The 70,231-nt window shown below is 45.0% G+C and overlaps 1 protein-coding gene across 4 annotated transcripts; it reads right to left on the bottom strand.

Moving 5' to 3' along the window:
- Nucleotides 1–11,560: 11,560 nt before the first annotated feature.
- LOC148542060 (intelectin-1-like) lies at nucleotides 11,561–39,140 on the bottom strand. 4 transcript variants are annotated; one of them, XM_088474032.1, is made up of 9 exons: nucleotides 39,089–39,140; nucleotides 38,214–38,218; nucleotides 36,289–36,297; nucleotides 31,956–32,118; nucleotides 21,739–21,995; nucleotides 20,407–20,565; nucleotides 19,983–20,103; nucleotides 19,791–19,894; nucleotides 11,561–11,713 (listed from the first exon to the last, which is right to left on the bottom strand). In XM_088474032.1, the coding sequence occupies exons 1-9, from the start codon at nucleotides 39,138–39,140 to the stop codon at nucleotides 11,561–11,563; spliced, it is 1,023 nt and encodes a 340-aa protein (XP_088330158.1). The 4 variants fall into 4 exon arrangements, with proteins under 4 accessions (XP_088330158.1, XP_088330157.1, XP_088330156.1 ...); XM_088474031.1 differs by lacking the exons at nucleotides 36,289–36,297; nucleotides 38,214–38,218 and adding an exon at nucleotides 38,314–38,317 and having other exon boundaries at nucleotides 39,073–39,140; XM_088474030.1 differs by lacking the exons at nucleotides 36,289–36,297; nucleotides 38,214–38,218 and adding an exon at nucleotides 33,723–33,728 and having other exon boundaries at nucleotides 31,956–32,120; nucleotides 39,077–39,140.
- Between the last annotated feature and the right edge of the window lie 31,091 nt (nucleotides 39,141–70,231).

The following is a 70,231-nucleotide window of genomic DNA, read 5'->3' as shown; positions in this document are numbered from 1 at the left end:
AGCTTTAACTGCAGACTTTCAGATTTAACGTGAGGTTAATTACATCCAAATCAGGTGAATGGTGTAGAAATTACAACGGTTTCTATATGTACATCCCACTTTTTAAGGGGCCAAAAGTAATGGGACAAACTAAACAATCCTAAATCTAACTTTCACTTTTTAATACTTTGCTGCAAATCCTTTGCAGGCAATTACAGCCTGAAGTCTGGAACGCATAGACATCACCAGATGCTGGGTTTCATCCCTGGTGATGCTCTACCAGGCCTCTACTGCAAATGTCTTCAGTTCCTTCTTGTTCTTGGGGCATTTTCCCTTCAGTTTTGTCTTCATCAAGTGAAATGCATGCTCAATCGGATTCAGGTCTGGGGATTGACTTGGCCATTGCATAACATTCCACTTTTTAGCCTTAAAAAACTCTTTGGTTGCTTTTACAGTATGCTTCGGGTCATTGTCCATCTGCACTGTGAAGCGCCGTCCAATGAGTTCTGAAGCATTTGACTGAATATGAGCATATAATATTGCCAGAAACACTTCAGAATTCATTATGCTGCTTTTGTCAGCAGTCACATCATCAATAAATACAATAAATACATGCCCATGCCATGACACTACCACCACCATGCTTCACTGATGAGGTGGTGTGTTTCGGATCATGAGCAGTTCCTTTCCTTCTCCATACTCTTCTCTTCCCATCACTCTGGTACAAGTTGATCTTTGTCTCATCTGTCCATAGGATGTTGTTCCAAAGCATAATGGCTTTTTTAGATGTTGTTTGGAAAACTCTAATCTGGTCTTCCTGTTTTTGAGGCTCACCAATGGTTTACATCTTGTGGTGAACCCTCTATATTCACTCTTGTGAACTCTTCTCTTGATTGTTGACTTTGACACATATACACCTACCTCCTGGAGAGTGTTCTTGATTTGGCCAACTGTTGTGAAGGGGTTTTTGTTCACCAGGGAAATAATTCTTCTGTCATCCACCACAGCTGTTTTCCGTGGTCTTCCGGGTCTTTTGGTGTTTCTGAGCTCTCCGGTGTGTTCTTTCTTTTTAAGAATGTTCCAAACAGTTGATTTGGCCACACCTAATGTTTTTGCTATCTCTCTGATGGGTTTGTTTTGATTTTTCAGCCTAATGATGGCTTGCTTCACTGATAGTGACAGCTCTTTGGATCTCATATTGAGAGTCAACAGCAACTGATTCCAAATGCAAATGTCACACCTAGAATCAACTGCAGACCTTTTACCTGCTTAATTGATAATGAAATAATGAGTTAATAGCCCACACCTGTCCATGAAATAGCTTTTGAGTTGATAGTCCCATTACTTTTGGCCCCTTAAAAAGTGGGAGGCACATATAGAAACCATTGTAATTCCTACACGTTCACCTGATTTGGATGTAATTACCCGCAAATTAAATCTAAAAGTCTGCAGTTAAAGCTCATCTTGTTTGTTTCATTTCAAAGCCATTGTGGTGGTGAATAGAGGCCAAAATATGAAAATTCTGTCAATGTCCCAATATTTATACACATGACTGTATAATATCAGCAATTCCTTAATATTTTGCTGTAACTTTATCTCTTTATTATGGACAATAACAAGGTCGCATTTGTGTCTATTGAGCTAATTGTAACTGGCAACATTGTTGTATAATATTGCAACAGTCACACAAATTTGCCTTGGTAACATTTATACTGTAGACAATTTTCCACATAACATAACAATTAGTAATATCTTTATATTAAGAGATCTGTGATTGATATAATCACAGCAAGATATACTGTTTTCTATGATCTATGTGTTTATGAGGTAGTGGGGATGATCTAATTTATCCGATATTGCCCCATCGTAAATATCTCCTTCTCTTGATTAATAAACGCAGAGCTCTGTGGGCTCAGTGGGCTGTTACAGTCATATAATCTTTAGTTTGCCCTGTCTCAATTGTCCACATATCTGTGGTTAAGTGGACAGTGGGCACAATGGCAACTCGGAGGACATGTTATGCCCAATTGGGAATTGCTATTCTAGAGAAGTGGAATCCAGCAGTCACAATGTATCGGGGACACAGGACCTCCATTAACTGGATAAAACCCACTGCATTAATGGCGTACACTGGACACACATCTAATACCAGCATAGCTGTTATGGTGTAAGTAATCCGCTCTGCAGCTGGGTGTTTGCTGTCATACTTGTTTACCAATGCAAAGGACTGTGTGACAGTCAATTCTTTGGTTGAACTTCCTGAAGTACTAAAAGTAGTCTTCTTCCTGGCCCCCTTCTGGGATGAAGATCCGCTTATAGCAAGAGCAGCTGCAGCAGCACCAGGTGTAACACTCAGGGATCCTTCTGAGGAACAACGGATTGGAGAGGAGTCAGTCCTTATGATATTGGATGCAGGACTACTTCCAATCACGAATGAGGATGTTGATGATGATGCAGGTGTTGGTGGTGGATATTGCAGGTGCTTGGATCCAGATAGAAGGGAGCAGCTAGGTGACACTGGACTGATTGTTGTTTGTTTTTTTTTGTCAACAAAGTTTCAATACCCTTCTGATTTGATGAATGTGCTGCAAGTGACATTACAGGGAAGAGGTTCCAAGATGGTTAAGGTCCATACCTCTACTCACTGTTACTTGGCAACGGTCACAAATGGCTTGGCAAAAGTTGTCCGGATTTGGGTGGAAATAATTCCAAACATGAGAAGTGGATTTTGTGGTCCTTTGCCCAAGCATGGGCAACAACTGTTGCCTGATATACAGTTTTTACACAAACATCCTCGCAATCAACATCGTCATCATCATCAACATCGTCATCATCCTTGTTGTTATCGCCAAGTAGATAAATATCCTCCTCATCCCCCTCGTTCAATTCCACAGAAGCATCCTTGATTTCTATGTCAGAAGGCACACAAATGGTGGAAGGAGGATCCTCTTCAAGTACAGTATTACTAGAATGGTCAGGCTTACATATGGCAACAGTGGACACACTTGGACTCTCCTCTGGGATTTGTGATCTTTCAGAGCCCACAGTTGGTTCCGGGGACTTACTCAACTTAAATTTTTTCAATTTTTTTGTACCTCTCCTACAAGCAGAGGGACTTAAATTATCATTAGAACCATTAGTCATCATAAATACAGGCCAATGCCTTATCCTTTCCTTGACACTTCGTGTAGTGAATGGCATATTGCCAATTTTTTGTTTATCTAGAGCTGACTTAGCTTTACATTTTTTTGCTTTAACAGGGGAAAAGTTGATTTTTTTTTAGCCTAACTTTTTGGCCTGACTTAAGCCGTGGTACATCGGCCTTCATAGATGACGTTGACGGCCTTGCATCGCCATCATGACTTTTTTTTAACACTGGGGTGAACCCCTGAAAGAGGCAACATCCCCTTGACAGATAGCAGCATAGCACCCCTGCACACCTACACCGATGAGAGGTGTGGCTAACATGCACATAAAAAAAATTGTTAGTTTTTTTTGGCCAGCAGCTCCTTGACAGACAGCAGCACAGCACCCCTGCGCTGATGATAAGTGTAGCTAACACACACAAAAGAAAAAAATTAAATTCACACTGGGGGTGAGTGAAGAGCACCCCTGAAGGACAGAGCACCCCTTGGACAACACAGAACTACAGCCAGCCAGCCCCTATGGTCAGAACAATAGTCAGCCCCTATGGAAAGGACAACAGCCAGCCCCTATGGACAGGACAACAGCCAGCCAACCCCTATGGACAGGACAACAGCCAGCCAGCCCCTCTATAGACAACAGTCAGCCCTTATGGACAGGACAACAGTCAGCCCTTATGGACAGGACAACAGCCAGCCCCTATATGGAAAACAGTAGCCAGCCCCTATGCACCATGTCAGCGTGCAACAGACAGATCACAGAACCCAGCTCCCACCCTCCTCCCTCTTCACTCTCCACAGCCAGAATGAAAAAAATGGCGGTGACCACGGGACCTTTATAGAATCTAAAACCTGCGAGAATCCAACAGCGGGATGATGACGTTTTGCCTCGTTTTCAGATCTGAGTCAGACGGGAAAACCTGAGCCGACTTGGAACTGCCTCAGATCCCCGTAGTTCAGGCAGGTTCGGATCTCTGAGATCTGAACCCACTCATCCCTAACCAGAATTTGTGAGGTGCACTCATATTAGGGACACGGACGAGCCCAGGCGTCCTGGTAGGTTGTTATCTAGATGTAATTGCAACTTGATTTTTTAAATGTTGTGTCAGTTATACTTTTTTATTGTCAATTAACTGTAAAGAAAGTTGTAGTGTGATGTCGGGGTTTTCTTGTAAATTTTTATGTTTTTTAAACTCTGAAGATGCTGGCCAATCAGTGTAGGCTGCTCCTCCGGATGTAATGAATCAAGATGACATACTCACCATTAACTTAATTTCACTCAGACCACCATTGCCACCGACACCTCCAACACAAACCACATCACCCATATTAGCCCCTACAACACCCCAAGGAACAGCAGAAGCTGTTTTCTGCCAGAATATGCTAGATTTCCAAAATCAACAGGTGTCCTTGCTGAGCGCACAAGTGCATCAAATTAGCAATTTTAGTAAAAATGCACACAGGATTACCAGGAACATGACGGCCCAAAACAATCATCAAGGGGAAATTAGCACAATCTTGGCCCAAATACGTGACTCCAACAATAGATACCAAAACACCTTGCTGCTAATGCAGGAAGCAAATAATCCATTCCACGATAACCTTCTTCGCCTCTTGGATACCATCGTGTATTGTTTTCTAAAAGTAAAATGTCTGTTTTTTTATGCCAAAACACATTTTATTTTGTTTGCACTGTGGCAAAAGAAAGGTGTATCTTCAAATAAATATCTGTTTAGAATTGTTGTTTGTGGTTCATGTGTCCAAAAAACTATAAGATATTTGTTTGAATATATATACGTTTATTTTATTTTTTTTTAAAAGTTAATTTTAGATTGTGTAAATTTAAACAATAACTATATATGCTTTGCTGAATGGTTTATTTAGGTGTTAATGTTTGATGTAAATAAGCAAATCAAAAAATGTCATGGGCATTTTTGCTAGCACTCTGCTATTGAGGTGGTTTATTTTTAGTTAAAATTTTGGTCTGAGTTTAACACAAATTTGTTTAAAGCACAGGTGTGTAAGCAAACACGAATGTTGGGGATTTCCCCCCTAAGACTCTGACCACTGGCTTTGTCCCCGCCCAGGGGCGTTTCTAGAGAGGAGGGGGCCCATGTGCAATCTCCGACATGGGCCCCCTCCTCTCTGTCCGGCGGTCGGCAGCGCAGCCAGAGTGCACCCTAGAGTCTATAAAGTATGCGCAGGTCACTGGGAAAATGGCCGCAGCGGCCATTTTACCTATACTGCGCATGCACAAATGATAATGATGGGAAAATGGCCACAGCGACCATTTTCCAATCGTCTTTACAGCGCCGGACCCCGCGCCAACATGGGACTCTGGAGAGGTAAGTAATATTATGGGTGCAGGGTGTGCCGTGCGGGGCACCCATTATAGATACGCCCCTGTCCGGGATGAAGTTTGGAAGCCAACGGTATAAATGCCAACTGCCGGCTTCCAGACTTTCTAATCCCGTCATGGTACTAATGACAGGCATCGAAAACTTGACGCCTGTCATTAACCAGACATTGGAAGACCGACGCCCGGCGTATAGAACGAAGGTTAGCCGTGTGCCAGGTGCGGGCAGCCACGGGGGGAGGGTTAGGTTTAGGCTAGGGGAAGGGGGGGTTAGGGTTAGGCACCCCCAGGGGGAGGTTAGGGTTAGGCACCCCCCCGGGAGACTTAGGTTTAGGCTGCGGGGAAGGGGAGGTTAGGTTTAGGCACCCCCAGGGGGAGGTTAGGATTAGGCACCCCCCTGGGAGATTTAGGTTTAGGCTGCGGGGAAGGGGCGGTTAGGTTTAGGCACTTAGAGGGGGGATTAGGCACTTGGGGGAGGTTAGGGTTAGGCACCCCTAAGGGATGGTTATGGTTAGGGGGGGAATTAGGTTAGCAATACTTACCTTAGGGACGATCGGGATTTTCACCCTTGCTGGGCTGCCGCTATTGGGATTTGAACCGCCGTCCCTGCGTCCGGCGGTAATACCTACTACACCCCCCCTGTCCCCGCCATCACCTCCGTGCAGCGCCTGAGGTTAGAAAACTTCTTCACATCTAGTTGCTACCATGTTCTATTGGTGCCCATCCACCCAGTGCCAGCAGCAGACCATAATTTTCCAGGTTGGTTTTCTAGGCCAACACAGGGTCTATAAAACGATGGTGGGGGGTCAGCCAGCTGTGCACTGGCGGATTTGCAAACTGGGCTAATGGGTGGTACTATGCACCCCTGGACAACATCTCATTTTTGCCTATGAGTTCTGGCTACTGAGACACTGTGGGGTTGAATTTTGAAAAAAATATTTTAGCTGAAAGTGTGATTTCCAATGGTGTATCTGATTGAGTATTTCTACTAGAGTTACCATTTTATATAGAGATTTATCAACCAAGTTTGCAGTGTCTTCTCTCTGGCAAATTCTCCAGAACAAGCAGCCTGCACATGTCATTGACATATGTGAAGGCTGCTTGTGTTGTACTTGTAAAACAAGGGTTCCATTTTTTTTTTAAATGACGTGGGGTCCCCCCCTTAAAAGCCATAACCAGCCCCAGACTGGTCAGCCAGTCCTGGTTCCAAAAATTTCAGGGAACAAAATGAGTAGGGTTCCCCCATAATTTTCGAACCAGCGCCTGGCTGCATGGCCAGTGCTGGTTTTAAATATAGGGGGGAAAAATTGCATAGGGGTAACCATATATTGAAAACCAGCACTGGACCCAAACCGACCAGGGTGTAATGCCACAGCCAGGAGACCCTATTTCCCGGTCTCCATGGCCCAAACATTCTCACCCCAAGCTGATCAGGCCAAGCTAGGGATCTCAGGGGAGGTGGGGACCCCCAAAAAAGTTGTCCCCCCTCTCCCAAAACCCCAGGCTTTTCTGAAGCCCGGGGCTCTTCCCGCACCCCTGGGCTGTGGGTACAGGGGTAATAAAGTATAAAATAGTAGAAAACTATTGTATTTTACTGTGGAACTACAGGTGCCAGCATGCCCACCCTTTGTCACTTGTGGAACTACAAGTGCAAACAGATGACCGGCACCCGTACCCCGCTGTAAAATAAATAGTTAAAAAAAGACAGAACACACACTGTATATAGTAGAGCTTTATTACATACCTACCTCACTTACACATACTTACCTACTGCCAGATGTTCACGTTCACTTGTCCCTGTAGATCCCGTTTGGAGTACCTGAAAAAAAGATCTTATTCTCGCCTCCATCCTCGCATTGGTCTACGTAGCATCCAGATGTCTTGGCAAAAAAACAAACCTGTACCTGAACCATATACTTACATTTGCAGTGTATCTGTGTGCCACATACACCGCTAACCGTCTCCTGACTGATCAGTGTGAACTCTCAGGAGCTGACAGCCAATCAGCGACCACTAGCTGTAGACTAGCCGCTGATTGTCTCCGGCTCCTGACAGTTCCCACGTGGGCTGGTAAGTCTGTGTAAGTAGGGCTCTGATGCAGTGGCTATGGTTTTTCTTCACGTCAAATGCCTTTGTGCTTCATCTGTGACTTTGTACGTGTGTAAAACCAATTATTGTGCCATTAAAGTCACAGCCCGGCACCTTTGGTACACTATGAGTGATTTTTCCCTGCGTCTGCGATGCGACTAAGATGCAAAAAAATAGTACATTAATCCTCTTGGGACACCTCAGTCACATTGGGCATCTCGCACCATATGGCATTTGGGCAACCAGTGAGTGAGGATGCAATTATATCACAGACTTGCTACTCAATGTCACTGATTGGCAGAGTGTTGGCTGAGCGGGTGAAGCAGGTGCCCTGTAGAATGGCAAAGTGCTGGGGGGAGGACTCAGAGTGCTCACCGGGACCCCTTGTGTTCTTTTTTTTTCTTTTACAGTTAGTAAGGGCACCGTCCCATTCCTGTGCACAACTGACTGCATGCTGCCTATTCCCATATAATGGCAGCAGGGGACCGTTCTGATTACATAAATCTCATAATCCTACCTCTGCTTCTTCTCCCTTAGGAGCTCCATTCCTGAGACTTCTGCTCCCTAATTGCTTAGTTGTCTGCACTAACTCCCCCTTAGTGTGTACATCTCTCTCAAGGACATATTGATCATCACTAAAAGATTAATTTTTACTGACTTTTCCCTTACATTTGTAAAACGTTCACATCCATACATCACTTAGGTAAGGCAGTTAATATCACAGAAATCTGCTGATTACTTTTCACTCCCGATCTGGACCACAGTCCCCATACTGTAATATGGGCAGGGCCTTAACTAGAGGTGTTTGAGCAGTGCTGTACTTCCCGATGCAAGCGGCCAGGCCCCTTCAGCACAATGTCATGCGCTCAGGGCACGGGGATGGTAGAGGGATAGGGTGCAGTACTGCTCTGTTACTGCACTAAATATGGGGATGTGGCAAATATCTCATTCAACAAGCTCCGAAAATAATTTTTTTCCGGAGCACGTTAGTGTAAATGTACGCCATCTCAGCATGGCGTACTGACTCTGAATGTCCATACAAGCTGCTGTTTACAAGGCAGTTTGTGCAAGAGAGGGATCTTCTATTCAGATCCATCCCCACTGATGCTGCAGCTCCTCCCCCTCCACTCATGTCCTCTGTGTTGAAGGCTACAGTATATCAAGCACAGTTGCTCTGATATAAAATTCCCCCTATATAAAGTGAAAGCAGAGTATTATATTGTAATGGTTTTATTTGAAATGTATAAAACAATGCAGACTTAGAACTTTACGCTAAAAAACATTTGTGATATATAGAATTATTTTTAGGTGACAGATACACTATAAATAATTCTGGCAACCAACCTTTATTCCTCAATAAACATAATCACCCCTATTTCCTTACCGAGGGGCCTATTTAGAGTTGGGTGTATGTCAAGTTCAAATAGATAATATGGGTGCTGATTATGAGCTAATACTATAATAAAAGTGTACCAGACTGTATTGGCTGCCCCACAAGGTGAAACTGGAACCCAGCTTAAGAACAATACACAATAAAAAATAAATGGGAGCGCTCAAAGAATTATAGCTGTATACAGTAGCTGCTGGTTTGAAAACTTGACAATATTTAATAAACATATTAAAAATGCAATTAAATAAATAACAAATAATTTGTAATAACAGCCACATAGAACAATGTAATTAATAGATCATGACCGAAGGTGGTATTGCACATATCCGGATAATGATTACATAAGAGTATTTAATAAGACATTTTCAAAGCCACAAGTCCACTAAGGCGGATATTAATGCCACCAATATACAAGTGCCAGTCCCTTAGTAACCAGTGTAAATGGTAAGAAAGAAGGGGTAATCAGGTTAGTAAGCTGCAAGTTCATAGGCACATTTTTATGTAGTGCTTAGCCTGTATGGCACAGTCGCATATCATCAGCCTCTGAAGAAGCCAGTACTGATAATATCTGCAATGGCCCCCATGGTCATAATCTATGAATTAGATTGTATAGTTCTATTTGGTTGTTATTACAAAAGTATTTGTTATTTATTTCATTGCATATTTAATATGTTTATTAAATGTTGTCAAATTTTCAAATCAGCAGCTATACAGCTATAATTATTTGGGCGCTCCCATTTTTTGTTTTTTATTGTGTTGGTGAAGTTGTGTGACATGACTATATGCATTTGCTATCTGTAAATCTGCACCAAAATGTGTCCATAACTTAGACTTGCTGCCCCTTCTGTATGTGGCAGCAAATCAGTGACTAGCGTTAGCTGAGTACAGTGTTGGCATTTTCATGTAGGTGTAGAACACCTGGTGGAAATGTGACAACTATATGTGTAAACATCCTCACATACGTCTCTTAGTGGGCTTGTCCTTGGCAGACATTAGAGGGCTGACGTGAAGATGCCAAATGAAGACCATCAGCAGCACTACCTAGCCGCATCTAGATAGAGTACAGTAGCCGCATCTAGATAGAATACAGTAGCCGCATCTAGATAGAGTACAGCAGCTACATCTAGATAGAGTACAGTAGCCGCATCTAGATAGAGTACAGTAGCCACATCTAGATAGAGTAGCTGCTCGCCCAATGACCGCTCCAGCTGATAGGACTCTATTTATTAGAGAGTGACAAAATGATAGCAAGTCACTACCATCTGTTCAGATTATTAGTTTCCATTTGGACTATACAGCAAAGAAGATTTTAAAGTGATAAACAATGGGGCTTTATATATAATAAAAAATTTTATTTAATAGTGTGATCCACCAAGCCTGCAGCAGCCTCTTTGTGGTTTTGTGAAGGAGCACCATGCTGTTTCTCCCCTTGCAATAGTGGGTAAAAGCCCATTCTGGTGCTTAGATCACATTGGGGTGGCACGTCATTTGTTTTTGTTTATTTATTTTATTTTTACGTTAAAATGACTGATATCAAGTTGATGATGATGACATCCTATTTATATGCTTAAAGCGTATCATAAAGAGTTTCAAACGTATGTTAGGGTACCTGCTACTAAGTATTATTTTTTCTGCACACGTTTCATGTCCACGTTTTGGATGTAAGTAATGCACCCAATCCTACATTAGGCCGTTAAGATGGATTTGCTCCTATCTCTTAATGAGGTCCCTAATGTCACAGACCAGCGTAAGAGGGCACTACTTCTAGCAGTTTATTCCAAAAGTGTGGTGAATGGCTCTTCTACCCAAATGTCAACAGAGGAGAACACTATTAATGGCCAATGGGAATTGCAACCATTAGTGAATATGGAGATACTGTAAAACTTACAAAGATTGAACAGAGTGGCAGATTTTGTAATTTATATATAGATAGTGAGGACAATGTGTGGTTAGGTTCCCTAGCACAAATAACTGGTCTATTGCACATAAGCAAATCTCTGGGAAAATGTAGAATGTATGTACAGATTTCTGGAGACAAAGAGGTAAGTATTGTGAATAGGTGCAGGGTGTGCGGAGTTGGGAACACCCTGCACCCATTTTAGATGTGCCCATGTCTATAGTATCACAACATCCCTTCACATGATTACATTAATGACTATAAAGGAAAGCACATGCATCAGCTCACCATGAGAAGTTAGTATTATTCTCCTGCAAAATAATTGATTTCAGGTGGGAATGGCAGTTCGGTGTTATACTGATTAGTACGTTCTGTCATAGTCAGTCTGTTCTTATTATCGCCAACAAATGGCAGGTACAATAACTGTTGTCTGTTAAGGCTGCGGAGACTGGTTTGTGAAAAATAGACCAGATGGAATCCCGAATTATAACTCAAAAACCATCCCTACAAACAAGACATATATGGACATTTTCTTTATTTCAGAGAAATAATGAGAATTTGGTTTTCTAACTTGAATTTGTTCTTTTCTCAAAATATTATTTGAAGTATCAATGTTTTTGCCCTTATTCGTGCATCACACACATATATAAAAGCTGAGTAACACATAATTTCATGCATACAAAATGTTATAGTCAGATAGCAGCAAATTAACGATAGAAGAGGAGTACGGCTGCCTCGGTTATCTCCTTGGTGGAACTCCATCCTACATGTTTTCCGAGCCCATCCCAGTCAAATGATGCAAAGTCTCCACACTGCCTGGGGTCTCCCTCTGCGATGTAGCCACCTCCACCAATGCAATGCTACAAATAAATGGAAAGTAAATATACAGACAAGTTGTGTAAATCAGCCCTTAAATATAACTAGATATATTCACATATTCATAATCATATATTCACACCTGTATTCTCTCCCGGAGAGTCCAGCAGACTCCCAATTTTCAGGGAGTTCTTCCAGACATTGGGAGAGCAGACTAGGCTCCTGCAGATGTGTCCTCATACACCAATGTCTATACGAAATATGGCGCGAGACACCCGGTGCCACTGAGCCACTCTGGGAAGTGAAGCTTAATGTCTTTATCTTTCAATTGTGCATCTTATTCGCATTACAGATGCAGAGAAACACCACTTACAGGGGACTTGAGATGCTGGACTGCAACGGCAGAGGATTTAGCTTTAATCATGTACAAAGTAATGGTTAGCGTTACTGCCTCACAGCACTGAGGTCGTGGGTTTGATTCCCACTACGGCCCTAACTGTGTGGAGTTTGTATATTCTCCCTGTGCTTGCATGGGTTTCCTCCAAGTGCTCCAGGTTTCCTCCCACACTCCAAAAATATACTGGTAGGTTAATTGGCTCCCCACAAAAATTTACCCTAGTGTGTATGTGTGTAAGCATGTGGTAGGGAATATAGATTACTATATTGGAAGGGAAAGGGGAATGGGAAATAAGACCCTGCACAGGTTAATAATTAGGTATAAAGTAATATATTAACTAATTGTAACACGTTATTATTCTGAATTTAATCATATAAACAACAATGTGTTGGTGGTGCTCCCTGGAATGTGTAAATATATGTATCTATTATAGTATTTTGCAAGGGCAAAGAAGAAAAAATAATTTTTTGGGCACTCTTAAATGTACTAGTGTAAAGGTTATGATAATTAAGACTTAACTTTTATTACCTACTTAATAAAATAAATGGTTATAAATTAGGGATGAGCGGGTTCGGATTTCTGAAATCCGAGCCCCTCCGATACGAGTCGTATCGGAGTCAGGCTCGACTTTTCCCGCCTGACTCGGAACTCAAATCAAGGCAAAACGTCATCATCCCGCCTTCCGGATCTCGCTGGTTTTGGATTCTATGAAAGGTCCCCGCGTCGGCGTAATTTCTCACTCCAGCTGTGGACAGTGAAGAGGGAGGGTGGGAGCTAGGGCTGTCTGGGCTGTGTTGTGCTGCTGTTGTCCATAGGGGCTGTGACCACTCAGTCCATAGGGGCTGACTGGGCTGTGTTGTTCTGCTGTTGTCTATAGGGGCTGGCTGGGCTATGTTGTGCTGATGTCATAGGGGCTGGCTGGGCTGTGTTATGCTGCTGTCATAGGGGCTGGCTGGGCTGTGTTGTGCAGTCAGTTGTCCATAGGGGCTGTGACCACTCAGTCCACAGTGGCTGACTGGGCTGTGTTGTTCTGCTGTTGTCTATAGGGGCTGGCTGGGCTGTGTTGTGCAGTCAGTTGCAGTCATAGGGGCTGTGTCCACTCCAAAATCTATAGGGGCTGGCTGGACTGTGTTGTGCAGTGTCCCATAAAGGCTGTAGTCCTAGAGGGGTGCTGTAGTGTTGTCCAGGGGGTGATCTGTGCATCAGGGGTGCTCCCCCAAAGTGCACTCCAAAAAAAATTTCTTTTTTCTGTATTTGTAACACCAACCGTGCGCCTGTGTCATAAATAAAGGGCCGGCTGGCTTGACCGTTAAAGGGTGCTGTAACTCCCAAAGTGCACTCCAAAAATAAATAAATAATTATTTTCTGTGTTTGTGAATTGTGTGCACTGTGGCCGCACGTGCATCAACAAAGTAGCGCCAACCGTGTGCCTGTGTAAAGGGCCGGCTGGCTCGTCTGTTAAAGGGTGCTGTGACCCCCAAAGTGCACTCCAAAAAAAATAAAAAAATATGTTTTTGTGTTTGTGAATTGTGTGCACAGTAGCCGCACGTGCATCAACAAAGTAGCGTCAAGCGTGCGCCTGTGTCATAAGTAAAGGGCCGGCTGGCTTGACCCTTAAAGGGTGCTGTAACCCCCAAAGTGCACTCCAAACCAAATAAAAAATTATTTTCTGTTTGTGAATTGTGTGCACTGTGGCTGCACGTGCATCAACAAAGGAGCAGTGCCAAGCGTGCGCCTGTGTCCCATAAGTCTGTTAAAGGGTGGTATAACCCCCAAAGTACACTCCACAAAAAAAGAAAACAATTATTTTTTTCTGTGTTTGTGTGTGAAATGTATGCGCAGTAGCCGCACGTGCATCAACACAGCAGCAGCGCCTGTGTCATAAGTCAAGGGCCAGTTTGGACATCTGGTCCGGATTGAAGGATGTGCCAACAATGTCAGTTTCTGACATGTCTACTGCATATGATACTGTCACCACTGACAGAATGGTGGAGGAATTATTTTCTGTGTTTGTGAATTGTGGGCCTGATTCAGAGCCGGATGCTCTGACCAGAGCGCTCGCTCTGAATCAGGGCCCTCCTACCTAACAATGGAGCGGCCTCCTGGCCGCTCGCATAGCTGTGGGTGACCACCCACAGCTTATGCGAGTGGCCAAAAAGATGGTCACGATGGTCAAGACCATCGCGACCATTGGGCTTGCGACAAGACCCTGCGAGCCAAAAGCACTTCCACTGACATCACTTGTGATGTCAGGGGGCCGGCCCTACCAAAGGGGGAGAGCTGTCACTCACCATCGACAGCACGCCCCCTTTGGTGTGAGACCCATAGCGACAGCTTGGCTGTCGCTATGCGGTCTCGCGCATGCGCACAACGGAGCTCCCTCCATTGTGCGCATGCGCATTAGGGCACCATCGACCCGCTTGCGAGCGCTCAGCGCTCGTGAGCGGGTCTGAATCAGCCCTGTGTGCATGTGCATCAACAAAGGAGCAGCGCCAAGCATGTGTGCCTGTGTCATAAGTAAAGGACCAGATGGCTTGTCCATTAAAGGGTGCTGTAACCCCCAAAGTACGCTCCACAAAAAATAAAAAATTCTTATTTTTGTTTCTGTCTTTGTGAAATGTATGCACAGTAGCCGCACCTGCATCCTCAAAGCAGCAGCGACAAGCGTGCCTCTGTCTGTTAAAGGATGTCAGACAGTCAGTACCTGTACTGGCAGGAAAAAGAGGCAATTTGGAGACCCATGTACAAACTGGCTCTATTTTGCCTGAGTTGCCCCCCCTCCAGTGTGTACTCCGAAAGAGTGTTTAGTGCAGCCGGGAACCTTGTCAGTGAAAGGCGTAGGAGGTTGCTTCCACAAAATGTGGAGAAGATGATGTTCATAAAAATGAATTATCAACTCTTCCAGGAAGACCAGCCTCCAGAACGTACAGAGGGACCTGTGGTGGTGGATTCCAGCGGGGACGAATCAATACTCTGTGAGGATGAGGATGTACACAACACTGAAGAGGGTGAGGAATCGGTGAATGAGGAGGATGAGGATGACATCTTGCCTCCGTAGAGCCAGTTTGTGCAGGGACAGATTAATTGCCAGCTTGTTTTGTGGGGGCCCAAACGAACCAATCCTTTCAGCCACAGTCATGTGGCAGACCCTGGCGCTGAAATGATTGGTTTGCTAAAGTGTGCATGTCCTGTTTATACAACAAAAGGGTGGGTGGGAGGGCCCAAGGACAATTCCATCTTGCACCTCTTTTTTTTCTTTGCATTATGTACTGTTTGGGGCCTAATTTTTCAAACTGCCATCCTGTCTGCCACTGCAGTGTCACTCCTAGATGGGCCACCTGTTTGTGCTGCCCACTCATGTCGCTTAGCATAGTCATCCAGCTACCTCGGTGCAACCTTTTGGACTAAAAACAATATTGTGAGGTGTGAGGTGTTCAGAATAGACTGGAAATGAGTGGAAATGAAGGTTATTGAGGTTAATAATAGCATATGAGCAGAAAAACCCACAAATTCTTTTATTTTAGCTGTTTTTATGCTTTTTTTAAAAAAAATACAGATCCAAAACACAAAATCCAGAACCCAAAACACGGAAGGGTGGTTTTGGCAAAACCAATCCAGATCCAAACACGAAGAGAGATCCAGATCCAAAACCAAAACACGAAAAGTGGCCGGTGCACACCCCTATTATAAATATCTTAAGGTGAAAATGAATAGTTTACTATTTGTACTAGATAACACAAATATTCTATCTATCTGTGTATCTAGGGATTCCCCTCCAATCACAAATATTCAATTAATATGTTGCAGTACAAAATGGATCTGGTAAACAAGAACAGCCCTCTGATTTAATTTTTTTTTTTCATATGGGGATATGTTTGTTCAGTTTTGTTTAAAACACAGCTAATGTGAGACTTCTATACTTATAACTAAGGGGGTCGTTCAGACCCACTCGCAAGCGGCAGTATGCTCGCAAGTGGGTCGATGTTCCCCACTGCGCATGCGCACGACGGAGGGAGCTCCGTCGTGCGCATGCGCGAGACCCGGACTGCGACAGCCAAGCTGTCGCTCCGGGTCTCGCACCAAAGGGGGCATGCTGTTGATGTTGATTGACAGCACGCCCCCTTTGGTGGGCGTGCCGGGGGCGTGCCTGCAAGACGGTAGGCGTTCCCATGGGAACGCCTACCGTCTGAAGCCGACCCCACTGACATCACAGTGGGAGTGATTTTGGCTCTGATAGAGCCAAAATCACTCCATGGCTTGTGGCAGGGAGACCCTACCGCAGGGTCTCCGTCGCAAGTCCGATGGTCGCGATGGTCAAGACCATCGCGACCATCTTTTTGGATGCTCGTATATGCTGTGGGTGGTGACCCACAGCTATACGAGCGTCCAGGAGGACGCTCCATTTTAATGGAGGAGGGCCCTGATTCAGAGCGAGCGCTCTGGTCAGAGCGTCCGGCTCTGAATCAGGCCCTAAGCTTGATATCTCTCACATGTTACATTATTGTTATCTTGCTTCTTTCTGGTGTTTTTTTTGACTGGTCTGGGCGAATTTAACCCCTGCAATGCCAATAGGCACCAGGGATTATCTAACTCCCACTACAAAGACCTTTAACATAATTCCATTATACATTTTCTATAGACATTAGTTTCCTCACTCTCTCATCATCTGTTCACTATGTAGGAATTGAATAACAAATGAAAGTAGAAGTGAGAAACACTTAAAATGTCTTACTAACTTTTTCCTGCATAATACCTTACACATGTGACCTGTCATTAATATTGGAGATCATGCGCCGTTGATACTAATTTCTAGATCTAGTGTCAATATAAACCGCTCTGCGTTCAATCAATCTATCGCCTATATCAACCATTAGACTGTTGTGTAAACAATTAGTTAGCTTGTGCTAAAACTAGGGTATTAAACCCAGTTTAAATACTACTAATGATATTTCTACATTTTATCATCATGTATGTTCAATGCTGTTAATTGTTATATGTTGAAACCGAGGACTTAGATGCTATATTCCTCACTTACCACATTACATAATTCAGAACATAAATCAGAGGATAATGGACAACCTAATTTAATTAATTATGTTCCTTGGGGATTTGTGTAACATTGAAGACAATAACTGTTAATATTTATTGTCTACACAATATTGAGGATACATGTAATTTGTTGATGACGAGTCGTTACCTCAAAGTTTATGTGCAATATAGTATGCTGGCTAATTAAATTATTAGATCCTTTCTTAAACACTAAAATTGATGTTACCATATAAGGTTGACATCATCTGATATTTGTTCATTGCTGCTAAACATCTTTTTGTCCGTTTACTGTTACTATCAACTACTAATTAAGGGCCTGATTCAGACCCACTCGCGAGCGGCTGTCCACTCGTAAGTGGGTCGATGTTCTGGACTGAGCATGCGCACGACGGAGGGAGCTCCGTCGTGCGCATGCGCCAGACGCGACGAGCGAAGGAAAGTCCTTCGCTCGTTGTGTCTGATCAAAGGGGGCGTGCTGTCGATGTTGATTGACGGCACGCCCCTTTGGTGGGCGTGCCGGGGGCGTGCCTCCCTGATGGGGGCGTTCCCACGGGAACGCCTCCCGTCAGAAGCCGGCCCACTGACATCACTAGTGATGTCAGTGGGAGTGATTTTGGCTCTGATAGAGCCAAAATCACTCCGGAGCTTGCGGTTGAAAACCTCAACCGCAGGCTCCGGCTCGCAATTTCGATGGTCGCGATGGTCTCGACCATCGCGGCCATCACAAAGCACGCTCGTATAGCCTGTGGGTGGTGACCCACAGCTATACGAGCGTCCAGGAGGACGCTCCATGAAAATGGAGCCCGGCCCTCATTCAGAGCGTGCGCTCTGCTCAGAGCGTACGGCTCTGAATGAGGGCCTAAGTCTTTTAGGGCTATGTGCAATATAATTTGAAATAATAAAATCTCACAGGGAACTGTGCAATATTATTTAAAAACTATTATTCACATTTGGGGTCTATGCAATATTGAAGATATTTTGCCTTTATACAGACCACTACTTTATGGATTTTGTGTAATGTAACAACAATCGCAGTATTTTAATGATCAATAATTGATGTAATCTTTTTAGTACAATTTGTATTTCTTTCATAGTGTGACGGTATACAATAGATAACATATAATACACTACTGATTACTTACCGTGATATAGATGTGTAATCACAGTCATTGGATTGAAATCCAATAAAATGCAATTATTGATATGTTTAGCTATATTCATATGTACTTAATCTTGGATTTCCATGACTATGTGGGATATATGCAATATGATTGAATAGAGCTTTCATTATTTGTTTCTTAAACATATTTGTGATCATAATTACTGGATTGGAATCCCAATAGTTATACTTGTTGATACATTTTTTCAATATTCATGTGCACGAACCCTATACTTTTAGAAGCTGTTATATTATGGGACATACCCAATAATCGATATGAACAAACGCATGCTTCTCCCAGTTATGATGTGGTAACAGTATTACAGATTCATTTCAGTTGAGTAGTACACGTTGAATTTTGTACTGCAACATATTAATTGAATATCCGTGATTGGAGGGGAATCCCTAGATACACAGATTTTTGTGTTATCTAGTACACATAGTAAACTATTCATTTTCGCCTTAAGACATGTATAACCATTTATTTTATTAAGTAGGTATTAAAAGCTAAATCTTAATTATCATAACTTTTACACTGGTACATTTAAGAGTGCCCCAAAAAGGAATTTTTCTTCTTTGCCCTTGCAAAATACTATAAGGGAATATAGATTGTAAGCTCCACTGGGGCAGGGTCAGATGTGAATGGTAAGATATTATCTGCTGCGGAATATGTGTGCGCTATACAAATAACTGGTAATAAATAAATAATATACATATTTAGACTCGTTTGCACACAGATGACTGTACACAAGTCGCACATCAAAATGATCAGTGCATTCTAGCAAAGTTGTTTTGTCTCTTCCAGGTGTTTTACATATGTGAATAAGACGCACATTTTGAGTGAGAAAGATGCTCTGCATGGCCGAGTCGCACAGGGCCTGACGCGTTGAGATGGTTTGGCGTGACTGAAGCCACAGTCTATGAGGGCACATCTGGAGATCTCACCCACTTCGCCAGTGTAGTGGGCAATGGGTTGGGTATGAAATGCTGACAATCGGGATCTCGGTGGACAGAATCCCGAAGCCGGGATCCCGACAGGGTTAACATACAACACACTTGTTGGTCGGTATGCTAACCCTCCCCCTCTTCCTACCCTAACCCTTCCTCTTTGGTGCCTAACCCTAGCCCCCCCCTAGTGCCTGAACCTAACCTCTCCTCTCCCGTACCCTAAACCTAACCCTCCCCCCTTAGTGTCTAACCCTAACCCTCCTCTCAACCCCACTACATACATTCGGCATCCCAGCGGTCAGGATGCCAGCGCCGGGATTTTAACCAGCTTTGGGATTCTGGTGCCGGTAATGTAAGTATCAGCATCCCGACAACCAGGTTGCCAAACTCATCCTGTAGGCAATATGGTGGCTCAATGTCACAATCAAGGTGACAAGTTACCTACCCCTCCCCCCCCTTGCACCTCCCACCAGGAGTATAAATTTAAATAGTTTCCAAGTAACAGTATATACCTACTGTACCTGTCTAGGTTTATACCTATACTACTAACTGGAGTACTGATACTTACATGTTCTACATTGCAGCCCATCACCTTCACACCTGGGCACAGAGCCAGAGCTGCTCTTTCTGTGTTTATAGCTCGGAATTGGACATAGCCAGCAGTGAACTCTTCTACATAGAGAGAAAGATGTATTAGTATGCAGGTCACCTTAATACGGCTATCATTCCCAGCTTACTGTACAATTATATATTATCATACTTGTTCCAAATGGTGAGTAGTACGATGTTGTCTTCTCAGCGCTTCCAAAGTCATACACAACAGGAACAGCTGGTCCATTGTCTGTCAGACAGGCTCCGACATTGTACACCACAGGATATTTCTGAGGGAGAATCAACAATCACGTGTTCATGAGGTACAAACACCATGTAGTATATACAGCTTCTTTGTCGAGTAACTACAAACTGCTACTAGGTCCTGTTACTAGTAAAAATGAATAAAAGGTGCTGAACTTGGATAGCTTCAGTCATATCTACCAGGAGTGTTGCCAGAAACCATTACATTGTTCAAAACGTATGCAGCTTGTATCATTATGTTGTATCCTATATTAATACTTGCTGCTGTTTTCATGATATCACATATCAGGATGGAAGAACCCAGACATAACAATTATTAGAGCACTTACTTTGTACAACTGGAAAAGATTACCACCCTCTTGAGAAAAGAAGCCGTTGTCTGTGCGGTATCTCAGGAGAGATAAATTCCTCCACTGGGACAAGGGTGTCTTGTTGGGAACATGCCATATGCCCAAATCTTTGGTAATAATATCATAATACCCAGGATTCTAGATGCAAATAGGAAATAACAGATGATTGTATAAACTAATTTACTCAGAGATTTTAGGTTTTCAGCTGTTATGTAGCACACTGTACAAATACAGTATGGGCTGCAATAATTTGAAAATAGAAAATTAATTCTTAGAATGATCTTCAGGAAATGTATTGATGGCAACTAACAAAGATCTAATAAAAGGTTTTCTTGGCTTTGTTAATAGGAGTCTGCATATATTTGCCTAAAATAAGTTATTACATTAGATTGTCTTTAGTTACATAACTAGCCTTCATAAAATGTCAAAGTTTATTCTTGAAATTGAACCCTTTAACAACAACTTGCAATGAGTGAAGTGGCATTACAATTTTCAAAAATTTCACAATTTCATCAGTCCTAATAGCAAATATGTATGGGTGTCAATGCAGCTGATGTACGCCTACCTAGCACCATAACAGAGCGACAGTGCACCCTGTGCTGGTCCCACCACCCGTGCCCGCCCCCTAAACCCGTGATGTAATGATGTCACAGCTAGGAGGTGGGGCCACTGTTTCAGAGAAATAGAGCACTGCCCAGAACAACCTTATACACTCCGGGCAGCTCAGCTGTAGCGCTATAAGTTGCGGGCTACCATTCCAGGCCCTCTGCAAGCTACATGCAGGTGCCGTGGGGCTGCGATGGTGCCGCCTCCCGGGCCCTGTGCAATAGCACAAACTGACAACCCATAACCCATAGTGACAGCCCTACACCTGACATAAACATGGCACATCTGCTGCTAGTGAATTAACCTCTGCACTTTGCAGAAATCACTTACTTACACATTGCATATTTTTGGAATTTGACATCTATACATAGATCTGGGGTGACAATGGTGAAAGTTCACACTGCTTTGTGGTATAATAGGAGGAAAGTCCCGGCAGAACAAAAATGACAAGGGGAATTATGCACAGAATGCTTAAAACTAATTTCTGCCAGAGAAACCTGAAAAATGTCACAACCAAAGAATGTTGTTCTCTATGTCCTACCTTATTAGAGTCTGCTACTGGAATATGCTTTATCTCAGGTTATTGTCATTGTTAAATACTTAATTTGATTTGCTTGTGATTCTCCTGGAAGTGTTTTATACCTTTGTTCATTGTGTGTTTGTCAGGCTGATTAGTAATGCAGGTGTAATGTATGTTTTGTATACCTTGTAATCATCACTGGTAGCTCCATCAGGTAGCCCAAATGTGGCATAGTTTGCCCAGTTTCCATCACCTTCTGGATTGTTAGGGTCATTCCCATGCTGGGAGGACCAGCGATCTCCCACTGTGCATTTGCCATTCTTGTTGTTCATGTTGTTCTCATGGACACTGGCCACTAAAGTCCAACCACCGCCATTGGTTGTCATGTCACAGTAGGTCTGATAGGCTATTCCATCTTCAGTGTTCAGCATGTATATTCCATCTAAACAGGAGTGCAACTGGGTCATATATACTCACATGAATGTCACAGTGCATATGCATGTGTACTGTAAATGTATATTTGAAAAACAAATTGGACATTCACTCTTAAGACCACAGCCTCTGGTGCAGGTATCATGCTGGTAATAAATAAAAATAATCAGACTGCTCTCTGGAAATGTATTCCACATAATAGCAGCACAGTACCCATGTTTTGCATTAAAGTTTTGGAAAAGAAAAAACAGAAAAGTTTGATACATTGCTGTTGAATACATTGCCGGAGATCTAGATATAGGTATGTGCCATGCCACAACACAGCTGACTAACATTTGCATACATTGAAAATACATGTGCTTACTTTCTTGAAGCTTTTATGTGTTACCCCACTAGGTTATGAACGTGTATAACTATATAGTATAATTATTGTGACACTGGTTTAAATGTTTTATATATACATCAACAGAGGGAGAGCCATCTATTTGCCTCTGCCCAGGATCGAGTGACAGACAAGGGAGGAGAGTTATGGTGCCTGGAGGAGCTGTCCCCTCGCAGTGAGTGCTGAATAAACACAAAGTGTGAGAGCAGAGGTATATTTCAGGTTTGTGACTTTCAGACTGCACTTAACACTAAGTGTTATATTTACTAAAGTAAAAGATTTTAGAAGTGGAGATGTTGCCCATAGCAACCAATCAGATTCTAGTTGTTATCTTCTATAAGGTGCTAGATAAATGTTAAGTAGAATCTGATTGGTTGCTAAGGGCAACACTTCTACTTCTAAAAACCCACACTTTAGTATATATATACCTCTAAGTAATAACATTATGATTCCAGATTAGTCACCATATACATATATTTTATATATATATATATATATATATATTATATATATATATATATATATATATATATACTAAATATCTGAGATTAGTTTAGCTAGATATATGTTTGCATGTATTATATATGTGAATGTTTATTGTTTGAATTAATATCTTGTGGAAAACTGTTTATCTGACTTCTATTACCCAAAGCTACATGAGGAATAGTGTACTTGAATAAAGAAAGTTAATTAAAAACTGTGAGCCTGATCTCAATTTGGGAATAGAGGGCCTAATTCAGCACTGCATGCAAGTACACTGCTGAATGCAGATTCCCGATGACCGGGAATCTGCGCAGGCACATGACCCATTCTGTGCATGTGCAAAACGGGTCTGCGATCCCACACGCAGACTGCCAGCAGACTGTCAGTGATTAACAATCTGCTACCGTTTGTGGGCGTGGAGGTGGCAGTGATGGCCTCCGTTTCCCAAAACTGAGGCATGTCGCCATCATTGGGGGGTAAGGAAGAGGCCAGGATCTCTGTCGGCTGATGGAGATTTCCTGGCCTCTTACTCTAATCTGCGGCGGATGGCTGCAGGACTCCATGGGTCACGCAGCCGGCCGATGGTCCGCAGAGTATTCGATGCTGCGTTGGACAATGTAGCTCGGATACGTAATGCAGCAGGAGGCGTGATGCATTACCATAATTGCAAGGATCGCAATTGCAAAGCTGTCTGTGTGCATACATCATATATCTATAGCCTGCATGCATAAATCATATATATATAGCCTGCGTGCATACATCATATATCTATAGCCTGCGTGCATACATCATATATCTAAAGCCTGCGTGCAGCTTTACAATTGTGGTCCTTGCTGAATCAGGCCCAGAGTAATATAGAGCAAGTAATTATGCATCTTGGTAAAAACCATGTTGCACTGAGATTTAGATTTGGGAGGGGTGTGTCCAAACTGAAATGTAAATTGCAGTGTAAAAATAAAGCAGTCCAGCATTAGTGGGCTACATGCAAAAGCAGCCAGTATTTACTACACGTGCAAAAAAAAACAAGAGATATGGTAAGAACATACCTTTGTTATCTCTGTTTCTACGAAGTCCATAGGGTCCACAGGGTTGAGCTTGGGGTATAGCTGGATCTGGATCCACGGGCACCATGCAGTTAAAGCTTTCACTGCTCCCAGGATGCACTTGGGTCCATCCTACTCTATACCCCGCCCCCGAGCCACAGGCACCTCAGTTGGTAAGCAGCCAAGGCCGGAGGAGGAGACTAAACAGAGAGAAGGAAGACTGGAACACACAAGAAACCATACTCACAGAAATGGGAGACGGAAAACCGATGACCAGCAACACAGCCCATATAAAGCCAGGTGCATCAGGGCGGGCGCCCTGTGGACCCTATGGACTTCGTAGAAACAGAGATAACAAAGGTAAGTTCTTACCATATCTCTTGTTTTCTACTTCAGGGTCCATAGGGGGTCCACAGGGTTGACCTTGGGGATGTCCCAAAGCAGTTCAACTAAGGGCGGGAATGCTCCTGTGCAGAAAGGAGAATCCTGCGCCCGAAGGATGCATCCTGAGAAGCAAAGGTGTCAAACGCATAAAACCTCAAAAATGTCTCAATGGAAGACCAAGTGGCTGCCTTACACAGCTGAACAGCGGAGGCACCACATCTAGCAGTCCAAGAAGGACCCACAGACCGAGTGGAATGAGCCTTAACAGTGGCTGGAACAGGTAAACGTTCCTGTATATAAGCCTCACGAATAACAGAACAAAGCCAACGGGCTAAAGTTTGTTTGTTGGCAGGCCAACCCCTTCCTGTGAAAACCAAAGAGGACAAACAACAAATCGGACTTCCTAACAGAAGCAGTCCGATTTACATAAATCCTGAGAGCACGGGCTACGTCCAACAAAGCTTCACCAGCTGAAAGATCAGGTGACCGGAAAGCTGGAACCACAGCTCCTGATTGATGTGGAACTTAGAGACCACTTTAGGCAAAAAACTCAGAACGAGTGCGATGCACCGCTCTGTCCTGGTGAAAAATCAAGAAGGGGGGACTACAGGAGAGCGCCTCCAACTCTGACACCCTCCTGGCTGAAGCAATCACAATGAGAAAAACAGTCTTAAGTGTTAACCACTTGAGGTCAACCGACACAAGGAGCTCAAAAGGAGGGCCCTTTAGGACCCGAAGAACCACCGCCAAATCCCACGGAGCCACTGGAGGCACAAAGGGAGGCTGGATTCTAAGAACCCCCTGGAAAAAGGTGTGTACATCAGGCAGTGTAGCGATTCTATGTTGAAACCACACTGACAAAGCCGACACATGAACCTTCAGGGAAGCCAGACGTAAGCCCAAGTCCAGACCTGACTGAAGAAATGCCAGAACCCTGGACTCACACCACTGAAAATAAGTGTGCCACACTCTGTGGTAAATCCTTGTGAAGCGGGCTTACACGCCCTCGGCATGGTACTGATGACAGAGCTTGAATAGCCCGGGACCTTAAGATGGCTGTATCAAGAGCCACGCTGTCAAAGACAGCCGACCCAGATCCAGGTAAAGACAGGGCCCCTGAGACAGCAGGTACCGACGCTGAGGCAGAAGGTACGGAACGTCTATGGACAAGCTCCTGAGATCGGAGTACCAAGGACGTCTGGGCCAAGCTGGAGCCATCAGCAGAATTGTGCCTCCATCCTGTTTGATTTTTCGTAGTACCCGAGGCAGCAGGGAGATTGGAGGAAACAGGTACGCTAGGTGAAATGTCCATTTCATGGACAGCACGTCCACCAGACTTGCGCCTGCATCTCTTGTCCTTGAGCCTTACACGGGCAGCTTGTAATTGTGATGGGAGGCCATCAGGTCCAACTCCGGCAGTCCCCATTTGTCCACGAGAAGTTGAAATACCTCCGGGTGAAGCGACCATTCCCCGAGATGCACATCATGATGGCTGAGGAAGTCAGCCTCCCAATTGAGGACTGCCGAGATTGCAGGAAGGTGGCACTCCACCCAAGCCAGGATGCTAGACACCTCCGACATCGCTGCTCGACTGCGAGTTCCTCCTTGGTGATTGATGTACGCCACCGTGGTGGCGTTGTCGGATTGCACCTGAACCGCTCTTCCGTGAAGAGCAGTGCTTGATGACAGCAGAGCCCTGTACACTGCCCGCAGCTCCAGGACGTTTATGGGAAGAACTGCTTCTTCCGCAAACCAACGACCCTGAAGAGACAACGAGCCAGTCACTGCCCCCCAACCCCGGAGACTGGCATCTGTTGTGAGCAGAACCCAGTCCGGGATCCAAAAGGGGCGACCCTCGATGAGATGAGCTGTATGAAGCCACCAAGCTAGAGACAGGCGCACTTCCGGAGACAACACCAGTCTCTGAGATCGGATCCGGTGAGGTAACCCATTCCATTCCGATAGAATCTGCCCCAGCAGGGGTCTGGAATGGAACTGAGCAAATTCCACCATGTCGAATGCCGACAACATGGACCCTAGAACTCTCATTGCCTAGTGGACTGACACCCTGCAACTGCTCAGGCAACTGTGTATCCTCAGCTGTAGGGAGGGGACCTTTTCCGGAGTCAAGAAGATCCTTTGCTGACGAGAATCCAGAAGGGCTCCCAAATGGGCCATCCATTGTAATGGGATCAGAGAGGACTTCTTCCAATTTATTAACCACCTGTGTGCTTGAAGACAAGCAATGGTCAGGTGGAGATGTCGAAGCAGTACCTCCGGGGAGCTCGCCAGCAGAAGAAGATCATCCAGATATGGCAACAGCCGTATACCCTGATCCCAAAGGTGGGCGGCCATAACTGCCATCACCTTGGTGAACACCCTCGGAGCTGTGGAAAGGCCAAAGGGCAATGCCTGAAACTGGTAATGATATTGCAGAATAGCAAACCTCAGATACCGCTGGTGTGCAGGTGCTATGGGCACGTGGAGGTAGGCATCCTGGCTATCCAGGGAGACCATGTAATCCCCGGGTTCCATCACCAGAATGATGGAATGTAACGTTTCCATCCTGAATTTTGGGAAATCTGAGGTATTTGTTCAGAGACTTCAAATTGAGGATAGGGCAATGAGAACCATTGGGCTTCTGCACCTGAAACAGAATAGAGTAGTACCCCATCCCACGTTGAGACTGTGGAATGGGAACAATGACCCCTGCTTGCAGCAAGGACTCTATAGCTACCTGAATCTGTGAGGCTTTGGTCTCATCCAGAGAAGGACTCATGCAAAAAAACTGGTGGGGCAGCCTGAGCCGAAAAGACAGGGCATACCCCTGGGGGACTACTTCTCAAACCCAGGCATCCGTGGAGGTATTGTGCCAGCACTGGGCGAATTGAAGAAGTCGGCCTCCCACTCTGAGGTACCCCAGTGGGAGGCCCGTCCCATCAGGCAGTAGGTTTATCCTCCTGCTTGGAAGAAGGGCATCTAGCACTCCATGCTTGCTAATTGGACTTCGAGGCAGCCATGGTCACTGAATTTCTCAGGAAGGACTGACCCTTGGCCTTACCCTGAACCCGGAAGGACCGAAAAGCAGAGCTCCTCATCTTAGCCGGCGTTGAAGCCAAAGGGAGGAAGGCCAACTTGGATTTAGCCAGGGTATTTACTATTTTGTCCAAGTCTGGACCAAATAGCAACTCTCCATTAAACGCCAAAGCCTCCAGGCCCTTTTTAGAGTCTGCATCAGCCCTCCCGGACCTCAGCCACAAGGACCGACGAGCAGACACAGCTGCAGCCGAAACCCTAGAGGTCAGCAGACTGGCATCCAATGATGCTTACCCAATATAGGAAGCCGAATCCCTCATCTGTCCTATTAACGCTCTCTGGATATCCGGAGCATCCTCAGGAAAGGTATACTCCAAAGCGTTAGCCCAGCTCTCAATGGCTTTAGCCACCCAGGAGATGCCCATGGACGGGCGAGCCACCGCCCCTGAGAGAGAGTAAATGGACTTCAAACAAGTCTCCACCTTCCTATCTGTGGGATCCTACAAGGAGGAGAGAGATGGCAATGGCAGCGTAGCGCTTTTAATCAAGCGGGTGACATGTGAATCCACCACCGGTGGGGTTTCCCATTTCCTGCAATGAGTTTCAGAAAAAGGATATTTAGAAGCCAACCTTTTCTGTGGTTGGAATCTCTTACTGGGCAACTGCCAGGCCACCGCCATATGATCCGTCAATTGGTCAGACAGGGGAAAAACATTCGAAGTTACCATAGCTTTTTTAAAATTAGGATACTTCGACCTAGGAGCCAGCGCATCATCCTCTATATGGAGGATAGTCCGCACCGCTCTAACCAATGTCGGCACATTAATGGGGGTCTTAGGACCTCATTCAGAGGCGGTCGCACAGAGCGTGCAGTCTGAATGAGGGGAGGACCTCTTGAATTTTCAAGACGTCCTCCTTTGCGGTGGTAAGGCTGTGGGTTAACACCCAGAGCCTTATGACCGCCTAAGGTGATGGTCGCGATGGTCAAGACCATTGCAACCATCGGGGCTTACGACGAGACCCTAAGGTAGGGTCTCCCTTGTCGTAAGCCCCGGAGAGCTTTCGGCTCTGTCTGAGCCGGAAGCTCTCCACTGGGGCCGCCCCCAAACGGTAGGCGTTCCCATGGGGATGCCCCCGTTTGGGCTGCCACCCCCCCGGTCCGCCTTCCAAACGGGGCGAGCTGTCAATCAACATCGACAGCTTGCCCCCTTTGGAAAGAGACCGGCTATGACCGGTGCTGTCGGTCGTAGCGGGTCTCACGCATGTGCACGACGGTGCCGGCGCCGTCGTGCGCATGCTCTGTGGGGGGCCATCGACCCGGTCCGAGCGCATCGGCGCTAACGACCGGGTCTGAATGACCCCCTTAGTCTCTACCTCCTGGCCCATGGCATCAGAGTCAGAGTCCTCATGAATCTCTCCGTCATCTGAAGACACATCCGAGTCCAACAATTGCGCCGTCAGTGAACCCATGACATGACGCTTGGACGCCTTTGGTGGCACATCACTTTGCAACATCGACTGAAACGCCGAAGATGAGGCCGCCAGACTCTGTACAGAGCTGGAGAGAACATCCACCCAGGGTGGAGGAGCCTGAGGAAAACTCTGAAAAGGCACCACAGACTGCTGCGTCACAGGGGGAGACTGAACATACACAGGCAGCCCCGTATAGGTACCCACAGTCTGGGATTCGGGGGGAGACTGCAATAATTGTGGAATACCTGGGGAATGGGGGATGGTGGGCTGGAGCAACGCCCTAGAAGGGACCGTTGTTGGGACCAATAAACGGTCCGTAATAGACGCCAGCACCTGGGAAAACATCGCCCACGGAGGATCCTGCGCAATAGGGGGTTTAGAGGGCCAGGAACCAGCTGGCACCGCCCACACAGACCATCCAGAGATTAATCCTCCCTATCAACTCCCGCAAAACAGTGTCTGCAGGAAACCAACACAGGAGCCACAGAGTGCTCAGTCTCCTCATCTGACATGATACAGTAAATATTCAATGAAAACATATCACTAGAGGAATTATGGTGTTAACACCCGCGCACTCACCAGTATGCAACACAAACAGCCCACAATATGGTACTGTGTAGCACACAACTGTATGTGAGTGACCTCACAAATACGTGTTTTATATAAGCGAGGTCCACAGAAAACGCCCTTCCCCCACACACCTGCCGGGCCGTAGGAGAAGGAAAGGGATAGGTATAAGCTGACAGTAAGTAGAAATAAATCACAGACAGGCAGCACTAGCAAAAGTCACATACCATGCAGAGAAGATATACTCACTGCACCCTTCGCTACAATCAACCGCCCAGATTCAGTGTCTGGGAAGGCTATAGCGCTGTGTACACTGTCCTTTAGCAGGGGAGAGGTACACAGGGGGACCGGACCACCAGAACCGCCTGGGAGATCTGCGATGCTTTGCCAAAAGAAAATGGCCGCCAGAGACCTCAGAAATGGAGTGGCCCAGAGATAACAGCAGCTCAGCGACGCCAGACCCGAGTAGAAAAGTGCGCTGAGCTGAGGGGAGGAGCCGCTAGACAGGAAAGCTGCCTCCCCTGGCTAGCAATTAACCCCAGGGTTGCTGGTTCCGCAGCCAGTCTGTCACCCTGGTGGTCTAGCGGTCACGTGGGGTATGCCTCTTAGAGGGGGAGCCCGCCGCCGCTGCTAGTGCCTCCGGTCTGTCCCCAGAGACCGGAGACATCCGACTGCATTTTAGAACCCGCGACTTACCTGATCCCCGTCGCTTCCAGCAGCAGTCAAAGGGAGTCCCCAGAGCCCGGCTAGTATAGACTCTGGGGTCCTGCCATAATCCCCTGATCTGTACTGGCGTCACGGCACCAGCGGGGAGTAGGAGCGGCAGCGTGGATGTCCTAAAGGACAGTCTGATGCTGCCGCTCTGAAAAGTGTAAATCAAGAAAAATAAAAATCTCTTCTTCTTTAAAACTAAGCTTAGGGGCTGCTCCTGCAGCCCCACTGTGACAGGGTGACCCCACTCCGGCCGGGCACCAACTAAAACTGAGGTGCCTGTGGCTCGGGGGCAGGGTATAGAGGAGGAAGGACCCAAGTGCATCCTGGGAGCAGTGAAAGCTTTAACTGCGTGGTGCGCGTGGATCCAGATCCAGCTTTACCCCAAGGTCAACCCTGTGGACCCCCTATGGACCCTGAAGTAGACAAATGTATGTATTTGCACCCCTTGCAGTGCAGCATGGTTTGCCCAGGTACTGTACACAGTTACAGATGTGTCCTTATACTGTACATCTTTGCTGCATTCGCGTTATAAAGTCCCCCTTGGCGCGCCTGGTCCTGATAGCATCGGGCATCTTTTTTGCATATGTGGCACAATGCAATGTGACTAGGAAGCACCAGTGGACTGTGCTGATTCACTTGATATAAGACACTTGTATATCTGTGTACTATTGAGTCTCTGAATCTGTTTACGAAGTGCAGCCACAGATATTTTCATTCCTAGCTCCGTAGTGCTTCATATACAGACTCAGGTGCACAGAGTTATACAAGTGTCACATTTCAAATTAATCAGCACAGTCGACTCACATCAGATTGCGACTTAGACACATTTTTATCAAAAAGACGTCCAACGCTAGCAGAGTAGCACGCTAGCATTCACGCTGGGCAAGTCGCGCTGTGTGGCGTATTGAGGCTAGATGTATAAGGACACATTGTACTTGCTCTATCTTACTCTATTCCCAATTCTGAATCAGGTCCTGTATTTTTAATGTGTCAAGGTCGGGTTATCTTCACCTCTCTGCCAAGAAAGGAAGAAAAAGCACCTCTGTTGCATTGTATCCGATTCTCCATACCTAACAGAACCACCGGACACCATGGTGAGTGTTACATTCTGGTGGGGGAGTGTTACATTTATACATGTCACCAGGGCCGTAGGGAGGGTGGTGCCCGGCTCCGGAGGTCTGCATGAAGAGACCTCCTGCAGTGATGCATGGCGTTTGCAGAGCAATGTCGATGAAGATACCCGCTCTCCACCCGGAATCGGTATGGAATCCCGGCTGCCGCATGGCCGGCAGTTCGGTTCCCAGCAGTGGCAGGCCAACAGATCAGCAGAGCCCGGCAGCGGAAGCCCGACAGCGCTAGAAATCCCGATTGTTCCTAAGGTAAGTATAAACTAACCTAACCTAACCCCCTAACCCTAACCCTCCTTAGGGGTGCCTAACCCTAACCTCCTCCCCAAGTGCCTAACCCTAACCCCCCCTTCCCCGCTGCCTAAATGTATGTACCCCGGGGAGGTGCCTAACCCTAACCTCCCCCCCGGGTGTCCTAAACCTAACCCCCCCCCCGCGGCTGTCCGCTCGTGGCGCCCGGCATCACATCGATCGGGATGCCGGGCGCCGGTCTCCCGGCATCGGGTAAATGCCAGAAGTCTAGATATAGACGCCGGTCATTTATACCATGCCGGGATAAAGCAGCCGGGAATCCGGCTGTCAGTATTAAGGCAGCCAGTTTCCTGACTGCATACCCTCCACCCACCCCCTGGCGGAAAAAGGTATGTGCTCAGGGGGAGGAGGGGGCGAGGGGGAGCGAGAGGGGCGGCAGTGCAGCACAGGGCGTACTGCCGTCTGATATGGTGCTGCATGTAATCATTGCTGTTACAGATTTATCTCACCCTCTGCGTGCTTATTTGAGCTCTTGATTTCCTTGCAGCTTCTGTACCGATAGTTCGAACCTCCGCATATAGAGCACCCGCAATTTGACTGGTCGCCATCTTCACCGTCCTCATTCCAGCATGCCAGCAGATTCAGAAGGTTTTGCTTCTTTTGCGAAATAGACTCTAAGAATGACAATCTGTGTTACCTAGTGAATGTTCAATGCTTTCTAATTTGTGACCTGTTTTACAAAGCACAGAATAGAGAATAAACAGTTTTCAACATAGAGGAGTAAATCCTGTGAACGACTCTGCTGGATCCTCCTCTTTCAAGTTTGAAAATATATTAAATAGTAATAATAAGACATTTATGATGCTGTATGGCTAGAGTAAAATGCACTGAGTATTAAAGCAAGGAATGATAGCTCCATATCGTACAATACTACAAACTATACAAATACTTGCTATAAAGTCTACCCCAATCATAGCAGTTCTACACTATGTAAGATTATGAATCCAGAATAAGAATTTTAAAAAATCAGGATCGATGGGGACAGAGGATAAATTTCTTGTCAGTAATAGGTAGTCACTGTTAGAGTCTGTGTTTGTTGTGGACCTGGGGTGGTAACAGGAGTAAACACCTGAACAAGTTTAAACTGAGAAGTAGGTTGTTTAATGAGAATGTTGGTAGACATGAACAATAAGATAACTAAAGTCCAGTAATAATAAACTAATAACTGTAGCAGGAGGAAACTGTTGTGAGTGGGAATAAACAAATGTCCAGCACGGTGACAGAGATGAATAAGGTGAATCCAGATAGACTGTAAAGGTGAAATGGGTATCTGGGTATGCAGAGTAATGGCTGAAAGGGATATCCGGAAATGCAGTGGTGATGGCTGAAGGGAGAATCCGGAAATACTGTGATGATGGCTGAAGGGAAGATCCTGTAATGCTGTGATGATGGCTGAGAGGAGAATCAGGTAATGCTGTGATGATAGCTGTACAGGAATGGGTTAACTGCGGAGACAGGTTCAGGCAGGAGTGGGTCTTGGTGGAAGGTGCAGGGCAATCTCCAGCAGAGTGCAAGGCAAGGCGGAGCGGTGCAAGCTGCAGGGAGCCGAAGGCAGACAAGGAGCTAGGGCAAGCATCGGAGCACAGGTCTCAGGTTCAGGAGCACAGGAACTTTCTCTCTCACAGTTGACACTGTGAAACACATTGCACTGGCAACTACACGCATCTGAGGAACTTTTCTTTGCATCCTATCTGCCTTATCATTGTACCGCAGTGAGGTTTTAACAAGAGCAGCCCATACTTGAGACCAAAGCGAAGCAAAGTTCTGTACAGTGGCATCCACAGCTGGCACATCGAAGGTGGGCAAACTACAGAATTCAGGGACCCTAGGATGAAGCCCATATACAATGTAGAAAGGAGTTTGGTTAGTAGAAGAATGATTTGATGCATTGTGCGCAAATTCGGCCCAGGGAAGGGACTCAGACCAGTTGTCCTGTGATGAAGACATAAAGATTCTCATAGAGGTCTCGAGATCCTGATTCACCCTCTCGGTGGACCCATTACATTGAGGGTGATAGGCCGTGGAGAGTTGAGTTTCACTTGTAGAATAGAACAGAGGGCTCTCCATAATTTTGCCATGAATTGGACCCCCCCCGGTCTGAGATGATTTCTGAAGGAAGTCCATAAAGACGAAATATATGGTGTACAAATAGATGAGCCAGATCAGGTGCCAAGGCAACTTTTTTAATGGAATGTAGTGGATCATTTTAGAGAAACGATCTACTACCACCCAGATGGGGGTAAATCCATTAGAACTTGGCAGGTCCATCACAAAATCCATGGACAGATGTTTCCACGGACGAGATGGCAAAAGAAGGAGTACCAATTCACCAGCTTGAGACTGTCGAGGAGATTTATGCTGAGCACACAGGGTACAGGACGAGATAAACTCAGTTACCTCGGTCTTCATCGATGGCCACCAATAGGATCTTTTCAGGAACTACAAGGTCTTGCGAATGCCCAAGTGACCGGCAAAGCGAGATGAGTGAGCCCATGTCAGCAACTGTTTTTTCAACTCCGTGCAACAAATGTCTTCCCAACAGGTGGTTGTAATTGTATTGTGGCAAAAACCTTTGACTCCAGCACGTGAGTACTCCGCAGTGTTTCTGGTCCACTCTCAGTGGACAGTGACCGTGACAAGGCATCGGCCTTCAGGTTGAGAGCCCCAGAATGATACGTCAGGGTAAAACGAAAGCTGGCAAAAAATATTGCCTTTCGGGCCAGACACGGACTTACACATTGGATATTTTTCAGGAAAAGAAGATTTCTGTGGTCTGTGAAAATGGTGAAAGGGAATTTAAAGCCCTCTAGGAGGTACCGCCATTCCTCTAAAGCCAACTTGACCGCTAATAGTTCCTGCTCGCCTATGGCATAGTTTCTTTCAGCAGGGGAGAATTTCTTTGAAAAAAAAAACACATGGGTGAATCCAGTTATCCTCGAAGCGCTGAGACAGGACAACTCCCACTGCTTCAGATGAAGCATCCACTTCCAATAAAAATGGCCTATTGACATCCGGTTGTCACTGGGGAGCTGTGATAAAGGCTTGTTTCAGACGTTGAAAGGCTGTCTCCACCTCAGGGGACCATAGAGAATAATTGGCACCTTTAAAAGTTAAGGCTGTGATGGGAGCCACCAAGGAGGAGAATCCCTTATTAAAACATTGATAATAATTGGAGAAAGCGAGAAGTCTCTGGATGGCTTTCAAAGACGTGGGATGGGACCAATCCAAGATTGCTTGGACTTTCTTGGGGTCCATTTCCAACCCTGATCCAGAAATTATATATCCAAGAAATGGAATACTTGGTACACCCAACATGCAGTTCTCCAACTTACAATACAGTTGGTTCTTTCTCAGCCGAGACAAGACTTCTTTGACATGATTGCGGTGCTTCTCAGGTGAGGATGAAAAAATCAAAATGTCATCTAAATAGACAAAAATTGAGACATATAAGAGATCCCTAAAGATCTCATTCACAAAACCTTGAAAAATAGCAGGTGCGTTACACACCCCGAAATGCATGACCAAATATTCAAAATGACCGGCCCTTGTGTTGACTGCTGTTTTCCACTTATCACCTGCTCAGATACAGATGAGATTGTATGCACCTTGGAGATCTAACTTGGAGAATATAGTGGATCCCTTGACCCTGTCAAATAATTCGGTGATTAATGATCGGGTATATGTTCTTCACCGTGATATCATTCAGGCCTCAATAATCTATACACGGTTTCACGCCTCCATCTTTTTTAGAAACAAAGAATAATCCAGCTCCAGCAGGTGAAGTAGATGGTCGGATAAATCCCTTTTTTAAATTCTCCTGGATGTGTTCCGACATGGCGTCGGCTTCTGGCAAGTACAACGGATAGGTCCGACCATGGGGAGGCATCTTCCCAGGTAAAAAAATCGATGGGACAATCCCCTTCCCTATGGGGAGGTAAGATGTTAGCTTGTTTCTCTGAGAAAACATATGTGAAAGATTGATATTCTTTAGGTATAGATGGAACCTCTAACTCCTGAATCTCTCTCACAAGTCAGATCTTCGGGAAGCAAGACCCTTGGCATTTCTCACTCCATGACTGAACCTGCATATTACTTCAATCAATTCGTGGTTGTGCTTACGCAGCCAAGGGTGTCCGAGTATAATCTCATAGGATGCCTTGGGTATGATTAAGAAGCTGAGATGTTCAACATGAAGGACTCCGATGCAAACTAGAACAGGTTGAGTTCTTTTAGACATAGTCCCATTTGAAATAGGTCTACCATCAATAGAGGTCAAGGAGATAGCATGATCCAAGGTGACGCAAGGAATTTGTAATCTGTCTGCCAAATGAGAGGACATGAAATTTTCTGCTGCCATGGAATCCAGGTGGGTAGATACGAATACAGGACTAGACTTAATGTCCAGAGCTATGGACAAGACAGAATCATTCTGCTTTGGGGACAGAAGTAATAATCCTAACTGAGTGTCCCTGGGACTAGTTAGGAATGGGCGTTTCCAAGTTTGCGGGTACAGGAAGCCACCAGGTGACCCGTGTCTCCTAAGTATAGACAAAGGTTCTTTTCAATGCATCTCTGTTGTTCTGCTTTAGAAAGACTGGTATGATTAACCTGCATGGGTTCTTCATCTGTAAAGGAGGGAGGAGAACGGGTAGGAGCAGGTAGAGGATGAGGCCTAAAATGATCAGCTCTGTGCTTCTCAGCTTGGCGCTCTCTAAAGCGTATATTCACTGTGTTGCACAGAGAAATTAGATCATTAAGGCTAGAGGGTAAATCACGAGTGGCTGGATCATCCTTTATACGAGCCAATAGTCCATGCCAGAAGGCCGATGTTAGGGTTTCTTCGTTCCAACTGAGCTCTGATACCAACGTTTAGAACTGAATGACGTACTGACTGACAGGATGGATACCTTGTTTCAGATTCATAATACTGGAAGAAACGGAAGTGGTTCTTCCAGGCTCATCAAAAATCCTCCTGAATGATGTTAAAAATTCTGGGTAATTATCCAGTAGTGGATCTGATCACTTCCAGAGTGGACAATCCCAATCTAAGGCTGAGCCGAACAATAAAGATACAATATACAGGTAGGCCACTTTGGTTTTAGGAGTAGGGAAATGAGAGGGTTGTAAAGTAAAATGTACATCACACTGGTTGAGAAATCCACAACACAGTTTAGGATTGCCATCAAACTTGCCAGGTGTAGGTAAATACAAACGAGGAGGAACTCCAGAAGCAGATACCACAGAAGTGAAGGCAGGAGTAACTGCAGGCATACTAGGAGTAGTTAGTGCAGCTTGTAAGGTATCCTGACGGAGTGCCATTTCTTGCACATACTGTGCTAGTTGCTGTTGCATGGTTCCCAATCCTTCCTGGCGAGAAGTCATGCCGTGAATTAAATCTATTCTGGACTCCTGTCCAGTGGCCGAATTCATTTGGCCAGTGCAAACTGTTAGAGTCTGTGTTTGTTGTGGATCCGGGGTGGTAACAGGAGTAAACACCTGAACAGGTTTAAACTGAAAAGTAGGTTGTTTAATGTTAATGGTGGTAGACATGAACAATAAGATAACTAAAGTCCAGTAATAACAAACTAATAACTGTAGCAGGAGGAAACTGTAGTGAGTGGGAATAAACAAATGTCCAGCACGGTGACAGAGATGAATAAGGTGAATCCAGATAGACTGTAAAGGTGAAATGGATATCCTGGTATGCAGAGTAATGGCTGAAAAGGATATCCGGAAATGCTGTGATGATGGCTGAAGGGAGAATCCGGAAATGCTGATGATGATGGCTGAAGGGAAAATCCTGTAGTGCTGTGATGATGGCTGAGAGGAGACTCAGGTAATGCTGTGATGATAGCTGTACAGGAATGGGTTAACTGCGGAGACAGGTTCAGGCAGGAGTGGGTCTTGGTGGAAGGTGCAGGGCGATCTCCAGCATAGTGCAAGGCAGAGCAGTGCAAGCTGCAGGGAGCCGAAGGCAGACAAGGAGCTAGGGCAAGCACCAGAGCACAGGTCTAAGGTTCAAGAGTGCAGGAACTCTCTCTCAAAGCTGACACTGTGAAACACATTGCACTGGCATCTACAGGTGCTCCAACCACCCTTAAGTACCCAGCAACAGAACGTGATAGACCAGAGAGAGCAGGTGACCCACAGACGATTGGTCTGCTATGTCACATGGCCAAAGAAAACATGGTGGCAGCCAGACAGCCATGATGCAGAGACGCCACTAATCTAACCCCTGTCTTGATGGCCCAACACTGGCAGACCTCTGCATACCCGCAATGCCAATCTCCACACGCCAGCTCCCCCACCAGAAGGACTGCGTCACAGCGCCCTCACCGGTCAGGACCGCAAACCTCCACGCCGCGAAACCTGGGTCGTGACAGTAACATGCAATTTTAATGTAGTAGTTGGGGTAAGCATGAAGATACATCTCTCTCTCCAGCTTGACATATCTTTTGTTTGGTGTCCTATATAAAAGCTGATCTTACTTGAGGAGTATATTACTTAAAAAGCTGCGTCCATCTAAGACAATCCATTTCTAATAATGCACAGTATTAATTATGTTGAAATTCTGAATGGACCCATATTACATTCAGTATCGGGAATGGGCATATGTGGCAGACTTTGGGACTAGCAAGCCATCTTAATTAGTATTTCAGTATATGGAACTAAGGGCCTGATTCAGACCCGGATGCCAAGCTGCGGACGCATGCTATGGGCAATTGTCGCTGTCTGCGCGTCAAAATACGCCTGCGTGAACCAGTCACTGCGTCTGAGAATTGTGCACTCATAGTACACAGACAGGACACTACTTTGAGTGACAGAATATGCTGTTTGTGGGTGGTAACAGGGGAAGGTGCTTGTGAATGGGGGAGTGGATGTGCGAACGCAGGCGTGTCTGCGCATCAAAACAGAGTTTAATGGGTGTACATAATTAGCGTCATTGTACACGTCACTTGGTTGTATTTTAGCCAGCACTGATCGCAGTGCTTGCGGTGGGGTAGGGTCTACCTCAAGCCCTGCATGCAGCTTCAATGGCACTCAATGTTACCGATTAATCACACACTTCCTGGAGATGATGTCTGCTAAGAAAGAAAGGTGGGCGTCTTTATACTCCAGCGTGCGCTCACTGCCGTTGCTCTCTAAGACATAGGCGTCCTTAAGCCAGACAGTGCGATCGCGGCATTTGCATACCCGGTACCTTTTGAATGCGAGCGCAGCTTAGCGTCCGGGTCTGAATCAGCTCCTAAGTCTTTGATGTTGTTTTTTTATACAGATGCATTTTAAACTGACCATATAGCATAACAAATGCCCTAGTGTTTTTCATGTTTTTCCAAAGGTGAATGCAGAGGATCGTTATCTTCATTGTAATATATGGTCGCACTCTTATTGCTCCTCAGTTCTGATTGCCTACATATGCCCTATTCACCTGTATGAAGAGAACACTGATATAAAAAGTTACTAGTAGAAAGTAACCAGTATTTCAGTACTTTCCTTGCTTTATAATATGATACCTCCTACAGCAATTCAAATGGCATATTATGATATAGAGAAGTACAGAAGTACTCACCACATTTAGTACAATATACTCCAGCAAGTGCCAAAGAGAGCACCACAAGACTGTGCACCAACATGTTCCACTAAGCAGACAAGAAAAACAAAAATGTAATAAACAATCACATGAATTGTATATATATATATACTGTGTATATATGTATATATATATATATATATATATATATATATATATTATATATATATATATATATATATCAGGGATGTGCGCCGGACCATTTTTGCCGGATTTGGATTCGGTTCTGTTTTGTCGTCCGGCTTTGGATTCGGATTTGCCAAACTACAGTGACTGGATTTGGATTTTTTACAAAAAAAGCAAAAATCACATAAATTGGGCTTTTTTTGTTCCTAGAGTATTATTAACCTTAATAACATTAATTTACAGTCATTTACAGTCATTTTAGACCACCTCACAGCTCACAATATTGTTTTCACAATTATTGGCCAAAGGCTGCAGTGACAGAGCAGCGGCACAGACACCACAGTTTTTTAAAGCAAATCTATGAAACATTTCCACACAGCAGTGGCAGAAATGAAAGGTAGCACAAGATGGTTACGCTGATTGTATACACAGTGGGGTATGGCCCAAGAAGTCCTGGTGCTGGTAATGTATACATGTGGGGTACAGCACCAAAAAAAAAAAAGTGTTTTTTTTTTAAACTTTTAACTTTCTTGAAGGTTTTTTTAACATTTTTTTACTTTTTATTTAAACTTTTTTTTGTACACACAGCCACTTGTAAGTCTGGAGTCTTTGGACACAACCACTTTAATCAACATAACATAGCGCAGCGTACATCAGCGTGCAGTCAGTGCCTCCTTACATAGCCACTTAATCAGCAGAGTATAGCGCAGCATACATCAGCGTGCTCAGTGCCCCTATACATAGCCACCATCGTCATTGTACAGTGCACCATCAGCAGAGTATAGCGCAGCATGCTGTCACAGTGCCCCTATACATAGCCACCATCAGCAAAGTATAGTGCAGCGTGCTGTCAGTGCCCCTATACTGTACTTAGCCATCAGCAGAGTATAGTGCAGCATGCTGTCAGTGCCCCTATACATAGCCACCATCAGCAGAGTATAGCACAGCATGCTGTCACAGTGCCCCTATACATAGCCACCACCAGCAGAGTATAGCGCAGTGTGCTGTCTGTGCCCCTATACATAACCATCAGCATAGTATAGCGCAGCGTGTTCCCTTAGCAGAGCAGTGCGCAGCGTGCGTGTGCCTCCTGTGTTTTTTTTACACAAGGCGCCACAAACAGGACTCGGTGCCTTGTATAGATAAACAAGTCTCGCGAGAATCCGACGTCATTCACATGACGTTCGGACTCGCCAGGGGATCCGAGTCAGCGGGAACAGCTGAACATGCGTTCGGGTGGGCTTGGACCCCCCAATATATATATATTTATGATTTGGGCCAGTTCATTTGAGTACTACTGATTTGGGCTATTTACTCGATGCACCAATTTCTAACCCTAAATCCTAGCATAGGTCCCAAAATGTTCTCTCTAGGGCAGTCACTAACAGTCCTGGTTTTGGTGAGATCCATGCTAATGCACAGATGGTTTAATCAAAATAACTGAGGTACTGATTAAGTTGCTTGTGCTCAAGTATGGCTATCCTTAAAACCTGGACTGTTAGTGTGCCTTGAGGACTATGGTTGGGAACCCCTGCTCTAGGGGGTAAATTTACTAAGAGTCGAGTTTGTGTGATTTTGGCATTTTTTTTCATCTCGCAACTCAAGTGAGTTTGGAAGTTAGTTCTCTTTTTTCACTGTTAAAACTCATTTGAGTTTGCAAACTCGAAAAAACTCACCATCGGAAAAATAGGAAGTACTTTAGATGAAAAAGAAGCAACTCACAAATTTACTAAGAATCAAGTTTCCAATCTCATGTGAGATTGTAGCAAACTCACTGTGAAATAAAAGTTTTAAATAGACTACCTCCTGAGCTGCGAGTTTGGCAGAAACATACACAGATCAGTGTGATTTGTGTATGTTTCTGCCTGTATACCTAACATAAAGTGTTTTTATTTAAAAAAAAATTACATAGGGTCCCCCCCCAAATGCATAACCAGCCCCAGACTTGCCAGCCAGTCCTGGTTCCTAAAATTATGGGGAACAAAATGAATAGGGTTCCACCGTAATTTAAGATCCAGCACCAGGCAGCAGGGCCAGATCTGGTTTTAAATATATGTAGAAAAAAAATGGCGTGAGGTCCCCCATATATTTAAACCAGCTCCAGACCCTTTCGAGTGATGGACTGAAGCCACAGCCCTTTTACCGGGCCCCCCAGCCATAGCATCAGCCCTGACCGCTAGTCAGCCCAGGCCGGGGATCCCTGGGGAGTTGGGGACCCCTCCAATAAAGGGGTCCCCCTCTCCAGGGCACCCCTGGCTTAGGCTGATAGCCCGGGGCTATCTCCGGCATCATAGGGCTGTGAATGCTGGGTTGATAGTGTTAGTGTGTAGTGTAAAATCAATGGTTAAATATCGTCTCTCCTAAATTAAATAAACTCTCCTAAAACTCTCCTTAAACTCTCCTCTAAACTCTCCTCTAAACTCACAATTTGGAGGAAAAAACTCGATCTGCTTCACCATGGAAAAACTCAATTTCACCTAAACTCACTTCTTAGTAAATTTGCGAGTTGTTAAAGGGAAATCTTACCCGAGTTTTGGTGAAGCAAAGTGAGTTTAATAACTAAAAATCTCGACCAAACTCGATTCTTAGTAAATTTACCCCTAGTACCTGATGCCTTTTACATTAATTTATAGTCCAAATAAACGTAGCTTTAAATAAGTTATCCATTGTCAGAAAGTCACACATCTCTTCAAATGAACGGCAGCCCTGGCTAAACTTGGTTTTAAATTAGCTGTGAGCGAGAGACACTGGGTGATTCTTTGGACTCAATGATTAATAAACTCAGCAATAGAGGATATCCGGAATCTTCATTGAAATCAACTAAACATGAGATATTGCAGATCCCACGTCAACAAACCCTGGTAGGGTCCAAGAGAAATAAAATCTGTGAAAAGCGCATACCATTTGTGTCCCAATAAACTTTAGCTAGCCCAGTACTCTCACGAGCAGCTAAGGCTTTTTGGTCTATTGTCACAAGGAACAAGGATCTACCAATATTTAAAACAAATCATTAATGCCAGCATACTCGAGAGGTAAAAATGTAAAGGATTTATTAATGAAAACGAACGTTACTACAATCTCTGCTTACGCTGCTTCATCTATACAGCTGAGGAAACCAGGCTGTTATTAATGTATTTCATGTACCACCTGCAACTATATGGATCCTGGTCATTATTTTAAACATCCTCATACAGGTTACAAATATCAAATTAGACACGTTTTAACGTGTACTTCACAATTTGTTGTATACATCATTGTGTGTCCCTGTGGATATTACCAGGGCCGTAGAGAGCCCTGGGGGGCCCAGGTACAGAGGGGGGCATGGCCTAATCGCCGGAGGCTCTGAATCAGGGACCCCCTGATTCAGAGCGAGCGCTCTCAAAGAGCGTCCGGCTCTGAATCAGGCCCTGTGTTTCTATTTTAGTTTTCTCATGTTACTTATCAGCTCACGAGGTGGATTAGACGTTATTTAATGATATGATATATACTATATTTGGTGACATACACGTGATATGCATAGGATAGTCACCTATTTAATTGATGATTTTTTGATTGAACATAATTTAGCAGATGGACTCAAATGCAATTTGATAGCCATTGATTTTAGTTCTTCAGTAGATTTTTTAGATATCGTGTTCACAGAGCCGTAACAAGACTTTTTGGTGCCCTGTGCCAGAAGGAGCAGTGGTGCCCCCCTCAGTTTTCAAAGGGACATAATACACCCAAAAAAGGGGAATTGCCTCATGGGGAAGGGCCAGGGAAGAGATAGGGGAGGCCAGGAGATGATGGGGATGAAATAAGAGGAAGCTACAAATGAGAATGATAATAAACAGAAATTTGACAGGCACAAACAGTGCCCCCTGACCTGTGGTGCTCTGTGCGATGGCACCGGCCGCACTACCCTAGCTACGGCCCTGCATGTTCATTTATCAAGCACTATATTATAAATAATAAGTCAATACTTTTGATGCTGCTAATGTATTTATATTTGCTGTTGATTTATGTATCTGTTTTATTGACACGTTTATTCTTTTTAGCCCACTGATACATTCTTTTTAGCCCACTGACATTTATTTATATTCATTATTTGATGTCTGGGCGAGGTGTGCGTCTGGAGTTGCTAGGCAACCGCCTGTCAGAGAGACAGTTCCGGGTTCTCCTGCTTCCGCCGGATGCAGCGTACCCTGGACTCCGGGATATGGCAGCGTGCACGATTGAACACCATGCACTCTTATAAGGTAAGCCACTATTCATTCACTCTTTGTTAATGTTATAGTCCTGATGAAAAGGTCTGGAGACCTAGAAACGTTGACATGACTGTTGTTATGCCTATGATGCCTTGAAATACACTTGAATTTTTTTCACCAGATCCAGGAGTGCCGCTTCTTTCCTTAGCATGTGTGGTTGCCATACTACACTATAGGATCATCAATATATCAGTTCATTTTAGGAGAGCACCCTGTTATATACTTTTTTTGTCCTGAGTGCCAAGCTACAGAAAAAAAAAATATATATATATATATATATTTACGATTTGGGTCAGTTCATTTCAGCACTGTTGATTTGAACTATTTACTCGAGGTACCAATTTCTAACCCTAAATCCTAGCATAGGTCCCAAAATGTTCTCTCTCTTATGCCTTTTTATTAATTTATAGTCCAAATAAACGTAGCTTTAAAAAAGTTATCCATTGTCAGAGAGAAAGTCACACATCTCTTCAAATGAACAGCAGTCCTGACTAAACTTGGTTTTAAATTAGCCAAAAGTCCTAGTTGAGTATTCAGGCAGTAATAGAGACCCGAATGAGAGATACATCTTACCAGTTTAGACGTCCTTGCAGCACTGGAGGAATCTGGTCAGAATGGTGAAATGTCCTCTTTTATATGCTCTAGCTCAAAATCCTACACCTGTCCAGTTGCATTTTTGTGTAAACATTTATTGTTTGATTACCGAGTATGCAATACAGTTATTTGATTAAACACTCATTCTATATTACAAATTATAGTTGGCCAGGATCTAACAATATACCATTTTATATTTGCCTAAAGATTAATGATTCTACAAATAATATATAAAATCTCACATTAGCCTTAGTGACACGTCAAACTTGTTTTTCAAGAACTGTACTTAGACCCCTGGCAAACAGTATGTTTGCTGTACAAATACACTGCTTGAAAACAAGTTTAGTAAAGTAACATTTTATTGTAAGGTATCATTGCTCTTTATTGTATGTGTAAATATTTTATTGAAGTGTGTTGTAGGACGGAGACAGGTCTGATATCTTACTCTGCTAATTTACTGAGGAAGCTGGATAAAGTTGTCACTCTCCGTACCCTAAAAACCACCTTTTTTACCTCTCCGGTGTGTGTTGTGGCACAGCTGGCAACTTCGTCACATCTGAATTGGTCCACCAATGGACATTACCAACCAAGAGTCTGCTCCATCCTATCTACCTCACAGCGGTTGATGGAAGCTGCATACTAGGGGGTACTATTACCCTTCAGGATCAACCTCTATGAGTCAGGTGCTCTGCACTCTGAACTTTTAAGTTTTTTTTGTCATACTCAGGGCCTCACATTCCATAGTTCTGGGCTTGCCCTGGCTTCGTCTGCATAATCCTTAAATTGACTGGAGAACCTCACAAATTACCACCTGGGGATCTTACTGCTTCAGTTCTTGTCTTCAAAAAGTTCTTCCAGTATGCTCTGCAGTACCATATCATCTGAATACTCCTACTCCTTATCAAGAATTCACTGATGCCTTCAGTAAAGCTGGTGCTGATGTACTTCCTCCTCACCGTGAATGTCCAATTGATTTAATCCCTGGGAAATCACCTCCCAGAGGGCGAATTTATCTGCTATCACTCCCAGAAACAAAAGTCACGACTGACTATATCCAAGAGAATTTGGAAAAAGGGTTCATCCGCCTATCCACCTCTCCAACTGGTGCAGGCTTCTATTTCATCTTAAAAAGGATGGAGGTTTGCTCCCCTGCTTTGACTACAGGGGTCTGAATGACATCACCATTAAAAAAACTATATCCTATCCCTGATTACAGAGCTTTTTGACAGAGTCAGTAGAGCCACCATCTTCACCAATTTGGACTTGCGAGGAGCATATAATTTATACAAATACGTTAAGGAGACGAGTGGAAGACTGCATTTAACACCCATGATGGTCACTGCGAGGACCTTGTTATGCCCTTCGGTCTCAGCAATGCTCCCACAGTTTTCCAGTACTATGTTAATGAGATCTTCTGTGATCTGTTGTGCCAAAGGCACTCAAAGTCCAGACTCATCGTGGAGTTGAATACGAAGTGGCAAAGTTTCTCTACTCTAGAATCCGTCATGGACATCTTCAATACTTGATCGATTGGAAGGGCTACGGCCCAAAAGAACGTTCCTGTGCTTTTTCCTCTGATGTCCATGCTCCTCAGTTGATCCATACCTTCCATGCCAAGTTTCCACGTAAGCCTAAGAAGTGTCCTGGGGCCACCCATGAAGGGGGGGGGGGTGCTGTCATGCTATGGACCCTAAAAACCACCTTTTTACCTCCCTGGAGGACAGGGGTGTCTATCCCGGCTGACACTGAGGTCTGCTCACGCTGTCCATCACACCCGGATAGCACAGAGGTCCGCTCATGCTGCACATCACTCCTGGCTGGTACTGAGTTCTGTCTGTGCTGCACCTGTCCAGTATGCTCAATGTCCTCTCACTGAACATGGAGATAGCTCCCTGCAGCTCCTTGCACACAGCAAGTCTTCTCAGCCTGATGGTACACAAACTGCATGCCAGATTTCCCTTCAAAACCATAGTATGGGTGCAGCCATGTTGGACTCTGTCATCTGACGCTCCCAGACCAGCTGTTCGCAGCATCCAAACCCTGGGAATCCAACCCTATAAATTTAATTTCCTACTGGCTCCTGTTGCCAGTACACTATCGCTTCTGCTGAAGTTACAGCTTTGTACTAAGCTCCCTGGTACTCTGTATCAGAATGGTTCAGTCCATGCCATTCCAGTTCCAAGTCTGGGTATCACAAGTCTCCAATTCCATCTAGTACTCCAGTCTGGTTTTACCACGGATACTTCCTCATACCTACCTCCATCGGTCCAGCCGATATCTCCAACCATCGGTCACATCCAATATCTCCAAACATCTGCCACATCCGATATTTCCAAACATTGGTCCTTTCCGATTTATATTTAAAACATCAAACTGATCCTGCTCTTCAATTCAGCCTCATTAGTCTCAAACCAATCCTACTCTTCAATTCATCATCAGTCTCAAACTGATCCTACTCTTCAATTCAATATCATCAATCTCAAACCAACCCTACTATTCAATTCATCAACATTGGTCTTAAACCGATCCAGCTCTTCAATTCAACATCATCTGTCTCAAACTGATCCAGCTCTTCAATTCAACATCATTGGTCTCAACCGATCCTGCTCTTCAATTCAGCATCACCAGTCTCAAACCCGGCTATACTGATCAATTCAGCATCACCGGTCCCAAGCCGATTCTGCTCATCTTTCCAGTTATATTCTCCTCAGCTCATCACCAGTTCCATATAATTCGTCTCAGTCCAATATCATCTCCATTTCTCATTCCAACCTGCTGTATAATAAAGATTTACCATCCCTGTCCTCGCCTTTGGGACCATCATCCACTGCGGTTCCTCTACCTCCTTACAGCAATACATGAAAAAGCAGCTGAATGCAGTGAAACGCATTAAGGATTCACAGATATAGTGTCTACTACCTTGAAACCATATTTTATTGAACTACACTGCCTGGATTTAGTTTCCTATTTGGACTGCATCTGCTCCATTTTGGCTCCTGTACCATTTGGGTCTGCAACAGCCATGGCTCTCTCTGATTACTCAGCCTGACGCTGCACCACGAGTCTTTAGAGGGAAACACTGCAGCTGGGAGGCAGACAGCCACAGCGGTGACCTGGCTAGCAGGAGCAGCGATCCCACTGTGCTGCCGGAACAGACCTGCTGACAGCTACATACCCAATATACAGTGGTGGCATTACTACCAGGTGGTGGGCAGCTACTTACACAATTGGATATATGTTTTTTGATATTTGTCTGTTGAGATATACTTCTTTCTGGTGCTTGGTATTCTCCTCTTTTTGTTATACATGAGGAAGTCCTGGCTCAAGCCACCCAGGTTCATTGACACCTCCCAGGTCTCCTCTTCAGCCTCCCACCCCTGTTCTGACCAAAACCAACCCTCAGGCTTGACAAAAGTTAGGCTAGATGGGTTATTTTAAGGTTTAATGCTGAACCAAAGATATGTGTAATATATTACAATTTCATATTTTAATTAATCATTTTAACACTCAATGCAGATTATGATATAAAGCAGAAACGAGTAACATAGATCTTAAAAACTATTTTAATGAACAAACTTCAATCCAGGCTTACCTGCAGAAAATCTCTTCTTTCTGAGTATGTCATTGGCCCTCATTCAGAGCCACTCGCAAACAGCAGTACGCTCGTTGCGTTCCGATGTTGAATAACCGCGCATGCGTCGGTGTAACACTGCGCATGTGCATACGGCAGATTGTGAGCTTTTTTGGTCTCGTTCGTCAAATAGCGTACAGGAAGGGACATGTCAAATGTGATTGACAGAACAGGGCGTTTTTGGGTGTTGACGGGGGTGGAGATGGAAAAACGCAGGCGTGGCGAGGCGTTTTAGGGGCGTACATACATTAGCAGATGCGAGCGTAAAATGTGTTCGGACCGACTCATACGTCACTGGATGATCCTCTTTCCCTTCAAAATGCTCGCACAGCTTAGGGTCTGGATTACTCGACCACATTGGCGATGGCCTTCTCCTCCGTCCCGGGACTCCACGATGGTGTTGCGATTAATCGCAGGAGGTCTGAAAAGCAATTAGTGTTGGATTGAAAACCAGCTTGGTATGTGTTTTGAAATCAGTTTTTTGGGATAGCACAAAACCGTACGCAGGTGGAAATCAGAGCTGCTAATGTCAGGATGACACAATCAATTTGCGTACATTTGCTGGGGGTTTATTTTGGCCTCAATTTGGCGGTTAGGGCCTATTGTAACAATAATGTCATCATGTTTTAATTTTCTCACCATTTTATTTTTGCCTCTAGAATTTGCCTCATTATATGAATTTTTAAACGTTCCTTAAAGAGCCCTTTTTTTTCAAAATTTTTTATTTTTTTTTTGGCAAGTTTTTGCCTTTTGGGCCAGGATTAAATGTAACCCATTTGTACAATAATTTCACAATACAATGTCAGATTTTTGGTGTCAATTTATTGGTCAAACCAAAAATAAATTAATAAAAAATTTGGGGACATCTTTTTTTTGCAAAGATCAGTCCCAAAATCAAACAAATTGGCCCAACATAACTGTTGACATAAACATACAACAAAAAATTAAAAACATTTCACAAGAAAGGAGAGGGAAGTTTTGACCAGAAAGGAATATGAGCCAAGCACAGAAGGATTGTGGGAAAAGTCGCCATTGCTGTCACCGTTTTTTCACCCGTTTGGATGGGGGAGGGAGGGCGCCAGACCGGGTCCGGGATGTCATCGGGCTGGCCTGTCCAGAGGCAGATGTTGTGGCCTCTGGACTAGGCACAGGGCTAGGCACATTTGGAGGATTGGCTGATGTTGTGCCAGAGGTGGAGGATCCTGATGTTCCGGCAGGAAGGGAGGTCGGCTCCACCATGTGCTGGCGAACGAGCTGCTCCAGGGCATTGGCGATGCGGATGTTGGCCCTGGTATTTTCTGCCAGGGCCTGACCAATGGTCACGTTGGCCGCAGCATTTTGCTCCAGGGCCTCAGCCACCCATAGCAGACTGGCGTCCATCCTTTGCAGAATCTCCGTATGGAAATCCGATTTGAAATTGAGTTCTGTGAGGAGGGACACTGCCTGCGAGGGGGATTGCCCTGGACTGGCTTCTGCAGGGTCCTCAGCCGGATGTACTGGTTCCTCCCCTGCCGAGCCAGCAGAAATTCGGCGGCCAAGGCTCCCCTCTGGAGCAGACTCATCCGCCTGTGTCTCTGTTAGGAAAAAAGAGAAAAGACTCACATTAGAATCTACATATTGGCACAATAACATTTCTGAGTTGGTGACATCAAAAGATTTACCTGGGACAACATGAGGAGCCGCAAAGTCTGGCATGTCCGTATCCATGTTGGACACGCCAAACACCTCCACAGGCTGCACACACCCCTGTGCCAGCTCTTCTAAATCCGTCAACTCCAATGACACAGGGGTGGGACCCCCACCTGTCCCCCTTGCATGCCTAGCCCTGTCCGCGAGTTTTTGCTTTAGGCGATATTTGAAGTCGCCCCATCTGTGGGCAAAAATGGAAGCCATTATCCTTTTGTTTAAAAAGGTGTTTGTTTTTAGGGGGGGCAAGTGTTTACTTACCGCCGTTTGACATCCCGGGCTAGACGGACATAATCACCCACCCTATTGACAGCAACGGCTACCTCTTCCCACATTCTCCCCTTCTGGCTTAGACTCATATTCCTATCTGCCTGTGGCAGGATGTCCACACACTTCTGTATCAAAACCTCCATCTCCTTTCTTGTGAAATGTGGCTGCCTTTTTTTTTTTGCAGCTTTGGCCGGAATACTGGGCCCAGCAGCCTCTTCCATGTCATCCTCCTCACCTATTTGTGTAAATATTCAGATTTCACAAATTCACAACTTGCCCAATCTTATGTTTCAAATTAATCATTGATACAAAATGCATGAAAGACTTACCGCCTGACTCTTGGGCATTGTTTCCCTGGTCTGTCGCCATGTCTGAGGTCCAAACAAGAAATACACCAGAATTTTAATGTGTTTTCGTGACGTATTTATACATGCGTCCTTATTTTGCGGCCGCATCATTGATTGTGCGTTCCTATGATCCCTCCTTAATTTGTGCGGGAAACGAAACACTATTTATGGCTTGGTGTGTCTCGAGTCTAGGTGACCTTTTTTGGATTGTTGGAGGTTACCTTGGTTGGAGTTTCTTGTTTGCGGATAAAGGAGTTGGCGTTTGGAGTTTATTTAGGTTGATAGATTTGCGTTTTTATTTTCCGTTCTCTTTTTTGTTTTTTGTTTTTTTGGCCTCGTTTCTTGATTTGGTAAGTTTTGTGAAGTCTAACTTTTGTTCAATTGTTGTCTCATTGTGTTTCTTCTTGTTTTTAATTTTTGTATCCATAATTTCATATATTGTAGCTTTTTATTAATTTCGGACCCAAAGACCTTTTGATTTGGACTCTTATATATTTGCTCTTGGTAAGTCCATTTTTTATCTTGTATATGTGAACTAATTAGCGCATTTTTCTCAGTTTGTATAGTGACTTGTATTTGCGAACTAATTAGCGCATTTTTACTACTTACTATTGTGACTTGTATTTGCGAACTAATTAGCGCATTTTTACTACTTACTATTGTGACTTGTATTTGCGAACTAATTAGTGCATTTTTGCTACTTACTATTGTGACTTGTATTTGCGAACTAATTAGCGCATTTTTACTACTTACTATTGTGACTTGAATTTGTGAACTAATTAGCGCATTTTTCTCAGTTTGTTTATTAACTTGTATTTGCGAACTAATTCACGCATTTTTAAATGCTTAGTAATCCTGTAAATTTTTTTGGGGTTGCCCTTTCGCTTTTTTTGCAAACATTTCAATCCATTTTGATGTACTGTGTGCAATGTCGTTTTGCTCTTTTGGCAAATGTGTGTTTCGCATATTTTAAGTTTTGTCTAGCACAAAATTTAGAAACATAAATGCACAGAGTGAAATTTGTCAAATTATTTTTGTGATTAATTTCAGTTTGGACGTATCATGACAATACCGCGGCATGTAAGCAGCAATGGATGGTATCATCAAGCTAAGTTGTTTTTAATTTCCTTTTGGGGTGGGTCCAAAGCCTTACATTCCAATCTTGCCATTTCAGGTTGATCTTGGGCGGATTGTTCTGGCCATGCTCCCGGAAGCCGACCAACCTCAATCTCGTCCCAGGCGTAGGCATCGTAGGCGTGCAAGGCCCCAGATATTTCGAACACGTGTCACCCTTTTTGGAATGCCCGATGATGAGGTTTTAAGATGCTACCGTCTTCCTCCCAAAATCATCATAGACACTCTCTCATTAATAGAGAGTGATCTTGAGCGGCAAATTGACAGTTCAACAGCAATACCACCACTTACGCAAATTATGGCGGTGTTACATTTCTGTGCCTCAGGATCGTTTCAAACAACGGTGGGAATAGTGGCGGGCATCTCACAATCCTCCTTTTCCCGGATCCTGAGGGCAGTGATGGAGGCACTTTTCAAGCACCTCCATCATTTTATTCAAATGCCTTTGGATATGGGTGCCCTTAGTGTGGCCAAGGCCAATTTTTACCAAATAGCTGGCTTCCCACACATCATAGGGGTTGTGGATGGTACTCACATACCACTTCAGCCTCCAGCACGGCTGGAGGCCATATTTCGAAACAGGAAACACTATCACTCCCTGAATGTAATGGTGGTATGTGATGCCTCCCTCCAGATCCTGTCCCTGAATGCAAAATTACCAGGAAGTGCACATGACTCCTTCGTCATCTGGCAATCAGGGATATGGCACAAATTAACCAACCTACAAGCTGGTGATGCGTGGCTTCTGGGTAAGTGGAGACCTTTAGTACATAACAATGTTAAGCTTGATACACAGTGATCCTGATGTTGTCTATTCTTTTTCACAGGAGACAGTGGATACCCTTGCATGCCCTGGCTGCTCACTCCTTATTTGGCTCCCACACCAGGTCCACAAAGTGAGTTTAATACCGCACTTACAGCCACCAGGCAAGTGGTGGAGCGCTGTATCGGCCTTTTAAAAGGCTGATTCAGATGCCTCCACCGCTCTGGTGGCGAGCTCATGTATTTGCTGGATATGGTTTCGAAAATTGTGGTCCTGTGTGGGATCTTTCACAACATCGCCATAAGGAGTGGTGTTCCAATGCAGCCAGAGGATGCCTTACCTGAGGATGGCCCCCCCGAGGTTGGTCGGAGGTCAGTATGTGGGGGGGCCATACGCGATGATGTGGTGGCCCGATATTTTAGGTAATTATTGACCAAACAACAGTGTGTATACCCAATGTGTTATGGTTTTTTAACGTTCATCTTTTTTGATATTAATTCTTGCACCATCTTCTGTTTGTTTGCATAATCTTTGGCACTCCCACGATGACTACTTCCTGCTACCCTTCAAAAACCTTTATGTTGAAACTTCGGGAATATATTCTGACACCAATATTGCAACGCCATATTTTTGAAATCATGTGGGCATGGACCTTCGTCAACCAGTTCTTGATTTGTTGTGTGTTTGTTTAGTGTTTTTGGTATGTGGTGTTTTTCTGATTATCACTGTGTGTTTTGTTTGTGAGTGACCACTTTGTATTTTGATTTCTGTTGTGAATAAATATTTGGAGAGTGTAATTTGTTTCCTTTTTGGGCACGTTAGAAGCAAGTGTAAACAAACTCCCAAACGTTAATTTTACCTAAGGGGTAACCCAGTAATGAAGCAAGTGGAGCTAAAATGTAATATGTTTTCGGGGTACTAACCAACACAACAAGGAATCGTGTACAATCAGTTGCCTTCGTAAGATTGTCCGAAGCAGTTTGGCCACCAAATAGAAACCTGAAAAATGGTGTAAACTATCATGTTGACCACCACAAAAAAGGAAAATGACATTGGTACTGGGAGGTGTTTCTTGTGCCTGTTTGCATTCAAAATACAACACACAATCTGTAGTGAGATTCTGTGGCAAACCTTGCTTGAAGAGTCTACTTATGTCAGTGTAAAGAATCTTGGATTTACTCCAAACGCATGAGACAGAGCTTGATTTAAAACAGATTTATTAAGAAACAATTTGAAAAAAACTTTAAAAAAAAACTAATTCCTAAGGAGGACCAACAGATGGTCAAGGCCCTGCATAAGCCCGGTGACCTGCTCCCGCATACGTCCCACACAATTCACTAGCTCTTCCCGACGCCTCTGTTCCTCTGTGGGTGACAAAAGTTTGGGGATTAATAAATCGATAATGAAGCAACATTCTAAAAAAACACAAAACAAGCAAACCAAAACTTACAAGCTTGTGGGCCAAAAAAACATTACACGGATAAAACCCAGCACCCCAAAATGTCTAAGGGCAAAAATACAAGGGCCCTAAAAAAAGGCACACAGGTGTGATATGTGTATGGTGACATCAGCAGGAACAGGTAAAGACAACCCCCAAAAATACCCTAAGGCGACAAAAAGTAAAAAAAAATGGGGACAACACATGATTACATACAAACAGTTTGTGGTGTCCAAAATAAACTTTAAAAACATACCGTTCTCCAAAACGACAGAGCCAGAAGCCACTCCCTGGACCACCTCGGAGGTGGCTACATTCCCCAACCCTAGGGGCAAGGTGTTTTCGGAATCCTGGGAGGGGGTATTTGGAAGAGGGACGGATGGAGGAGAGGGGGAATTGGGCTGGAGGGGAAGTAGGCCTGAAATTTCGGCCACAGGGTCTGGGGAGGAGGGGGTAATAAAGGAATTGGGGTTGGAGAGAGGGGCCGGGACCGGCGTCTTGTGTGGCGATGCCGCCGTAGTGTTTGCTGTGCCCCTAAAAAATGACAAAAATATTGTGGTTAGTTTCAACAGGAAACCAAAAAAAAAAAAAAAAAAACACAATAGGACAGACATGAAAACATGCACATGCAGATATGACTACAATGACTCAATAGGACAGACATGAAAACATGCACATGCAGATATGACTACAATGACTCAATAGGACAGACATGAAAACATGCACATGCAGATATGACTACAATGACTCAATAGGACAGACATGAAAACATGCACATGCAGATATGACTACAATGACTCAATAGGACAGACATGAAAACATGCACATGCAGATATGACTACAATGACTCAATAGGACAGACATGAAAACATGCACATGCAGATATGACTACAATGACTCAATAGGACAGACATGAAAACATGCACATGCAGATATGACTACAATGACTCAATAGGACAGACATGAAAACATGCACATGCAGATATGACTACAATGACTCAATAGGACAGACATGAAAACATGCACATGCAGATATGACTACAATGACTCAATAGGACAGACATGAAAACATGCACACGCAGATATGACTACAATGACTCAATAGGACAGACATGAAAACATGCACACGCAGTTAGGGCCCACAAGATAAACTTGAAAACCACAGTCCAGAACACTTACTTTCCAAAATCTGCATGCGAAAGCATGCCAGCAAGCGGGGCGTCCGCCGGTGCAGGTCCGACCACCTGCGCTCCAGCTGGCCAATATGTCGGCGTGAGCCGAAGGAGCGCAGGCGTCAACGTACCTCCGCATATGCGGAACGCTTGCACCTATTGGAGATGGGTGGAGGCTGACTGGTGATCCTCCTGTCCATCACCTCCGTCAGCACCAGCAGTTCGCGCCTGGTGAATGCGGCGGATCTCATGATGGCAATGGTGTTTTTTTGACAAAATATTTTTAATAAAGCACCACCAAAAATTTTGATTGGCTAATGTATTTGGGAAATTAACAGGACAAATTCTATTGGTTAGTGTATGAGTCATGTGTTCGACAGGGCCACAAATCTCTTGAGAGTTATGATAGGCTTGATGCAGTGACATGCGTAAGCAAATTTAAATAAAGAAATGAACCACAGAAAAATTGTGGGGAGACAAACAAATAGAACAATTGTTTAATTGGGGCTAACATGTCTTTTGAACAATAAAAGCGAAGGTTTCAGCCGTACGTATTCTGCGAGTAAACACAAACACGGACAAGATTAAAGTTTATTGCATTGTGTTGAAAAAAACAAAACAATTAAGCTAATTGATACATTGATTGCCATGATACGATTGAGGGAGGTAGGCCGAAAAAACGAGCAGGTAATCGGAATCTGACAGTCCCACTTCCGGTTTGTACTTGTGCGTGCGTTCCCTTCAAGCCATTTCGGGAATGTACGCTCGCTATTTGGCACGCTCGTTAGTTAGAGGAGGGGTCGCCTGAGTTTGGGGCGGATTTTTAGCTGCGTACAAAAATACGAGCGAGTGCTTGAATTTAAATATTTTTTAACGTACGCCGAACGTGCGTACGTCCACTTGCGAGTGGGTCTGAATCAGGGCCATTGTCTACAATAAATGAAGCATTAGCAAAAAATTATCCCCATAGAGTGATCCATCCAAAAAGCTTCAGGGCCCTTTGACATAGATCCTCCAAGTGTCTGTGATTTTATTACATGATGAGACACCTTTCTTCCACAAGAAAATTCATAATTTAATGTTGGAGGAAGCACTGTCTCAACTGCTGGTCCAGAAGCTTCCATAAATGTTATATTTGAGTGATATCTGGATAGCCATGGTATAGTGCACGTTTTATATCAGTTCCACTTTCATCCAATGAGGCTATCTCATTCCACAGAATGTAGAATAGATACTCCAGGACTGCACATGGGCTGGTCATCTTACAGCAAGGAATCTAAAATGAACACAATACTTTAATACGTATATTAATGGCTTCAGATGGCATAACTTGCTGTTTTTTGATGAAATCAAATTAATCAAATTAATAAATGTACATCTTGGCACTAGTAAAAAACCTCAGGACTGCCGATAATTTTGGGACAATATTGGGGTTATCTAGAGGTTTGAGGGGATTATCATAAAATAAGCATTTTTTACTGAACATAACTGTCAAAATCCCTCTGTTTATATTCAGATTTCCTGATTTGTGACTCCTCACACCTGGAGAAACAGTCCTGTTATGGGCCGATCCTAAGCATTTTGTAGTGGTGATGATTCAAGAGATTATGGGAATATTAGGGCCTATTATGCAAATTATGTTTTATTGAGGTTCTGTCATAATTCTGCCCAGACAGGAACTGTAATCCCACTCTGGAAGCCTGAGGGGGGAAGATTGTGTAGTTTCATTAGTAAGTACATTGATGATGGTATCCTGTGAGCAGGAAAAACAATTACCTGGAAAAGAGATGATTAAACAAAAGCACTTTCATCCATGTCGGCATATACAGTAGATGACTTAAATTGTACATGAAAGCCATCTTTGGGCACAATAAAAAGCAGGGGTATTCAAATGGCCATCTTACCTAAAGGCAGTGGCGTATCTATAATAGGTCCAGTGTGTGCGGGGCACATGGGTCCCCCAGGCCTGAGGGGCCCCACACCACACACCCTGCACCCATATTATTTTAAACTCAACTGTCCGTGGTCCCGCGTCGGGTGTCAGCGCTGCTCAAAACATCAGAAAATGGCGACCGTGGAAATTTTTTCGGTGTTCTGCGCATGTGCGGTAGACTCTGGGCACATCCTAGTGCCCGGAGTCTACTAATGCTCCGGTGGCTTGCCAGCCATGTCAGTCAGCTTCCGGCCACCGGGGAGAGAGGAGGGGGCCCCACACGGGGAGTGCACACAGACCCCCACCTCTCTCAAGACGCCCCTGCCTAAAGGTGTGCTCAAACTTCCAGCAGAAAGAACAATAGTTGGGAGCTTCAAAGGTCATAGGAAAAAACCTTACATTTCTGTGCTGGATAGATGTGATTTGGGGGCACATGATTTAGGAGACATTAGGTATGTAACCAATCACTAGGAATCTAGTTTACAATAATTGTGTAGCTTAAATAATAGAAATTAATGTAAACACACCATGTTTCATGTGGCTACTACAGAGGAGAGATTATGTACAGTTATTTGTACTTAGGTTGAAAGTTACAGGATGGTCATGGCCAGGGCCAGATTAAGGGCTGTGGGGCCCCTGGGCAACAAACATGTGGGGGCCCCTATTAAATATGGATGATATAGTAGTGCCACCTGTAGTAGTGCCCCCAGAAGTAGTGCCCCTGTAGTAGTGCCCCCAGTAGTAGCACCCCCAGATGTAGTGCCCACAGTAGTAGTGCCCCAGTAGCAATGCCCCCAGATGCAGTGACCCCAGTAGCAATGCCCCCAATAGCAGTGCCCCCAGATGTAGTGCCCCTAGTAGCAATTCCCCCAGATGTAGTGCCCGCAGTAGTAGTGGCCCCAGTAGCAATGCCCCCAGATGTAGTGCTCCTAGTAGCAATGCCCCCAGATGTAGTGCCCCTAGTAGTGAAGCCACTTATACTGCACTGAAAAAAAAAGAATAGAAACACTATACTTACCTTAAGCCCAGCTCCCACGTACATGTCCGTCCGGCTGGATGCTCCTCGGCACTATGGGAGAGACGTCATGACATCTCTCCCATAGTGCCCTGAAGGAGCTGGAAGCCGGAACTCAGGTGTGAGCTTCAGCCTCCGGCTGGTACTGCGGGAAGGGAGTCGGGCGCCCACTGTTAACAAAATCTCAGTGGGCGCCCGACTAATGGAGCCTCCCTGCAGCACCAAGATTAGGTGGGGCAGAGGAGGCGGAACTGGTTCTGTCTCCCATTCCGGCCCACTTTAACCCCTGGTGGGTGTGGGGGCCCTTGATGTGTGGGGGCTCAGGGATGACCACCCCTGTCACCCCCCTTTAATCTGGCCCTGGTCCTGGCATAGATCCTGAATTATTAACTGGCCAGCCAGTCATCAAGGATTTTGTCATGACATCACTATGGGGGTGCAAAAAGTTGATAAAATGTATTGGAGCATTTTACGCTGTATCAGACTTTGAGGGATAAAATCTAAGTTGAAAACTGGACCGTCATTTCCTACCATACCCGTCCCAGAATAAGATGAGTGTAAATCCGTATACACACTAGACCAGTGGTCAGGGAACAGGGGTAAATTACCCCACATGGGGTAAAAATTAAATTCCTGGGGTTAATGGATGGACAGCCGAACATGCATATGAATCATTCTGTAATATAGAATGATTCATATGCATGCCCGGCTGTGCTGCAGGAAGGCTCTAAGCCAGACACCTGCTGAGATGTTATTACCAGCGGGCGCCCGGCTTCGTCCCTGCAGCACCACGTTAGCCGGAGGCTGGACTTCTCTTCTGAACTCCAGCTTCCGACTCTCTCCATGCGCACTATGGGAGAGACGTCTCTCCCATATTTCCGAGGAGCAGCCGGGCAGACAGGACGGCGGCGGATGCAGGAGCGGGGATTATGGTAAGTGTTTATTTTTGTACAAGCGGCACTACAGGGGCATTATATGGGGGCACTATTACAGGGGCACTATATGGGGGCACTACTACAGGGGCATTATTGGGGTACTACTACAGGGGCACTACTACAGGGGCATAACTATGGGGGCACTACTACAGGGGCATTATATGGGGGCACTACTACAGGGGCATAACTATGAGGGCACTGCTAGAGGGGCATTATATGAGGGCACTACTACAGGGGCATTATATGAGGGCACTACTACAGGGACATAACTATGGGGGCACTACTACAGGGGCATTATACCGGAGCACTACTACAGGGGCATTATATGGGGGCACTACTACAGGGGCATAACTATGGGGGCACTACTACAGGGGCATAACTATGGGGCACTACTACAGGGGCATAACTATGGGGGCACTACTACAGGGGCATTATATGGGGCATTACTACAGAGGTATAACTATGGGGGCACTACTACAGGGGCATTATATGGGGGCACTACTGTATGATTTCCTTCCTTTCAAATCAAGGGGGTAACGTCAGCGTATCTAAATATATTTTGGGGTAAAAGGTAAAACAGTTCCCTGACCCTTGCACCAGACAATATGTCGTCCATTCCGGCGGATCAGATGACATTTCATCCACATCGGACAGTGTGTACCCGTTATGTCGCTGGCGATATACGCTCCCATGTGTTGTCAGCAACAACGCCCCTCGGACCTGCATGCAGGTCCGATGGGCGATATCGTCAGTGGAGGCCATGCTGCCGAATGCAGTATGGTCCGTGCTGTCGTGCCAATGCTCCAGGCATCGGGCAAATGTGTATGCACTGGCAGATGCCGGCACACCCGTCGGGACCCGCCGCACGAGGCATTGGCTGGGTACATATCTAAGGGGAGTATTCAATTAGGCTGCGAAAAAGTTGTCATTGTCGCCTATTTCAAGTATCCCCGTATTCAATTTCAAAGACTTTTCGCAGGTTCGAAAAGTCTTTGAAAAAAAAACGGGGATAACTTTTCACCATGTTTTACATGGCAAAAAAGGTGCAGAATTGGGGTTTAGGGGTGCAGGCTTAAAATAAATAGCCTGCACCCCAGGGAATAGCCCATAAAAACGAACTGTGTCAAAAAAAGTAAATAAAAAAATAGGGACAACCCAAAAAAATAATTTTAAATTTGGGGTAAAAAAAAAAAAATGGGGAACAGTCTTTAAAAATAGCGCAATAGGTTCAGGGGTATTCTGTAAGTATGCAGCAGGTGTTTTCTAGAATAGGATATTAGCGGCAGGTGCATATTTGCAGAATTGAAAAAAAAGGAGTTTAGGGACTTAAAAATATGCTAGTACCCATTTTCAAGTACCCCAAATTTGATGTGACCACTTAAAAAATGAAAAAATAAACCTAAGTGCTCTTCTGCATCACTTGTTCTAATGTCGGGAAAAAACACCTGCCGCGGCCATTGAAAAATGCAGAACACATTCTGCAGGGCTAAACGGGGGTACCCAGAGTGAACCCCCATGTCTGGACATCTTTAGGGGGGTCTAGGAACACAAATTCCCACATTTTTTGCTATACTTACCTTTACGCAGGCTCCCGTTCTCGCTGCTTCCTAATTGAATACGGGGATAAAGCGGGCGCGCGCCCGATACTTTATCCCCAGAAAAGCTCTGATGTGGAGCGAAAGGTCCAGCATGGACTTTTCGCTCCCTAATTGAATACGGGCCTAAGTGTGTACCGAGCAGAATTTCTTGTAAGTTTTTCTGTTGTATTTTGAAATTACAAATGTAACACGTTTGTTTATGCAATCTTTAACCCTTTTTAAGTATATAATCTTTGTAATTAAGCATTGTACTCCTTTATAAGTTTATTTTAATATATGCTCCAGTGCCCATACTTTGAATAGGCTATTAGATTGCTAAGGTTACACTATAACTATTATTTATTGCTAGAAGCAGGGTAGGCCAACTAACTGAGTGCTAGCCTTTGTTGCAGAGACTACGCAACTAGTATAGAGTATTAGGGCACCTGTGGTACCATTTTATTTCCAAGGGTGCTGGCAAGCAAGGTATATGGTATAAAGGGCAGAGCGATAAAATATTAATTGTGAGTATTATATTAGGCTCTGCCATCACTACATAAGGATTTGGGGACCTGTGCGATTGCAGTCCTGATGCTAGTGTAGTACCAGTTAGGGTAATAGAGTTATTGTCTGATCAAATCAATCAGGGATATCTATAGGGGTCCATGACAAGAAAATAACAGGCTTTAATTAATTTCAAGACAATAGTCTAATCCATCATAAAACGAAATTAGATTCTAGGGAGTAATAGAACAAAATCAGACGGGCCCAGGGTAATCCATTGTAATAATATTGTTTTCTTTGTGGGTACAGCTAATTTAGTAAGAAGTAATTGATGACCCTTAGTCAATCTCAGAGACCATGGGGCATATTTACTAAGAAAAGTTTCTGACCAAGATTTCATTTCTCGGCTGTCTTCCCTGATTTGCAAATATGGATATTTACCAAAGGCAAATACGGGTGTAAAAACATGATTCAATCTTCAAAACATGGCCAAACACACAATAATAAGTAAATTCACCATTGAAACAACTCACAAGTACTTTCCATAGACAGGAATACAACACATGGATTTTCAAAGAATCGCGTCTGGAAGCACAATCATAAACGGAGCAAACTCGGGCCAAAATAGAAGTTTCAAACAGACTGCCTTATCAGCAGCATGGCCAGCAGAAGCATTGCACAGATCAGTGCTTCTGTGCATTGTAGAGTACAAGAGTCAAGTCCCCCCCCCAAAAAAAAAGCATAACCAGCACCGATCTTTTGAGCATGTTGTGGCCCTACAAAAGCGGGGGAAAAATGGCATGGGGTTCCCCCATATTTCCAGTCCCAATGTCAGGATGCGGCCTGGGATTGGCCGCTACTCACCTCCGTGCTGGCGTCCTTGGGCTTAGGTGTTCAGTCGCTGGCAGTGGAGTTGAGTGGGGACTGAGTAATCTCCCCGGGGTATGCTAGGGCTTCCGTGTGTGCGTCCTGGTTCCCGTGCTAGTGAGCATGGGCGCAGCCATGTTGGTTCATATCACCTGACTAGTCTCTCCCAATGGTAGTCACTCAGCTGATCCTCTCATCCAATGACCAACTGCCTAGGGGTATTTAGTTCTGACTCCAGGAACAGGAAGTTGCCTGATCAACTTCATCTCTTCAGCTACTTCAAGTCTTCAGTGTTCTAGAGACTGAGTACTACTTCTACACTACAGGCTCCATATTGTTTTCAACTTCCAGTGTTTTCCAGCAATTCTCTCTCCAGTGTGCAGTTCAGCTGTTAAGCTGATTACCAGTATTCTGAGTTTCCCTTCTCATGCTGATTTCCGAGTTACATATCCAGCTCTCTCCATGTCTTACATGCTTCAGCTGACTATCCATTAGCAGACCTGAAAATCTGAACGTCTAGAATTCAGACCTTCAGGTCGCCGAGGTGCAGACTCCGCACTGAATGACGTTCACTGAACGTCTTCAGTGAAGGAGTCCAACCTCCTATCTCTGAACATGCCGAACCTGATGACTGTCATCAGGTTGACGGGCATGTTCAGTAGACAGTCGGGGATGGCAAGGACATCACATGCACGCGCATCCCTGGTCCTTGCCGCTATCCATTACCCGACTTTGTGAACAATGCGACCAAAACCTCCATGTTTTGGTCAGATTGTTCACAAAGACGGGTAATGGATAGGCCCCTTTTAGCTGATTACCATGATTTTGAGTATCCCTTCTCATGCTAATTTCCTTGAGTTACATGTCCAGCTCCCCATGTCTTACATGCCCCAGTTGTTAAGCTGATTTTCAGTATTCTGAGTTCCCTTCTCATGTTGATTTCCTTGAATTATGTTTCCAGCTTTCTCCCTGTGTTACATGCTTCAGCTGTCAAGCTGATTACCAGTATTCAGCGTTTCCCTTCTCACCTCCCACATAGTTACAGAGCAAGTCTGCGATTGGATCTCTATCAATTCACAGTGCATCCCTGTGTCTGCATTCCCTGTGTTCCTTACAGCAAGTCAGTCTCAGGTTCTTCCATGTCTCCCAGAGCAAGCCTACGTCTGGTTCATTTCCAGCATTTCCAGTGCCACTCCATTTCTAGTGTTTCCCAGTGCCATCCCATTTCTACGAAGTCCCTAGTTTGTCTCATTGCTAGTAATCTCCAGTGTTATCACAGCTTTCAGTAACTTCTAGTGTTATTACATTTTTCAATAATTCTCAGAGCTATTTTTTAATATTATATTTATGTCTTCTGCAACTCCCAGTTACCTGTCCAGAAGGCTGCGACCTGCTTACTTGGGGCGGCGAAACACAAATCCCAATAGGAGGAGTCACTGGTGAAGACCACCAAGTGGGTTAGAATCCGCACCTCTGGGCAGGTCTAGCCAAACCTGGGCTTGGCCACAATAGGAAGACATTTCCACTGTCACCCCTGTCAGTTACTGCTCTTCCACCCTAACCCCCGGTTCTTGGCCTCAATAGAGGTGTCCCTAGTGCCTGGTTGTGACACCCCTCTGCCATAGTGTGGGGTCACCCCTCCAAAGCATTCTACAGCTCCAAACTGGTCACCCCAGCCCTGGTATTTCTCGTAAAGTGCCGTACCCACCCCAAAGGATACCCCAGGGCTAGGATGAAGTCTGAATGCAGAGGTAATGTGTTAAGGATAGTATTACTATTGTTCTTCACCATGGGACTACAAGTCCCAGGCACATGTAGAACCCCCACTGTGAAACAAAATACAGTATAAAAAAATAATACACTCATATCGCATGTTTCATCACTTTAATTCACATTCACCTACTCACTCACCCACACTCACACCACATACTTACATACTCCTTGGAGCTGGTCGGTCCTCTTCATGTAGGCATCCTGGAGCTTGCCAAAATAATAAAGAGCTTACCCGATCCCAACAGAAACAGAAGTGGTGTCTATACATTGTATATACATTGCTGAATATACACCGCTTCCTCGGAAGACTGACAGGACAGACCACTCTTAGCCAATCAAGGCTAAGATGCAGGCACCCATGTGGGTTCTGTCAAACTCCGGGGAAACAGTGTATATACAGATGTGTCCTTGCTCATCTAGCCTCAATATGCCATGCAGCGCAATATGTCTAACATAAATGAGCTGCCAGGTCCCATGCAATTCTGCTAGCGTGGGGTGTCTTTTCTTGCAGAAAATGTGGTTAAGTCGCAATGTGATGCAAGTAGGACGTACCAGGGGACTGTGCAAATTCATTTAATATGCAACACTTGTATATCTGTGTGCGACTGAGTCTGTAAGCAGAACTTGGTGTGGAAAAAAGCTGTGGCTGCCACATTGTAGCACTTTGCTTGCTGATTCAGAGCCTCAGTAGCACACAGATATACACCTGTCACATATCAAATTAATCAGCACAGTCTCTTGGTGCAATCTAGACACATCACATTGTGACCTCGAAGAATTTTAGTCAAAAAAAGGCGCCCGGTGCTAGCAGAGTCTCACTCTACACAGTGCACCGAAAGGTACTGTTTGGTGTGACTGCAGCAAAGACGAGTGAGGATACATCTGTACAGCAATGTATATACACCACTTATGTGTCTGTTGGCATCGGGTAAACACTTATTTTGAAAAGACCCAGGATGCCTACATGAAGAGAGAGGACCAGCCAGCACCAGGGAGTAGGTAATTATGTAGTGTGAGTGCAGGTGTGTAATGTGTAATAAAAGATTACAACATTCTGTGTGTGTGTGTGGTCTTTTTTTTATATTTTCTTCACAGTGGGGGCACAGGTGAAGCTATATATTGGCAATATTTATAAAACCAAAGACTCTAATTACTAAGTATAAGATTTATTAATTAAAAAGCATCCACCTAATTGGTAATAAGCACACAATAATAGTGTAATATACAATAATAATTGATAAGGACTGATATCTAACAGATGACACTGCAGGCAGCAACTGCTAGACAGTGCAATGTCACCCTCAAAGAAAAAGTGTACAAAGTGCAAACTGCCAGCGTAGAAGGCAGAGAAACGCGTCAAGGCAGCGCACCTGTGATAGCCTAAGACAGAGTTACCCTGTCCACAATCCTACAATCTATTACCCAACAAACTATTCCTGCACAGTGTCCGCGGCACGAAACAGGCACATACCCTCTCTCCATTCTTTTATTCCTGCCTGTGGCCGGACTGACGAGCGGCATCGTAAGTTTTCCAACCCGCAGCCGTCCTCCAGACAAGCCGGTGAACTGCTTTACTTGCTGCAACACCTCCCGCTGTGGAAGCGAGAAGGATTACAGCTGATGGCATACACTTCATTTGATTTGAAAGTATAAGTCTCTGTACTTCTGGGGGCTTTTTGACTATTTTTATTAGTGGCAATATGGATCTGTGATCATGTTTATGCACAATCTGCTTAATTGCGAGAAGCCTGAAACACTGTGGGCCCGATTCAGACCCACTCGCTAAGCTGCATTCGCACGCAGCTGTCAGCTGCTAATATATGCATAGGAAGCGATCCCATGGTAAGGCATGGGGACACCTACTACGGCAGAGCGATCGCACGCCAGTCTAAAGAAGCTCCTTTCCCTTCACAGCACACGTTATCTCCAGGAAGTGTATGATAAAACAATAACATCGAGAGCCATCGGAGCTGCACGCAGCCCTTGAGGTCGACCCTACCCCGCCGCAAGCACTGCGATCATTACAGTGTAAAACACAACCAGGTGACGTGTACAATGACGCTTCCATGCTAATTATTATGCCCATAAAACACCATTGGAATGCACAGGCACGCCTGTGTTCGCACATCAACTCCCCAGTTTTCAAAGACCAGCCCCTGTCACCACCCACAAACGGCACTATCTGTCACTCAACCAGGGCCGGATTAAGGGGGGACGACAGGAGCGGTCGTCCCTGGGCCCCCATACACAGAGGGCCCCCACACTACTGCATGCAGCAGCACATCCAGTGCTGCTGCATCAGCTTGGGGCAGGGCGATAGTGTGGACGGCACATAGCCGCCTGCACTACACAGCACAAAACACACAGCCACCGGCGCCGGCAGCTGTGTGTTTGTTTTACAGCCGATGAGAGTCACATAGACTCTCAACGGCTGCTGCGCTGTGGCCCACTGATGGAGCTTCCGTCTTCTGGCTCCCGCAGTGACTGATGGGAGAGACGTCGACATCTCTCCCATCATGCTGAGCGGACTGGCCCAGGAGGACACCGGACGGAGGAGCAGATGCCGGAGCGGGGATTAAGGTAAGTGGAGATTTTTTTTTTCCTGTGTGTGTATTACTGGCCGGGGGGGGGAGCAACTACTACTAAGGGCACTGCTGGGGAGGGAACGGACTACTACTAAGGGCACTGCTGGGGAGGGAACAGACTACTACTAAGGGCACTGCTGGGGAGGGAACGGACTACTACTAAGGGCACTGCTGGGGAGGGAACGGACTACTACTAAGGGCGCTGCTGGGGAGGGAACGGACTACTACTAAGGGCGCTGCTGGGGAGGGAACGGACTACTACTAAGGGCGCTGCTGGGGAGGGAACGGACTACTACTAAGGGCGCTGCTGGGGAGGGAACGGACTACTACTAAGGGCGCTGCTGGGGAGGGAACGGACTACTACTAAGGGCGCTCCTGGGGAGGGAACGGACTACTACTAAGGGCGCTGCTGGGGAGGGAACGGACTACTACTAAGGGCGCTGCTGGGGAGGGAACGGACTACTACTAAGGGCGCTGCTGGGGAGGGAACGGACTACTACTAAGGGCGCTGCTGGGGAGGGAACGGACTACTACTAAGGGCACTGCTGGGGAGGGAACGGACTACTACTAAGGGCTCTGCTGGGGAGGGAATGGACTACTACTAAGGGCGCTGCTGGGGATACTACTGGGAGCACTGCACACAGCCGGGACCACTGCTGGGGAGGGAACGGACTACTATTAAGGGCACTGCTGGGGAGGGAACTGACTACTACTAAGGGCGCTGCTGGGGAGGGAACGGGCTACTACTAAGGGCGCTGCTGGGGAGGGAATGGACTACTACTAAGGGCACTGCTGGGGAGGGAACAGACTACTACTAAGGGCACTGCTGGGGAGGGAACGGACTACTACTAAGGGTGCTGCTGGGGAGGGAACGGACTACTACTAAGGGCACTGCTGGGGAGGGAACAGACTACTACTAAGGGCACTGCTGGGGAGGGAACGGACTACTACTAAGGGTGCTGCTGGGGAGGGAACAGACTACTACTAAGGGCACTGCTGGGGAGGGAATGGACTACTACTAAGTGTGCTGCTAGGGAGGGAATGGACTGCTACTAAGGGCACTGCTGGGGAGGGAACAGACTACTACTAAGGGCACTGCTGGGGAGGGAACGGACTACTACTAATGGTGCTGCTGGGGAGGGAACGGACTACTACTAAGGGCACTGCTGGGGAGGGAATGGACTACTACTAAGGGCACTGCTAGGGATACTACTGGGAGCAGCGCACACAGCCGGGACCACTACTGGGGGACACTGCATAGATGGAGGGTACTACTAGGGGCACTGTTGGGAATACTACTGGGGGCACTGCACACTGCTGGGACCACTACTGGGGGATACAGCTTAGAGAGGGGATTACTACTAGGGGTACTCCTGGGGGGACTACTTTTGAGAGGGAACTACTACTGGGGGCACGGCTGGGCTGGGCTTGGCTCTGTGTGGCTTAAAGGGGGCCCCCATATTGCCCTGGGCACAAGCCTTAATCCGGCCCTGCACTCAACCTAATGTCCAGAATAAGGCTGGCGTGCGATTGCTTCCCGATCGCAGTGACTGGCTCGCGCACGCGCATTGCAATGCATATGCATGCAAAAATTGGCCAGCTGCGAGCAAACGCAGCCTAGTGAGCAGGTCTGAGTTCCCCCTGTGTTTTCTGAATTGATTTTTCCTGCTATATGTCAATATATTTGAATTGTATTGTTTAAATTTCGATGTCTTTGATTGCATTTTCCCACATGCTAATTAGCAAATGTTAGAATAATTTTATTGTGTTTCGTATTCAACTTAAACAGTTTTATTTTAAAGATAATAGAACGTTTTAGCGCTTCTTTCAAATTTCCTTATATAAACCAATGTCACTTTCACCCTGATATTGTATACAGTTACCTTGTGCGCTAAGGGTTAATAAATAAAGTCAAAAGGTCCAATTCAGTAATGATACTGTTGTTTGTGCACACGCACACAGTCTCAACTACTCTAGAGATGATCAGCTTACTGTAGCTGTAGGTGTAAAGGAGTGTAGTCACATCAGCGCTGCTCTTAGGTATGTTATGCCAGTCAGCAGTGGAAGAATGATGAGCTGTAACACAGCAGTATCATCTAGCTGTCAGCTCTTAGCTGTTTCCTGAAGAGGTGACAGATAGTGTGGTTGCCACCAGAGAAATATTCCCAGCCGTTGGTTCTAGGCAATGAAGGTGTGCTGGTCTACATTACCACTAGGACAAGCTGAGCAGACCTAATCTTTGACTTATCATCTTGTCACTTCACCGTATTTACAAGCTTTACTGCAGCATTTAATACTGACCTAAATTTTGGACTTGCATTACTGTGAGTTTCATAATTGTTGGGCATATAGGTAATGAGTAGCTTCTGTTTCAGGTAATCTTTTTTTTTTTATCATAAAATCCTCATATTATTGTTAGCCCCTTTTAACTGTTTTTAATTTGAAAATTTTCCATCCTGCATAGGATCATTTTATTGTGCTATCTGGTGTTTGCTGCTATATATTGTTAGTGGTGTTTTATAAACAATTGTATCCGACAATCTGCAGAGGTGCTTGGGCCTCTCAAGTAAACACATCTTCAAGTACGAGGGGTGATTGAAAAGTTTGTGGCCTAAGGAACAATGTAATGTGCTAAACAGTTCTTATTATTTTCACATAAAATTTCACTTCTTTTAGCATTACATAACAAAAAATGGACGTAATTGCTCATTGCGCAGTCATCCACTAACTCATCATAAAGGGTTTAACACCCACAGAGATCCATGAGGACATGTTTTGCCACTAGGGGAGGCTGCTCCTTCTTACAGCATGGTTAGGAAATGGGCAACAGAATTCAAACAAGAAAGGGTGAGCCTTGAAGATGATCCCCATCCCAGGAGGCCCGTCACCATTACCACACAAGAAACAATTGACAAAATCCATGATATGATATCAGAAGATCGAAGAATAACAGAGAGTTATATTGTCAAGCATCTGTGTATCTCCCTGGAATGTGTTCATGCTGTTATTCACAACCAACTCCGAATGACAAAGGTCTCAGCTCGAAGGTTCTCAAAACTTCTTAGTGTTGATCACAAGCAAGAACGTCTCACCATGGTAAAGACCGATCAGGCTTTGTTTGATGCAGATCCTGAGAGGTTTCTTCAGCAATTTGTAACCATGGATGAGGCTTCCAACCTGAGACTAAAGAACAATCAAAACAATGGCAGCATCAGGGATCTCCTTCTACAAAGAAGGTGAAATCAGTGCTGTCTGCTGGAAAGGTGATTGCCTTCATCTTTTGGGATGCAGAAGGAGTACTGCTAGCGGGCTACCTTGAAAAGGGTAAAACTATTACCGGGGCATACTACATTGATATTATGAAGCTGACACAATAAAAAATCATGAAGGATTGACGTGGGAAGTTGGCAAGAGGGGTGCTCTTCCACCAAGACAATGCTCCATCTCACAACCCGCGTCTGTTTCCCCTGTTGCTGGGTCACTTACCGATTCTGCCAGCATTCTCTGTCACATTCCAGAAGCACAAGCTTCAGTGTTTCTCGACCTGCTAGGCCTCAAGCAAGATCTAAGCCTGCTACAGAGAACTGAAGTGACAAGTCCCGATCACCTGTCTACAACAGCCAATCAAATGATAGCCTGAGCCTCACTGTACCACCTGTCTCTGCTCAGCCTATCCCAGGTAACCCAGGGGTATATATTCCAGCTGCTGACTCTACCTAATTGCCACTGTTGATGTTAAATAAAATGGAGTCCATATTGCCTGAATAAAGGAATTATTCATGTTGTATTCTAATATATGTGTTTATAGCTTTTGCAGTGATTTGGATGGATATGAGTTAAAATATTCTCAATAAAAGGAAAAGAAGTTCACAAAAAGACATTTTTCTGTAGACTACTGATGTTGATCTCCTGACTGGAAAATAACGTACAAGCCTGTTTTCATGTTTGCTTTAAAGGATATAACACCAACATTGTGTTTACTTAAAGAGAAGATTTCACTCACTACTGGTCACCCCGACCTGGGCATCAGAAATCAATGACCACAGATGCATCAGCAGTTTGCTTACTTAGGGGTCTATGTACTAAGCAGTTATAAGAGACAGAGTGAAAAGTGATAAGTCTGTGATAAGGTGCCAGCCCAACTGTCATTTTTCAAACACAGCCTGTGAGATGGCAGTTGGGAGCTGATTGGCTGGCACTTATCACTTTCTTATCTCTTTTCACTCTGTCTCTTATAACTGCTTAGTACATAGACCCCTTATTCACTAAAGAACTAGCCCCATTGCATGCATTATTGTATCTGTCAGAACTGTGTCTCAAAAGAGTGTTGTCCTTCAGCTATTGGGAACAAACGGGGACTAACCTTGATTGTCCTAAGTCTTGTGCTGTCCTTGGGTTTCTTAGGCTGGGTGATGCACAGACACGGTTCAGGTGTGAAAGAAGTGACGCAGGGTAAAACCTGGGCCCCCCGATTTTGTCGGTTTTTGGCATTTCCTGTCTCGCAACCTCAAGAGGTACGGTGGGTCAGAAGGCATGT

The sequence above is a fragment of the Taudactylus pleione genome, unplaced genomic scaffold (genome assembly GCF_031769625.1).
Source record: "Taudactylus pleione unplaced genomic scaffold, aTauple2 ptg000016l, whole genome shotgun sequence".
NCBI classification, from domain to species: Eukaryota; Metazoa; Chordata; class Amphibia; order Anura; family Myobatrachidae; genus Taudactylus; species Taudactylus pleione.
This window is presented reverse-complemented; position numbering and strand designations above follow the sequence as displayed.

Bases quoted from the DNA above. Each gene is read 5' to 3' on its own strand.
- LOC148542060 (XM_088474031.1), bottom strand. From the start codon at position 39,140: ATGTTGGTGCACAGTCTTGTGGTGCTCTCTTTGGCACTTGCTGGAGTA. The intron at 21,996-31,955 runs GTGAGATAAATC...ACTCCTGTTTAG, and splicing joins CTCAAATAAGCACGCAGAGG to ATGGAATATACATGCTGAAC. The intron at 11,714-19,790 runs GTAAGTATCAGT...ATTTATTTGTAG, and splicing joins TGGGCTGCAATGTAGAACAT to CATTGCATTGGTGGAGGTGG.